The following is a 72089-nucleotide window of genomic DNA, read 5'->3' on the forward strand; positions in this document are numbered from 1 at the left end:
TCATATTATAACAGTACATTGACAGTAGTAATTTCAAAATGCAAACAAATTGGTCGCCCTTTACTTTCAATTAGTTTGCATTTTTTATGATTCACCTAACACTTCAAAGCGTACGGTTGTGCTTGAACAATGGACTCCACGTGTTCAATACATGTACAGAACGCATGATAAATAAAAATAACAATAAACCTAATCTATTGAGAACATTTTTAGATTACCATTCCTTGGCCATAGTGTATTTTTTTTTTAACTAACTATTCAGTTTTCGTTCCACTAATTTCAATAAAAGTGACACCAAGTTTTTTATAATCTCATTAATTAAAAAAATATCTAGTGTTGCACAAATTAATTAATGATTTTTTTTTAACTAACAGCTTAAAAAAATTAACTTTAATGTTTGTTTCTTTGAAACCCTATTGATTTTGTACCATACGTATATTTAATATTTCATTGAAATTATATTAGAATTATTATAAATATCACAAATTATGTGTAAAAGAGATAGTCATTTTTAGTATCAAAAAGCCAAATGTCACTCCCTCTCTAGTCTATATATATCGACATGAGTCTTATAAATGCTCGGTCTTAGTGTTCTCATTGTGCGCTATTGTGCTCCTCAAATTTACAACACGCTATCAGCACGAGCTTCTATCATTTTTCCCGTTAAAGGTAGATCATCAAGGTATGTCGATTTTTTTTCTCTTCATTATAATTAATAAATTTAATGTCATTTTGCATATTTAAAGCAAAAGTTATGATTTTTCTTCGTCATCATCTCAACAATAGATTGAAAACGGAGTATCTTACAATAAAAGATCCTGGTATCTTATGAAAAAATTTGAAAGAGAGATATGATCATCAAAAAACAGTTATTCTTTCTAAAGCTCATTATGAGTGGACGCACTTGATGCTACAAGATTTCAAATCAATAAATGATTACAACTCTGCACTATTTAAAATTAGTTCGAAATTATTGTTATGCGGAGAGAAAATTACTGATGCTGATATGTTAGAGAAGACATTTTCTACATCTCATGTCTCAAATATGCTCGTGCAGTAGCAATATCGAGAGAAAAATTTTAAACAATATTCTGAACTAATTTCATGTCTTCTCTTGGCCGAACAAAATAATGAGTTATTGATGAAAAATCATGAATCTCGACCAACTAAAACAACACCATTCCCTAAAGTAAATGCTATGAATGTTAATAATCATGGTTGAGGTCGTGGTCGAGGCCAAGGTCGTGACCGTGGTAGAGGAAGAAATAATAATTATTTTTGTGGTGGTCATTCCTAATCATTCAAATTTCAAAAGAACCACACAAAATGATTCACAAAGGAAAAGCTCCACAAGATAAGAGTTCAAAAAGTGTTGAAAATAAATGCTTCCAATGCGGAATGACTGGGAATTGGTCATGTAGTTGTCGCATGTCAAAAAATTTAGTTTATCTTTATCAAACCTCCCTGAAGGAAAAAGAGAAAAATGTGGAGGCAAATTTTGCATACTAGGATAATGACATATTTGACCCATCATATATGACAAATTTAGATGTGATGGACTTCTTTAAATCTCCTGAAGAGAAAATCGGCAAAATTGATGGAACATCAAGTGTTTCCTTTGACTTTTAAAATATCTAGATTTAATGTTGTTTTTTTTTCATCTCCATGTTTTTTTTCTCTTAGTAAATGTTAACCTTTGTATATTTAAATGTTTCTTATTGTAATTATTTTCTTTTAGTGAAGAAACCTGGATCCTTTTCATATGTTAGTTGGGTGACTAAAAAATGAGTAAAGAAAATCTATGTTTAGTAGACAATGCAGCCACACATATAATACTTAGTAGAAAATATTTTTCCAAACTGACAGTACTAGAAACAAAAGTCAATAAATATCAGGTCAAACCTAATTGAAGGATTTGAAAAAAAATATATTATTTTTCGTAGAGAAACAAAATTTACAATTGGCAATGCATTGTTCTCTAGTCAACCAAAGAGAAATCTACTTAGTTTTAAAGATATACCTTGCAATGGTTATCACATTGAGACTGATAGAAAAAATAGTATGAAGTATCTTTATATCATATCTATTGTCCCATATGAAAAACGCATATTGAAAAAGTTGTCTGCTTTATCTTCTGGATTATATTGTACTCATATACAAGTAATTGAAACATATATAACAATAAATACGAAGTTCATGAATCCAGACATATTTACAATTTGGCATGACAGATCAAGTCATCCAGAGTCTATAACGATGAGAAGAATTATTGAGAATTCAAATGAGCATCCATTGAAGAACAAAAATTCTTCAATCTAGTGAATTATCATATGATGCTTGCTCTCTAGGAAAACTAATCATTAGACATCACCAGTTAAAGTGAGAACTGAATCGCCTACTTTTTTTAGAACGAATTCGTGGTGATATATGTGGACCTATTAACCCACCAAGTGGACCATTTAGATATTTTATGGTATTAATAAACGCATCCAGCAAATGGTCACACGTGTGCTTATTATCAAGTCGAAATCTTGCATTTGCAAGATTACTTGCTCAAATAATTAAGTTAAGAGCACAATTTCCTGATTATAAAATTAAGACCATTCGTCTTGATAATGCTGGTGAATTTACATCTCAAACTTTTGATAATTATTATATGTTAATTGGGATAAGTGTTGAACATCCTATAGCTCATGTTCATACACTAAATGGTTTAGCATAATCATTTATAAAACGTTTGCAATTAATTGCAAGACCATTACTCATGAGAGCTAAGCTTCCTTCATTTGTATGAGAACATGCTACTTTGCATGCAGCGTCACTTCTACGCATTAAGCCAGTAGTTTATTATAAGTACTCGCCATTAAAATTGGCTTACGGTCATGGCCAAATATTTTCCATCTGAGAATTTTTGGATGTGCAGAATACGTTCCAATTGCTACATGACAACGCACTAAGATGGGTCCTCAAATGAGGTTGGAAAAATATGTTGGATATGATTCTCCATCAATTATTAAATATCTTAAACCTCTGACAGGTGATGTATTTACTGTGCGATTTGTTGATTGTCATTTTAATGAGACAAATTTTCCAACATTACGGGGAGGAATTAAGAAATTGAAAAAAGAAATTACATGGAGTGCAACGCTATTATCTCATTTAGATCCCCGTACAAATTAATATGAACTTGAAGTTCAGAAAATAATTCATTTGCAAAAGATAGCAAACCAATTACCAGAAGCATTTATAGATGCAAAGAAAGTAACTAAGTCACATATACCAGCTGCAAATGTTCCATCGAAAATTAATATCTCAACACAACAAGTTGTCAGTAGTGAGTTTGAAACACGCCAAAAGTGAGGTAGACCTGTGGGTTCCAAGGATAAAAATCTTCGAAAATGAAAAATAATTAATAGTAAAAAAAAAAAAAAAACCTTGGTTGAGGATGTAAATATCCATGAAGAAATCCTCAACATGGCTAGTGAGGAAAATGAAATACCTAAAGTTAATAATGAGATTTCAATAAACTATGTCATGACAAGAAAAAGATGGAACCAAACTAATGTAGTTATTGACAACATTTTTGCTTATAATGTTGCTCTTAGTATTATATCTGAAAATGAGGATCCTGGACCAAAATCTATTAAAGAATATCTACATAGAAAAGATTGACTTCAATGGAAAGAAACAATCAAGTCAATATTAAACTCACTTTCAAAATGTCAGGTTTTTGGATCAGTAGTTCGAACACCAGAAGGTGTCAAACTTGTGGGATGCAAATGGGTATCTGTAAGAAAAAAATGAAAATAATATGGTCACAAGATATAAAGCAAGACTAGTTGCACAAGGTTTCTTTTGAAGACTTGGTATTTATTATGAGGAGACATATTCTCCAGTGGTGGATGCAATTGCACTAAGATATTTAATTGGTCTAATTGTGTATGAATGTCGCACCCTTCCCCAAATTACCCTCTTAATCCGAGAAGAGATGTTCAGACAACAATTGCCAACCCTCTAATAACAACTACTATCCAACATACTCCTAGAAACTAGTAATTTAACACTTGTTAAGCCTGACTAACAGTTTATAATTCTCTAGAACTCAACAAATAAATTCCAGCAACAACTTTAAATATCTAATTTACTGATAACCAAAAATATCGACATTAATATATATAACAGAGTCAAGAACCAACTTAAATACAACAAAAACTCTACTCTATTTTCCCCACCCCAATCATGGACATAAGAACCAATAACAAAACATTATAAGCCACCTAAACTGCAATCTTCTTGAAGGTTTGAGAAGTGACTGACTGGCAGAACTGCTAGGCCTCGGGATGTCGACCATTACCTGGGGAGGAAAACATTTTAAAAGAATGAGTTGGAAAGCCTAGTGAGTGACTATCTTAAATAAAACATACTTAAAATCATAGTTAACATAAACATGCTTATCAAAGAAACATTTATTAAATCACAGTCAGGATTTCAAACATGGAATTGGAATCATATAAAAATACATCATGTAAAACCCTGAAATAATTTATTAGCATCTTCCTAAACTCCACTACTCCGATGCTTGAACATGTGGGAGAGCCCTTTTGCTCAATCCCTAATAACATTAGTTGAGAGAGAGTTCTTTTGCTCAATCTCATCAACGTCGATAACATAATCATATGTGTACGTAGAGCTAGATTGAGTCTTGACCATCTTACCATACCTTTGGTATCAAGGATCCCTAACATCATTGTGATTTGGGTACCTTACCATATCTTCGGTACCAACATTGGAGTAGGGCTTGTACAAGGCACAAAAATTTAAACATTTAAGAACGTATACAAAATATGCATATTTGAAATAATCATACCTCATGGTTTCATATCAATGCATAGTGCCTTATAAAACATGGAATATGCTTGATTAATTTCTTTATGCTATAAAACATGGCGTACGCTTGTTGAAAAACGCATGCTAACTCTTTATTAACTTCATTATTTAATAACATGGATAATGTGTTCAACATTCATTTTAAGGCATGCGTTAGAATAAATCATGATATAGGAACTTCATATGAAATACCTATGCATTGGGAATCATTCTTAAAACTTGCATTAGAAAAAATTTATTAAAACTTGTCACTTATTGTCTTAGGCTACTTATCCAAGGGGTTGTACGCCTCCCATATTTGTGTTTTCCTTGAAAATAAAAGGTCACTTGATCAGTATACTTAGCTCCCTTTTGAGCTTAACGCATAGTTTATCTTTACTGGATACTAATAGTCATCACATCATAGCTAAGTTCGATGCATCAAAACTATCTTTAATGCACCGACTATCCTTGGCCATCTTACCTGATAACTTGGCGGATAATTAGGAATTTTTTCTCAAGATGCCCAGTTAAGTGCTGAAACACTTCTCAGTCTATGTGACGTACAACCACTATGCGATGTATTCATATTACTTTCGTTGTGGATTGGCTATGTTGCATGCAATAACGCATAACATCACTGAGCTACTTGCTTGTTTTACGTAAGCAGCTACCTGCTTATTCATTCACATCAACATTCCAAATTTAAACTTCCAGATTTCATAACTTTAATTTCAACATTCGTTTAACTAAACTTTCTTCCAAGAAAATGCTCATAAACATCTTAATTTTTGCTTACCATAAAATTTGAGCATTATTTTCTCCAGATTCAATTGGAAATCCCTCAAATTCTTCTGCAGTTGGTCGAGAGTTCTTCAACTTTCAAAATCTTTAGATGGCAAAACACTCCTCACTTAGGCATTAGAAAAATTTTGGTCAAACAGTCTTCTTTTTGGTTCAGCCTATTTATACTTAGGTTTACATTAGCAGTTTGCTTAATTAATTTCCAGTTGGCAAGCTGATCACTTTATTGACGTTTTCAAGGCTGCCACCTAACTTGCTTACTTGTTAATTAAGCTGAATTCCTCAGCTTAAACTTGATTGCATAGCCTTGTGGCCACCTAAACCTTCTCCCTTCAATGCATGACCTTCTACCGCATCACTTGTCAGCTTAGCCCTCATCAATGGCATACAAAGTTGGTCACATGGTGCCTCATAGTTTCAATGCATGGAACCTTCTACCTTTCCTAAGTGTTAACTTGTTTTTACCTCACCCAAGAATGCAACATTTCGCACTTAACATATTTTCTCGCCCTTTTCCGATTTACCATTGTTATTCTCCACTCTCTATGCGTTGACCAGTTACAACTTGAACGCATATAGTCATAACACGTAGAAAATTTTCCTTCTCTTACATTTCAAACACATCATTCACTATACATACTTAACTACTTTTTCCATTCATGTTAATACACATTTTAGCTCACAATCAAGATGACTTAACTTAATTAACTAGTAAAACAAATTCAGGGGTTTACAATTTACCTTTCCCTTAAAGAAATTTCTTCTTCGAAATTTGTTCGAAACTCCTCATGTGAACAGGTGCGAATATATTTTTTTCATCCGATCTTCCACTTCCCATGTAGCTTCCTCGACTTCATGGTTCTTGCATAAGACTTTTATTGTGGAATAGTTTTGTTTCTAATCACCTGCTCTTTATATCTAAGATCTGAACTGGTTCCTCTTCATAAGATAAATTCTCTTTCAGTTGGACTGGTTTTTCTTGGAGAATGTGTGTAAGGCCGGGTACATACTTCCGTAACATAGACACATGGAAAACATAATGTATCTTAGATAATTCAGTAGGTAACTCTAACCTGTAAGTTTTTGGCCCTACACGTTCAATTATCTCGTAAGGTCCAATATATTTGAGGCTTAGTTTACCTTTCCTACCAAATCTGAGTATCCCTTTCCACGATGATAACTTTAAGAATACTCGATCTCTAATCTCAAATTCTAACTTTCTTCTTCTTTTATCTACATAGCTCTTTTGTCTATCACGAGTTATCTTCCAATTTTCTTTGATTACCTTAACATTTTCTGATGTTGCCTGGACTAACTCTGTTCCTATCCGCTGTCTTTCTCCAACCTCATTCCAGCAAACTGAAGTTCTACAGGGTCTTCCATATAAAGCCTCATACGGCATCATACCGATACTGGAGGTAGCTTTAACGGGCAAAAAATTTGTCGTCTTAGTCATCCTGTCTATTATTATCTAAATACTGTCATAACCACTAGGTGTTCTGGGTAATCCAAACATAAAATCTATAGTCACGTGATCCCATTACCATTCCAGTACTGGAAGTAGCTTTAACGGGCAAAAACTTCGTCGTCTTAGTCATCCAATACAGGTTATCTATTCACATGTGAAGGAATTGCTATAACATGGCATTCAGTGAAACAGACCATAACAATCACTTCTTCAAATCATGCTATAATCCTTTCAATTCACGAGGTTAGTCGAGAATGTGTGTGGCTAAGATTAATGATTCAATACATTCGTGGAACATGTGGTTTTTCTTCTAATAAAAATCTTCCAGCAATATTATATGAAACAAAATAGCATGCATATCTCAAATCAAAGAAGGATATATTAAAAAAGATAGAACAAAGCATATTTCATCAAAGCTTTTTTATACTCATGATCTTGAAGAAAATAGAAACACCAATATCCAACAATTTTGTTCAAAGGATAATCTAGCAAACTTATTTACAAAATCATTAGCAACCGCAACCTTTGAGAAATTGGTGCACAATATTGGAATGTGGCGACTCAGAGATCTCAGGTGAAATTTCCATGTGAGAAGTAAATATACTGTATTCTTTTTAAGAGTATTAGAGCATATGAAATATGTACTCTTTTTCCTTCACTAGGATTATATGGATTTTTTCCTACTAAGGTTTTAACGAGGCATATTTTATATATATATATATATATATATATAATGGATATTTAATTGGGAGTACTATAAATATCATAAATTATGTAATATACCCATGCTTAGTGTCAAAAAGCCAAATGTCACTCCCTCTACACTTCATATATATAGCCATGTGTCTTGTAAATACTCATTCTGAGTGTTCTCGTTGTGCGTCGTTGTGCTCTCAAATTTACAACAAGAATACTTTTTTAAAATGATTTTTCAATAAAAACTTATAATATGGTAAACTTCGTAATACTTTTTAAGTTTAAGATTAAGATTATAAAATTTATCTATGTTTGAAGTGAAATTTCATGAAATTAAAAGTTTAGGATAAAAATCTTACAACTTGACAAATTCACGAATAAAAATTGATTTTTTCAAAAAAGAAAATATTAATCTAATTATCTATGATAGTTAAAGATTGTTTTCCTCAAGAATATAGTTCCCCAGAGACAAAAGCAACATAGCTCAAGATAGTATATATTAGCAACCAAGAAGTCCGTGATTTGAATCCTCCCATCCCTATTATACTAGAAGAAAAAAGGGAAAAAAAATCCAACAGGTTCCTCATCATGTCCTAATTAAGATGGTGTCCATTTTACTTGGATTCATTGTTCTTAGGTCAAATTTCAAATTTTTTGAATTAAATATACTTGTTTGGATTTCAGGGGCTATGATACCATATTAAATAAATATGTAATTCTATCTCAAAATTCATCAATAAAGAGAGGAGCCACTCATATATCTCATAAAAATTATGAAATATCTTCATCTTTCTAAATATAAGATGCTTAACCATCGATAAATTTATGAAACTTGGCTAATTCAAGAGGAAATTAAGATCGTAAGCAACCTCATTTGCTTATCTTAAAGTATGACTAAACTAAACTACAAAATTGTGTTGTGTTGTAGCATTTCAATCTTTGATTGTCATCTATTATAGGAGATATGTTAAAATTTTGATGTCCCTAACACAATTTGGACAGTAAGCCATGAAGAATAAACGAGTCTTTTTTCTTAAAAACAAAAATGCCAAGTTTTTTGTATTTCTTATTTGGAATTGGAATAAATGACTTAAAAGGAGAAATATAGTTCATTTAGTGCTTTTTGTTTTTTGTTTTGTTTTTTGGTTTTCGTTTTTGTTTTTGTTTTTGTTTTTTTTTTCGTTTTTTTTTTTTAACTTTTTGGTCAAAGTCATCATCCTCTAATCACATAATAAAAACTGAGATTCTCTTTTGTTAATCACCATTAAAAAGAAAAATAAAAAGTGATGGTTGATTGTAATTCATCATTTTTAGCCATTTTTAGATATATAAAATCATCTACTTTTCTTCTCTTTCCTAATATCTGATGACATTAAACTAATCTAAAACTAGGAATTGATTCCTTATCCTCAAGGTTGATATATATCTGTTTATGAACCATTAATTAAAGATTTAACAGCCATAACTTTCATTTTGTTTGAGAAGGAAAGAAAGAAGGTTAGTTAATGGTGGAAACCCGAGAAGAAGGAATCTGCTACAAAAGAAAGTGATTTTGATGGGGAAGACCCATTTTCCCAATGCCAAAACGATTCCTATGGTTGAATGAGTTTGATTCCAAGTAGAAAGTCTTCTTTCTTACCTGTAAAGTTATGTAAAGGTTCAGGAGATACTTAAAAAAGGACTTTTTAGTTTAACCAACCAACACACATTCTTCTTTTCTCTTATCCAACTTTTATACTTTATGTTGGACTTTTTTTTTTTTTCCTTCTTCTTTTTGGGGGAGTTATTAATGGATTTTGGCCATTGAAAAGATAGTTGAAATGCTATCATTTCTCTTGGGATTTTTATTGGCACATCTATTTAGATAAATATTATGTGCCAACCAACTTGGACACAATCATGTAGAATCTTTTGGGACTTATCTCGAACTTCTGTCTCACAACAACAAGAACATGAGTAAGGTTTGCAGTGTTTTCAAGAATTGGATGTGGAGAGTGATCTAGAATTGAAAAAGTAAAATGTCTTCGGCTGGTGGAAAAAATGTATTGATTAAGGTTGGGGTCCAAGCCATCCCTAGCTATTATGTTGAGATGTTTTAAGATTCCGATGAGTTTGTGCAAGGAGCTAACTTTTATGTGCAACTGATCTTGGTGGGGCTATTCTGATGAAAAAAATTCATTGGAAAAGTTGGTATCGCCTTCGAAAAAGCAATTAGGAAAGTAGAATGGAGTTCAGAGATTTCAACATTTTTAATCAAGCTACACTGGTAAAACATAGTTGAAATATCGTGAAGAACCCTAATATAATATGTCAAAAAAGCATATCTAGAACATTCTAAAGGGTTGTTATTTTCAAAGTAGTAAATTTTTAAATACGGGATTGGGTGTCAATCCTTCCCCCACTTCTTTGGGGAGGTATTTGAGTAGAAGCGTGTGGCCGACCTAATTACTCCTAAAGATACTTAGAATGTTAGTTTGGTTTATGAGGTGTTCCTTCCTCATGATGCGGAGGATATTGGATGTTCGTTTTAGCAAGGACAAGATCATTTGGAATTGGAATAAGAAAGGAAATTTCACTATAAAATGCGCCAATCATCAGGGAATTCAATTAGTTTAGTCCCTTTTAACTTCTCAATCGTCTAAAGGAAAGCTCGCTTTTTCTGAAAGGTGGTGGGACTCAAACACTTTGCCAAAGATGAAGATTATTAATGATATTATTCCTACGACTTGTAATCTTTCTAAGAAAGGGATTGTTACTAACCCTTTTTGCTTGTTTTGAAGGGCTCATAGGGAAACAACTTGTCAACTAATGTGGGAATGTAAAGTCTCTAAAAAGATTTGGAGTACTTTTTTCCACTCTAATGTCACTATGTTTTCAGTAGGCGGGGGTTTTTGGACTGCTTATGATTACTAGGAACGTTTAAAGGAGATTAACCATAAAGAGCAAATGGGTCAAATTTTGACTTTGTTTGGTGTATCTGGAATCAAAGGAATGTTATTTTTTTCAACAAAGGTTTTTAGATGAAAGTGAGATTTTCTTGGCGGTTAAAGCTTCGTTTGAAGCCTTCTCGAGAAGGTCTCTCCCTCCTTTCCCTTCGATCTTCATCTCTTTTGAGGCTACTCGGGAGCAAGGTGGTTGGAAAGCTCCCGAGTATGGCCATTGAAAGCTTAAGGTTGATGCAGCTTGATCGGAATCCAAGCATTGTGGGGGTCTGGGCTGGACTTTGCAAGATCATATTGGAACACCAATTTTAGTAGACTGTAAACATATCAGTCATAATTAGGGGTGTCAAGGTGCTGGAGACAAGAGCTGTGGTGGACAACTTGATCGATGTTGCAAGGCAATGACATGGGCAAAATCTTCCAATTGTGTCAAATCTGATTTTATGGAGGTGATTAGAAGTTAATATTTTTGTGAGAGAGACTTTTAGCTTTGTTGTATTTGTAAATATTTGTAATTTTTGTAAGATCCCTAAAATGGAGAACAAAGATGCTCATAATCTTGCATCTTTGGCTTCTTCTATTGAGTCTTCTTTGATCTGGAAAGATATCTTTCCAACTTCTATTTTATCTTTTATTCTGGAAGGGGAGTGATTTGCGGCTTGGTGTGGTGTCTTTAACGATTAATGGATCTCAATTTTTTTAAAAAAAACAAATCTCCTACTTATAATGAATTAATATAGTATTCATTAAAACAAATGAAAATGTAAACGAGACTACGAAAATGAGTTCAATTTTTTCTATTAAGTATTTATAAATATGTATCGAAATTTCCTCTATAAGACTCTTTCTTTCCCTCTCTTCTTCCCCTATTGCCTCTTCGATATACCTAGGAGAGGGAAAAGAAATTCCAAAACTTTAGAACTAATCAAACCAATTTCAACTCATAAAATTTGTCTTGGGTTATAAACAAATCTATTTGAACTGAATTGAGTTTCAGTAAAGAAAAAACTTCAATAAATATTTCTCCCTCACTTCTCTTTTAATTTACGGAGTGGTAGATTTAAATCTTTAACATCTTAGTCAAGAGTGTATATCTTATGTCAATTGAACTACACTCATATTGACTCTCTCACTCCATCTTTACAATCATTCTATCTAACCCAAGAGACGGCCAAAGTAGTTCTTTTTCAAGAGAGGTTTAACCATGAAAATTGAGATCCCTTCCTATAAACAGAGCCCCTTTTCCTGGGCTTGATTTTTTTATGTTTATGTACTCTTTCATATTTTACTCCATGGAAACTGTTTATTTATAATATAAAAAAAAAAAAAATTGAGACAATTACACTTTGACCTTCTACTTCTATAACTCACTATTTGCAGTAAAGACATCTCTTGGTTTATCCACAGAGACAGTTAACATTGAAGGTACAATTAGCTAGCCCAAAGAGTCTTGAATTCTATATAAGAATTAAGAATTTTATGTTAAATGCTTAAACTAATGAGTTATAGTAAATTTAGTTTATATCAATTCTTCAATATTCTTCTTCACGAGTGGGTTTGAAAATTTGTAGAAAACCTATATATATATATATATATATTATATATATATATATATATATATAATAATATTATATATATATTTTGATTCATCATGAACTACACTCATCTTTTGACAACACAATCCACCCAATTGTCCAACCACATGTGACATGTGATAAACCCTTTTTTTTTCTTTTTTAATGTTTTTGAGTTTTCTTTGTTGTGTGGTCAAGGTGGGTTGCGACAAGACGGGTGCAACTCATAATGCACTCATGTATTTCTCTTATATTAATACTTCAACTGTCCACATTTGGGGAGAAAATTACATTACAAGAATTTAAACACAACACACCTGGCTCTTGAATCATGTAACATATCAATCAAACAAAAGTTGGTGATTTATCAAAGCATGAGGTCTTTTATTTTACCTTTGTTAGGCCTTCTACAAATTCTAAGCCAAAAAGGGGGAAGCATTATTGAACTATTAATATAACTAAATTTATAATCAATTAGCTTAAGTTTTTAGTTTTTTTTTATTAAACTTAAACTTTTGGGTTGATAGATAATTTGATTGTTTCTATACCTAGGATCCGGAGGAGTTCTTAGAAGGGGTGCCTAGTAAGATAAGAAATTAGATTGGCATCACCATAGCTTCATGCTAGAGATGAATGAACAGATGGTAAAATGCAATGACAATAAGGAAAGGAAACAGTTTCACTTCATGGGATACCTTGAAACAATAAGCTAGGAAGTTTGAAAGTATGTACTCCACATATTCCGAACCCATCCCCACTTTAGCGTTGATGATAGTTGTCTCATATCACTAAAAAAAAGAGGGGAATTTCTATAAGATGAAACCATGCTCATAGGAGAAAAATGGAAGTAAAAGAAACCAAAAGGGCAAAGTTAAGATACAATGTACTCATTTACACTAGCCTTTACATGTAACAACCCAAATTTTTAGGGAAATTTTATTTAATTGTCTTATGTTAGTATGTGAAGATTGAGATGAAATTGAGTTATTGTATTTAAATAATTCAATTGTTAGTTAGTATGACAATGAACTAAGGATGGTTTTAGTTTAATTGAAGGGTTAGTTTTTATTTGAATTTTATTTGGGTTTTAAATTTGATGGGAAGAGATTTATTTGTTTGAGGTTTGAGGTGTTGGAAAAGAAGGACTAAACTAGTAATATACTAATAATATATATAATATATATATATATATATATATAATATAAATGAAAAGCAAATAAAAAGAAAAGAGAAGAGAGACACACAATAGTTTACGTGGAAGGCCCTATAATAGGGAGAAAAAACCACGATATACAATGTTTCTTATTAATTTTCTGATACAAAAAATACAAAAAGATTACACATATAAGTAGAACAGTAGGAAACCCTAGGACATGAGTAAAAAACAAAATGCCCCTAGGGCAAACTTCCTTATTTTCAACGCTCCTCCTCGAGTTAGGGCATAGATATCGGTAAGACCCAACTTGCTAACATAAAAATTGAAGTTTTGTCTAAGAATCCCTTTAGTGAGAACACCTACGATTTGTTGACTGGAGGGAATGTAGGGAATACAAATGTTGCCACTATCTAGCCTCTCCCAAATGAAATGTCTATCAATTGTTCTGTCATGTGCAGTAATTATTTGCGATGCTTATTGCGGCTTTATTGTCACAATAGAGTTTCATCAGGAGATCACTGTCTTGATTGAGATTTGTTAGGACCTTTTTCAGCTAGATCTCCTCACATATTCCTAGACTCATAGCCTTGTATTTAGCCTCCGCACTGCTTCTGGCAACGATCCCTTGTTTCTTACTCCAAGTAATGAGATTACCCCATACAAAGGTACAGTACCTAAATGTTGACTTTCTGTTCACAACAGAACCTGCCCAATAAGCGTCTCTGTAAGCATCAACGCACCGTTTGTCAAACTTCCTAAACATCAACCCCTTACCAGGAGTATTTTTAAAATATTTCAGGATGTGTTCCAAACCCTCCAAATATTCTTCATAAGAAGCTTGCATAAACTGACTAACTACACTGACAGTGTAAGATATGTCTAGTTTGGTATGAGATAAGTAGATCAATCGCCCAACAAGACGTTGATATCTTTCCTTATTAACCAAAACACTGTTATTCGAGTTACTAGGTTTAGTATTAATCTCCATAGGGGTATCAACTGGTTTACAAACTGTCATACCTGTCTCCTTGAGCAGGTCAAAAGTGTATATCTGCTGAGACACTGAAATCTCATCTTTCGACTGAGTCACTTCCATTCCGAGAAAATGCCTCAATTTTTCAAGGTCTTTAATTTCAAACTCCTCGGCCATTCTCTTCTTTAGCTTGACAATCTCTATAGCATCATCACCAGATATGACAATGTCATCCACATACATAATAAGTACTGCAAATTTTCCTGATACTGACCTTTTTGTAAACAGAGTGTGATCTGAATGCCCTTGACTATACCTTTGAAATTTTACGAAGGTAGTGAATCTGCCAAACCAAGCTTTGGGAGATTGCTTCAACCCATATAAGGATTTCTTTAGCTTACATACTCAGTGATTAAACTGACACTCGAACCCTGTAGGAGGACTCATGTAAACTTCTTCTTCTTCTAATTCCCCATTTAGAAAAGTATTTTTACATCAAGTTAATGGAGAGGACAATCTCTGTTAACTGCTACTGATAGAAGGACCCGGACAGTGTTTAGCTTTGCCACTAAGGAAAAAGTCTCAGAGCAATCTATTCCGAATGTTTGAGTAAAGCCTTTGGCGACCAATCTCGCTTTGTACCTATCAATCGTTCCATCAGGCTTGTACTTTACTGTAAAGTCCCACATGCATTTCCACTGTCTTGTGTCCTTTAGGAAGGCTGACTTGATCCTAAGTATTATTTTTCTCAAATGCTCTCATTTCCTCCATAACTGCAGTTTTTCATTCAGGAATCTCCATCTTCGCATGTATACTGCTTGGTATCGTAATTGTGTCCAAGCTTGTAATAAGGGTCTTGAATTCCAGGGATAAATTACTGTAAGACAAGTAGCTTTGCAGTGGATAATTGGTGTAAGATCTGATACCTTTCCTCAAGGCAATGGGAAGATCGAGAGAGGCATCATAACTTTTCTTCTCACCTGACTCCCTATCACATTCAACCTTGTGCTTAAAAGCCTCATCTTCTGAGGAACTTTTTGCACATTCACCCTCAAAAGTATCATCTGCTGGAGTAGTTTTTTTTTTAAATTATCACCACTTGCAACGACATCATCTTCGCATAAGGCGTCCTTAGCACAATCATCGATACTATCAAGGATTTCTCTACTTTTATCCACATCATTTTCAACACAAAGGTCATTTTGAACACAAATATCGTTATCACTGGAGGTAGAAATACCAGTACTTGGAACTGATGTTGAGTTTAACTCATGGACTGAAGTCGAAGAAGTAACAGGCAACACTATTTCCTTTATGAGATTATTCTGATAGTATGTTATCCAAGGAACTTGTTTGGTCAGAAGGACAGTCTCATCAATATCCATGACAGGCTCAGGAAGAACATCCCCAGGTTCAAACTCATAAATAATAATCCTAGGTTCAGATAACCCCAATGGACTTGGACTCCAATCAGTCTCTTCACTAGTACTCTCCCCCTGAAGACAGCTAATGGGAAAGAAAGATTGATCTTCAAGGAAATTAACATCCATCGAGACAAAGTATTTATGTGAGGACGGGTGATAACATTTGTATCCACGTTGATGAAGGGGATATCCAACAAAGACACATTTCTGAGCGCGGGAAGTGAATTTATTACAATTAGGACCATGGGCATGGACAAACACGACACACCCAAACACCCGAAAAGGGGTATCAGGAACAAGGTGCTTATTGGGATAGAAATCCTTGAAACACTCCAAAGGAGTGTGAAACTTTAAGACACGGGAAGGCATGTAATTTATCAGATGTGCTGCCACTAAGATAAAATCCTCCCACAAGTAGGACGGTAGGAAAGTAGACAACATCAGAGAGCAAGTGACTTCAACAAGGTGACAATTTTTTTGCTCAGCCACCCTATTTCGTTGAGGAGTTTATGCACACGAGCTCTAATGAACAACTCCCTTATAGGTTAAAAATTCTTGAAAAGACTTATTAAAAAAAAATCATGACCGTTATCACTCCGAAGGATGGCGATTTTTATATTGAACTGGGTTTCCACAATGGTATAAAACTGTTGAAATACTGACGAGACCTCAGACTTATCGGTGAGAAGGAACACCTAGGTAAGTTGAGTGTCATCATCAATAAACGTCACAAATCAGCATTTGACAGTTGAGGTAGTGACAGGTGAAGAACCCCAGACATCACTATGAATAAGAATAAACGGTTTAAACGGCTTATATGGTCAAGACCGCAACGAGACACGATGTTGTTTAGCTCGAATACACACATCACAAGTCAGACCAGAAATATTAATATTATGAAACAGATGGGAAAATAGATATTTCATATATTGAAAACTCTAATGTCTGAGATAGAAATTCCATAACATGTAATCTTTTTCAGAAGTAAAAAAACAAGAAGAAAGTAAACTAGTCCTATCATATAACCTAGAAAAAGTATCTACATTAAGGAAATAGAGAGCCCTTCCCCCCCCCCCTCCCCCATCATGTTGGACAGTGCCAATCGTCGTCGCGAGCTCAGATCCTGAAAAACAACAGCATCGGTGAGAAAGTGACCCGATAATAAATTATAAGAAATTTTGGGAACATGTAGCACATCGTGTAGGGTTAAACCTTTAAGGAGATAGATGACCCGTTCATGCCACATGAGCAAAGGATCCATCTGCAATTCTGATTCTCTCATTATCGAAACTTGGACAATATGAAATAAATTGGTTAGAAGAGCCAATTAAATGATTCGTAGCCCCCAAATCTAGAATCCATGACTTGCTACCATTCACATTAATGAAACCAAAGATCGAGTCGTACCTGACTAGGCAATCACACTGACACCCACAACACTGGAGTCATTTGGACTAGTTCCTTGATTCTAAGGCTGAGAGTTACCATTAGCAGACTCACCTACTAATGCTCTTCTGAACCCTGACTGACGTCGTTTACTGTTAGGCGGACAACCATGCAACTGTTGGGACTGGTGTCCTAAATCTCCTTGTAGTCTCATAGTTTGTAAACTCTATATAAACATATTGTTATTAATAAAATAAGTGTTATTTTATAAGTATTTACTCAATCTAATAAACTAAGATCCGATGTTATTTTATGTAAATTTAAACAAGTTGTAGAGACATACAGGTAGATCTTGTTTAAATAATAACCTAAATGGTCTGTAGTAGATGGACAAGGTTGGATACCTTATGCTGGTGACACTACAGATATGGCCCGTTTTATAAGTGTTACAAGTGTTGTAAAGTGTTATAAATGATCTGATCTTGATCATTCATGTGAAGACATGCAAGCAGGGGTATCCTATACAAAGAGTTTGTATAAGACCGGACCACAAAATTATTAGTCTCTTTATATAACACCGTTGATAATAGAGACTTACATTTTACTAGGATGACCATAGGTAACATGACCTGAATCCTGAGTGAGTATGGAACTCTTGCTCATGAAGGTGGTCCTTTGATTTGTATGGGTGAGAGTGACCAGATTACCAACTCAACAAGTCTACAATTTTAGGGATTCTTCTAATTAAGGAGTTGGGAATTCAGCTACACAAGACGAAATTTACTTCTTTCCCCGATGCAGAGGTAAGTAGATAAATTGCTTCCTTAAGGGCTGATTTCGGGTCTTGAACATAGTGACCATACCCTCTCTTGGAAAGAGAGGACTTAGTCATAATGGGACTATGACTTATTGTTCATTGGAGAAATCAGTGGTACTTAAGGAGTTAGATGTAACTACAGGAGAAAAACGGTAAATTGGCCATGTTGTACTTACGAACGATTTGTGAAGGGCCATTGCACTGTTGATTGCTTATATCCAATGGACACAAAAATATATTTGTAGTGCGAAGAGTGCAACTGTCGGTCTTTAATGGAGTGCCCGATAGTTAACGGATGGTGGATATTGTGATTAAAGAGTTTAGTCAGTTATTCACGTACCGTTGGAGCTTCAAACTACAGGTCCATAAGGTCCCCTTGGTAGCTCAATGGATTCAAGTTGAGAATCAGATTTTGGGAAACTAACAAGAGGGAATTTGATTATATATGATATAATTAAACTGATTCAATTATATATAATATAATTGATATGATGTATTGATACATATTTGATTGGAAGAATTAATATAAATATGATTTATATTAAATTCCATAAAATAGAAAAAGAACTATAGTTTATATGTTGCATATGATACAATATTAAAACTATAAGTTCTAAATATAATATGATAAGTTAGTTTTGTATTTATTTATAATTTATTAATTATATGATAATTAATATTTCTTTTTCTAAATAACCGAACTTGGTGGGTGGTTATACACATTTTATGGTAACTATGAGATAAAAAGGAAAAATTGTTTTTCAAATCATTTTAATCGGAATCATCTCACAGAATTCTATCGAGTAAAAGAAGTTCTACTACACGATAGCTTTACAGAGCCTATACAATCGAGTATCAAGTCTATACAATAGAATTCTTCCTCTATACGATTGAGTATCAAGTCTATACAATAGAATTCCTCCTCTATACAATCGAGTATCAAGTCTATACGATAAACCTCCTTCTTCTATACAATAGTTTGATCGCATACTCGATCGTCTACTCAATCATTTACCTCCTCCTTCCCTCTATCCAAATTCATACAGAGCCCACAACTCTTGGATTTTCACATCGAGAATACCAAGGTAATCTTGTGGTGGTGTCTTGTTCTGTTCGAGGATCGAGGATCGAGTTTTACTCATTGATGATCGAGGATCTTCCAATTGATCGTTGCGTTCATGTTGTTTGGACGCATTAGTGACCGATCTAGGGAAATACGTGAAGAAAGAGTTCTTCAAAGGTATTATCACTTGATCCCTTGTTTATTGTTAAGAGGCATGCTATTATTTATCTTCAATGCATAATTTGTTTTAGTTTGGTTGTAAATGTTTGAGTTCTTTCATAATGGAGTTTGGAACGATTTGCTTTCACTCAAAGGTCCTCTAGTTTTAGAGTTCCTTTAACAACTTCCAACACTGATCCTTGGTGTGCCAAGGTTTCTTGCAATGTTCACATACTGTAGGAGGCGTACTATTCTGTTTATTATTAACAAGACCAGATGTCTTAGATGCAGTGGAATCAGTCGAAGAGATCAGTAAATTGTTCATGGCATTGGACCTATCTTCCTTCAGATGAATCTCTAAACAAATTTCCATTTGGGATGGTATCGGACGATGCCCCAGGATTCAACTGCGTACGGCATCGAACATAGAATTTAGGCCTGCAAGGAAATCATAGACCCGATCGGTTTCTTTAGACTTGAAATGTTGCACTCCCCCACAAGGACAATCCCAAACCATCTCACGACATATGTTCATCTCTTGCCATAGTAACAACAATTTATTGAAGTAGGTTGTTATATCCATTGTTTCTTGTTTGCATTCATGAACTTGCTTGCATAAGGTGTAGAGTCAGGAGACATTCTATTGTTTGGAATACAACTTCTGAACAGGATGAGGATTCCACTTTTCATAATGCTGCTATGAGCCGAAAGAGCTTACCCAGATGTCCCACACAGTAGTAGCATACAGTAGAGGTTTCCCTATCTGAGGATCCATGCTACCTATCAACAGATATAGGAGTAAAGGATCCCCCCCCCCCTTCCAAACACGTTCCTATTCAATTTTCTCAAACAATAAAACCTGCAGAGTTTCCCATAGACCTAGACAGTAAATGTGTTATAGGTAAAGTAGGGAAAGATGTTACCAAATTTTTAGAGTACATTGGCAGATTAGAGGGGAAATCTCATGAAATACCCGAGGTTGTCCTAACTGCTTCTCCGAAGGCAGCTATTTGTTGTTGAATAGATTTTTTTTGCTGTTTGAGTTGAAGTTGAAGTTGGGTGAATTGTTCCTGAATATAGTCAAGTTTCTGTCCAAGATATGGTGATGATGATGGTTCCCCAACTTTAAATCTACCACCCATAGGGACTTTTTGGCTGAGACTGCCACCTAGAGGCACAGTTGGTATCGAGCAGAAATCATGGTTGGGATTAGCAGACGTTGGTTGGGGTCAGGTACAGACAACAACTGGGATCGAAGTGCTGTAGCTCGAATCGGCTGGGTCACGACTAAAGGGATCCATACGCGTGCGACTGCAATCGGTCCAGAGGGCTCCGATTGGTCGAAATTCAGATGGGTCGGGCTGGAAACTGCCAACTAGCTAGCGATCGAACGTGGACGGCTCGGCACAAGGCTAGAAACCACTAAACGTTGGCTTCTGATTGTCTGAGGTGCGCCCCGACTTTCGATCGTCTGAGGCACGCCGCCAAAAGTCGTTTGGTTGCTCCGTGAATCTTCTGGTGGCCGATCTAGTCAGCTGGTTGGGTCTGCTAGTTGTCGATCCAGTCGGTTGCCTGTCTTCTGGTTTGGGCTACTCCAATCAGCTGATGAAGACGTGGTAGAACCATCTAGAAGTATCGTTCTATAGTGTTTTGTACGACAGTGGCTATATCGATGGTTGCAGTGCCAGATAGCACTTGTGATTCTCTTGTTGGGTTTTCCTCAATGGTGGTCAGGATTTCATCTCCACGCTCTGATACCATGATGAAAACAAATAAAAGAAAAGAAAATAGAGGTACACAATAGCTTACGTGGAAAACGTGAAAAACCACAATATAGAATGTTTCTTATTAATTTTATGATATAAACAATACAGGGAGACTACACATATAAATAGAACAGTAAGAAACCCTAGGGCATAGGTAAAACACAAAAACGCCCCTAGGGCAAACTCCCATATTTTCAACAATATAATATATATATATATTGGAAAAGGAACTATATACAAATAGGAAAGGGGCTTTTGTTTATTTATGTATGTGTGTGTATGTATATATATATATATGTTAGGGTTAGGAAAAAGAGAAAATAAAGGAGAATAAAATTTTCCTTTTACCTTCAATGTGAACTCCAACCAATCTTTCTCTTCAAGCAATCTTTTCTCAATCTCTCTCTCTCTCTTTCATCAAACTTTACCATAGGACCTAGCTCGACGTCATCAGCTGCCTAAGACGTCCACTGCTTGTTTGTTGATCGTCGTGTTAGAGACCTGTCGCACGTAGTCCGTTTTCTTCAACTGCCACTCTTAACCGAACGAATCTCACCGTTGATTGTGATGACAACCCAACCTTTGGTCTTCAACTGCGCAGTCTATCGTGTCGTCAACTGTCAATGATCATTGCTTCGTCTAACGTTGTCGATCGATCGTTGTCGTCAGATTATGCCGCCGCCACCGCTAGCACTAAAGGTCACTAAACTTTCAACTTTTTTGGGCGAGTTTTCTTTGAATGCTTCCCTGTCTTGGTTGCCAAATGGAAAATGTGTTTAAAGGTTGTCGAAATCTTGACCTTTAGGTGATAGATTAGAGGCTTAAAGGAATTTTTGGGAGTTAAAGCAAGCTGTCCAGCGACCTCGAAGGCTATTATTGGTGATTTAAGGTGAGTTTTATGGGTTTATTGTGGAGTTTTGGCTTGGGGTTGGATACCCAATAAGTAGTGGCTTAATTATTGAATTTATTATGATTAAAGGGGTCGAATTTGGAAGTTTTGCATTGTTGTCCAGCAAAGTTAAAAGTTGATTTTCGCGGTTTAGCATATGGTCGTGCTGACTTTTGGAGCTTTGAATTACTTACCACTAATTGGATAAGTTTTGGAGATTATTGTGATAACTTTTTTGTTTGGCTTAAGCCAAAGCATCTAAATTATTTTCAATTTATGTTTAAGGGAGAATTCAAGAATTTTTTTTCTAAGATAAAAGGAGATTACTTGGCTTGATTACACTATAAGGACTTAAATTGAGGTAAGTGATTTACTACCAGTTCGCCCTCAAACCCCAAGTTGATGTTAGGTCTGTGAATACATTGTAGGCATGTTTTTGTTGTGATGGAATATTCTACCATGGTTGGTTGTTATATGATTGTTGAGATGTTCAGAAAACTCATGAGTTATGCTACTATGATTATTATAATATGCTATGGCTTGTTATGAATTTGGACGATGTATGTTGCATGTTGAAGTGATGGTGACAGTTAGCATCCCTATCGAACTGTATTCATCCCCTGAGTATGTTTCGACATACTTAAGGTATCTCCAACCACAGTTATGTTATTGTGTCTCTTTGGAGTCACTTCCTATGAAAGCGTGCCTTCGGATATACCCCTTAAGCCTATGTTTATGCCTATGTCGAAATGCACACCTTTGTCTTGATAGGGATACTAACCTGTACACCTAGTGGACCCAATAATGGGTCACTTACGGAGTATTTCTATACTCACCATTTTTTAATCTATTTTAAATTAGAGTTAGGGGTACCTCGAACAAAGATATTATTTTATTCTGTTATATTTTATTTATTTATATTTATTTATTTAATTATTTTTATAGTTTTTATAATAAAGGTTGGTTTGTTCTTTGGATTTAATCAAATTGTGTGAAAAATCCATTTTGAGATTTATGCATGCATATAGTAGCGGTCTGATTCCCATTGTAGAAAGTCGGGTCGTAACAATTGGTATCAAAGTCGTAGGTTTTTGGTTTTGTAGACTAGCTTACATCGTAAGTCCGAAATGTCCTCTATGGCTCATTAATGAATTCTTCGTCATCGCCAGGTATGTCTTGTAAGTAAATTTTTATGAAAAGTTGTGCATAAAATATTTGTTTAGTTATGCCCTGGTTATGCTCTAATTGGTCGTTAAACAATTAAAGGAAGCTAGTATGAGATTACGTTGGGTTTATGATTGTAACTGGTATGTTCTCCTGATGATGGACTCGATAAAAAAAGTTGGTAGCGTTTGATTTTTAGGAAATGGTATGAACTAAAGGAAGACGTAGTCGCAGTCGAAATCCTAAGGGTCGAAATCAGGACCCCATACCAGTGAATTCCCCACCGCCTAGAGACCCTTCTAGGTTAGGGTTGCCAAGGATTCCAACACGAAGTTGGACTTGAATCATGACTGCACCCCTGCAGACATAGGATCCTTAAGCCTATGACCTATCCACATTGGGAGCACATAATGGTGGGGCTGGTGGAAGTCAGAACATTTTGGTAACTCCAGCTCCACTAGGTGTCCAAGTTAATGAGGAGGCAATGGCAGCACAGATTGGGCAAGCGGTTACATCATCTTTGTTGGATAGAATGCAAGAACCAGGCCGGAGTGTAGTTGTAGAGCAGATAACTCAGACTAATTGGACTCAACAAACCCAAACACCATAAGTACAACCTTCGCAGGTCCAGACGATACAAGTACAGGCTCAGAACTAGAATTCAAAGGACTTGTCTCTAGAGGCAAAGCATTTGCGCGATTTTCAAAAGTATAACCCCCCCCCTTCCCCACGTTCTATGGGCCACTAAAGAACCCAACTAAGGCAGAGTTGTTATTGTCCACTGTGGAGTCAATTTTTCGAAATATGGAGTGCCCAGAAGATCAGAAACTCTAATGTGTTGTCTTTCTACTCACTAAGAACGCTCAATGTTGGTGGCACTCAATAGAGCAAATGATAGAAACTAACGGTGGATAGGCAACCTAGGACCAATTCGAGGAACGATTCCATGAGAAGTATTTTTCCGCCATTATGAGGTACAACAAACAGATACGATTTTACAAATTTAAAGTAGGGAGTCATGACCGTGGAGGAATATGAGGAGGAATTTGATAAGCTTTCTTGTTTCACCCCTGACCTAGTGCCCACAAAAGCGAAGAAGGTCGAACGATTCGTAAATGGGCTAAGAGATGGGGTGCACGATATAGTGCAAGCTTTTGAGTCGACTACCTATGCGATAGCATTCGTGTAGTAGCTCGAGTAGGTTGCTCATCAGGGGAGGTATTCTTGAAATCTTTAGTAGGGGAGTCTAGCTCAAGCCAAAAAGGGAAGGCAGATTTTAGAACTCCTGAGCAGTCACAGAAGAGTCAGAATGTAGATAGGCCACCACGACACTTTAAGCAACAAGCTTCCAAATCTTGAGGGATAGGCCTATATGCACATCTTGTGGAAAACGCCATTGGGGATATTATTTGACTGGCACCGGGACATGTTTTAGATGCAAACAAGTAGGGCATACAGTTAACCAATGCCCTAGTGTTCATATTGGAGGTGGTCAGTCTTCGAGTATGCCTTATGGGTTTTCGAACAGACAAAAACAGCACGATCGAGTATATACTACAACTTGGCCGAAGGCTGATAAGTCAGGCACGATGGTGACAGGTATGCTCCCAATCTTAGGATATTATGCCTTAGTGTTATTTGATTCTGGCTCATCTCATTCATTTATATCCTCAGTGTTTTTTAAGCATGCTATGCTAGAACTAGAGCCTTTGGGTTATGTTTTATCCGTTTCTACTCCGTTTGGAGAAATTATGTTAGCAAGTGAGAAGATAAAAGCATGTCAGATTGAAATAGCAAATCATGTATTAGATGTGACTTTAATAGTGTTGGACATGCGAGATTTTGATGTTATAATAGGCATGGAGTGGTTGGTTGTCAACCATGCTAGTATCGACTGCTCCCGTAAGAAAGTGGTCTTTAACCCTCTCATGGAAGCTAGCTTTAAGTTTAGAGGAGCTTGGATCGTGGTCTTGCCTAAGGTAATTTCTGCCTTGAAAGCCAACAAATTGCTCAACCAAGGTATCTGACATATCTTGGCCAGTATGGTTGATACAAGGGGCTCTGAGGTCACTTTGTCATCTGAGCCAGTGGTGAGAGAATATCTAAATGTTTTTCCTGAAGATCTTACAAGGTTGCTACCGTACAAAGAGATGGGCTTCACTATGAGTTAGAACCAGGCACTACTCCTATCTCTAAAGCTCTATATAGAATGGCTCTAGTAGAACTGAAATAGCTTAAGACCCACTAGCAAGAGTTGGTTGACAAGGGATTCATAGGCTCGAGTGTGTCACCGTGGGGTGGCCTAGTGTTGTTCGTGAAGAAAAATGATGGTTTATTATGCCTATGCATAGATTACAGAGAGTTAAACGAGGTAACCATCAAGAACAAGTATCCTCTTCTCAGGATTGATGATTTGTTTGACCAGTTACAGGGGGCAACAGTTTTCTCTAGGATCAATTTACATTCAAGGTATCATCAGTTGAGGATAAGAGACAGTGACACTCCTAAGACTGCACTCCGCTCTAGATATGGACATTACGAGTTCATTGTGATGTCATTTATTTTGACCAATATACCTGTTGTATCCATAGATCTGATGAACAAGGAGTTCAAGGATTTTCTTGATACTTTTGTTATAGTCTTTATTGATGATATTTTGGTCTTTTCCAAGACTGAAGTGGAGCATGAGGAACATCTTAGGAAGGTCTTGGGAACGTTGAGGGAGAATAAGTTGTCTGCTAATTCTCCAAGTGTGAATTCTGATTGCGGCAGGTGTCCTTTCTTGGGCATGTTGTGTCGAAGGATGGAGTTTCGGTGGAGCCCGTAAAGATTGAGGTTGTTACGAGTTGCCCTCATCCTACCATAATCGGTGAAGTGCATAGTTTTCTAGGGTTAGTAGGTTATTATCGTCGGTTCGTAAAAGATTTCTCTCGCATAGCCACTCCTTTAACCCAGTCGACTAGAAAGGGAGTTTCCTCCGTGTGGGATAAAGCTTATAAGGAAAGTTTTTAGAATCTCAAGCAGAAGCTTGTAATTGCATTGGTTCTTACAGTACCAGATAGTTTAGGAAGTTTTGTGACTTCCAGTGATGCTTCTAGAAAAGGGTTGGGATGTGTGCTTATACAACACGGTAAGGTGGCTGCCTATGCCTCCTGCCAGTTGAAGAGTCATGAATGAAATTATCTTACTGATTTAGAGTCGGCTACAGAAGATACATATTTTCATAGACCACAAGAGTTTGAAGGACTTCTTCACTCAGAAGGAGTTGAATATGAGGTAATGCAGATGGTTGGAGTTAGTGAAGGATTATGACTGTGGAATTTTGTATCATCCAGGCAAGGCAAATCTGGTGCAGATGCTCTGAGTAGAAAAACAACCCATTTAACGGCTCTGATTACTATACAAACTCATTTATGCAAAGATTTTGAACAAGCAGAGATTGCAATAGCAATCAGGAGAATCACTTCATAGTTGGCACAGTTGACAGTAGAACCAACCATCAGACGGAGAATTATTGATGCTCAACGGGGTGATCCCTTTGAGAAGTTTTGCAAAGTAGAGACGGGACGGGATAATGAGTTCTCAGTATCCCCCTGATAATGGTCTTCAATTCTAGGGACACTTATGTGTACCGACATGTAGTGATCTTAAGAATGAGTTGTTGACAAAAGCTCACGACTCCCTTTTTTCGATACATCCTGGCACCACCAAGATGTACCAGGATCTAAGACTGTATTACTGATGGCATGATATGAAAATGAAGGTAGTTGAGTTTGTTAGTAAATGTCTGGTGTCTCAGCAAATGAAAGCCCCGAGGCAAAGGTCGGCAGGTTTGTTGCAACCCTTGAGTGTACCAGAATGGAAGTGGGAGCATGTGTCTATGGACTTCATTGTGGGCTTGCCAAAAATAGTGAAAGGTTATACAATGATATGGATTGTAGTGGATAGACTCACTAAGCTAGCGCACTTTATCCCTAGAAGGCCTACATTTTCAATGAATAGGTGGGCACAGCTGTATATGAAGGAGGTGGTAAGATTACACGGGTGTCGGTGTTTATTGTGTCTAATAGAGATCCTTGTTTTACCTCTAACTTTTGGAAGAGCCTTCAGACAACATTGGGTACTCAATTAGCTTTCAATTTAGCTTTTCACCTTCAAACTAATGGTCAAACTGAGTGCTTGAACACAACATTAGAGGATATGTTGCGCGTTTGTGCATTGGAATTTTAAGGGAGTTGGGATTCTCACCTGCATTTGATGAAGTTTCCATATAATAATAGTTATCAGGCTACTAACAGTATGTTGTCATTTGAAGCTCTATATAGAAAGAGTTTCAGGTCTCCCATTTGTTGGGGTAAGGTCGATGAGCGGAAATTTTTGGGAACTAAGCTAGTTTAGATTACAAATGAGGCAATGCAGAAAATTAAAGCCCAGATGCAAACATCACAGAATAGGCAGAAAAATTACCCTGATGCTAGGCATGAGGACCTTGAATTTGAGATAGGTGATGAAGTATTCCTGAAGGTAGCACCTGTGAAAGGTGTTCTAAGGTTTGGGAGAAAGGGGAAGTTGAGCCTATGTTTCATAGACCATTCGAGATCCTAGAGCGGATCAGCTCTGTGGCTTATCTCTTAGCCTTGCCACCTTCTCTTTCTGCAGTTCGCAATGTTTTTTATGTCTCGATGTTAAGGAAGTATGTGTCAGACCCATCCTATGTGGTAGACTTCGAGCCCTTATAGTTGAATGAAATCTTAAGTTATGAAGAGAAGCATATACAAATCCTTGCGAAGGAAGTAAGAGTTTTGAACAAAAGGGAGATTGCACTAGTGAAGGTTTTATGACAGAATCACCAGTTGGAGGAGCCAACGTGGGAACGAGAGAATGGGATAAGAGCACAGTATCCAGAACTCTTCTAAGATTAGAACTTTTGAGGACGAAAGTTCCTTAAGGAGGGTAGAGTGCAACAACCCAAATTTTCAAGGAAATTTTATTTAATTGTCTTGTGTTATTAAGATTGAGACGATGTTATGAAAAGGGAGCTTTTGTCAGCTACTGGTGGATAAGAGACTGTATTACCAAGATCTGAAACTGTATTACTGGTGGAAAGTTATGAAAAGGGAGGATCTAAGACTATATTATGGTTGGAGTTCACGCTAAAGGTAAAAGGATGAATATATATATCCTTTTACCTTTAGCGTAAACTCCAGCCGCACACCCTCTCCATCATACATTTTCTCTCTCTCTTCAAGTTGTCTCTTCCCGATCTCTCTCTCGTCAAACTTTACCACAGGACCTAGCTCAACGCCGTTGGTTGCCTATGACCGTTCACTGCCTGTTCGTCGATCGTCGTGTCGGAGACCTGTCGTACGTCGTCTGTTTTCTTCAACTGTCGCTGTTAATCGGACGAATCTCATCCCCGATTGTGAGGACGTCCCAACTGTTGGCCTTCAACCGTGTTGTCAATTGTGTCATCGGTCGTCGTTGCTTCTTTTGATGTCATTAATCGATCATTGTCGTCCGATTACGCCGCCGCCACCGCTAGCACTAAAGGTCACCAAACTTGTAATTTTTTTGAGTGAGTTTTCTTTGAGTTTTTCACTATCTTGGTTGCCAAATGGAAAATGTGTTTAATGGTAGTCGAAATCTTGACCTTTGGGTGATAGATTGGAGGCTTAAAGGAATTTTTGGGAGTTAAAGCAAGTTGTCCAACGGCCTCGAGGGTTATATTATTGGTGGTTTAAGGTGAGTTTTATGGGTTTATTGTGGAGTTTTGGCTTGGGGTTGGATACCCACTAAGTAGTGGCTTAATTATTGAATTAATTATGATTTAAGGGGTGAATTTGAAAGTTTTGCACTGCTTTCTAGCAGAGTTAAAAGTTGATTTTGGCGGTTTAGTGTATGGTCGTGCTGATTTTTGGAGCTTTGAATTGCTTACCACTAGTTAGGTAGGTTTTGGAGACTATTGCAATAACTTTTGTGTTGGCTTAAGCCAAAGTGTCAAAATTATTTTCAATTTATGTTTAAGGGAGAATTTAAGATTTTTTTTTCCTAAGATAAAAAGAGATTACTTGGCTTCATTACACTATCACGACTTAAATTGAGGTAAGTGATTTACTACCGGTTCGCCCTTGAATCCCAAGTTGATGTCAAAATTGTGAATACATTGTAGGCATGTTTCTATTCTGATGGAAGATTCTACTATGGTTGATTGTTATAAGATTGTTGAGATTGTTCAAAAAACTCATGAGTTATGCTACTATGATTATTATAATATGCTATGGATTGTTATGAATTTGGACGATGTATGTTGCATGTTGGATTGATGGTGATGGTTAGCACCCCTATCGAATTGTATTCATCCTTGAGTATGTTTCAACATCCTTATGGGATTGCCATCCACGATTATGTTATTGTGCTCTTCGGAGCCACTTCCTATGAAAGCATGCCTTCGAGTTCGCCTCTTATGCCTATGTTGGGGTGCACACCTTTATCTTGATAGGGAATCTAACCTATACCTAGTGGGCCCAGGAGTGGGTCATTTACAAAGTACTTCTATACTCACCATTTTTTAAAATTTATTTTAAATTAAAGTTAGGGGTACTTCAAACAAAGTTTTTATTTTATTCTGTTATATCTTATTTATTTATTTATTTGTATAGTTTTTATAATAAAGATTTGTTTTGTTCATTGGATTTAGTTAAATTGTGTGAAAACTCCGTTTTAAGATTTATATATGTGTATAGTAGTGGTCCGATTCCCATTCTAGAAAGTCGGATCGTTACATAACACCTACAATAACATCAAGCAAAGTTCAGATCCGAAGTTTCTCTACAATCCACAATCGGTTTGATTTTGGTCTTAACTTTTCCCCTCACGCAGAAACATAATAATAATAATAATAAATTAGAGCAAATTAAACAACACATCAGAAACATTCAATTTGAGGCAGTTTACATACAAGAAAAATAGCGAGCTACAAAATTTACTCCTCTTCATGCTTCAGCCACAGAGCATGTTTGTTAACATCTCAAATGACAGTCGTTAAGGGCACGAGTTTTAAATTAGGCAGAGTCTTGATCAACCACGAGTGACACTAAACCTGATGCGTCAGCCCGCAATAAGGTGTATCTTCTTTTTCTACATTAAGAACCGCCCTTTCTTTTGGCTATCACATTATAGATGAGCCAATTATCTCATCCTACGTTAGAAGCAAGAAGTGACCAAGCTATTCCCAGCTTCCTTAGTCAATCCTTTTGCTCTCATAATTCTCCTCATTTCATCTACTGAATCCCATTTTCCTATGGACGCATAGAAATTCGATGCCAGCACGTAATTCCCTGCCTTCTTCGAATCCATCTGAAGGAGTTTTTTGGCAGCAAACTCACCCCTGGAAACATCTTGGTTGTGACTACAGGCATTAAGTACTGCTGCCCATACTTTTGAAGTAATCTTAACACCACACATCTCCATATCATTGAACGTACTCCATACTTCATCAATCTTACCAGCTCGGCCTAATATATCTATGATGCAGGCATAGTGTTCCGGACCTAGATATGAACTAAACTTCTCCTTTGCCAAATAAAAAGATTCTTGTCCCTGTTGCACCAGCCCTGAATGCCCACAGGCAGATAAGACAGAAAGGAATGTAACCGAATTTGGCAAGACTCCAGTTCTTCCCTCTACCATCATCTTGAACAGTTCAAAAGCTTTTAGCCCATCTCCGTGACTTCCATATGCTTGTATCATGCTGCTCCACGATACTACATCCTTATGACACATTCCATCGAACACTGTTTGAGCATTCAAAATTTTCCCACATTTAGCATACATATCAAGCAAAATATTGCACAATAGTGTATTAGATGCAAAACCATGACGGACCAAAACACAGTGTATTTGCCTCCCTCTCCATAGATCTGAATTCTCAGAGCAAGCAGCCAGGGCGCTTGTTAGCGCAATTGCATTAGGTCTCATCTTGCTCATCAAAGAAAAGGCCTCTTCATATTTTTTATTCTTAACACACCCAGAAATTAAAGAATTAAGCATGATATCATCCTTTCTACAATTTAAACTTGTGTAAACTTTCATGGCTTCACTAATACAGCCAACGCTAGAGTAGAAGTCAACCAAGGCAGTACCCAAAACAAGTATATCTCTATCCATCACTACAACCACACCATGAACTTGCTTACCCAGCCGAAAATCTTTCAAGGCAGCACAAGCTTTAAGCACTGAACACAAAGTAAACTCACTAAATACCACTTTTTCTCTCTTCATTTCTTCAAACACATTTAGTGCTTCCTCAGCAAGACCCTCCCTCAAAAAGCTTGATAACAACGCATTCCAAGCAACCACATCCCTCACCTCCATCTCTTCAAAGACCTTAACAGAGTCATCAAGAAGCCCACATTTAGAGTACATGTCCAAGATGGCAGTTTTAGTTATAATCCCAGAATACGTATCTGATTTGATGATTAACCCATGAACTTGTTGGCCATATCCGGAGGTGGGTAATGCCGAGCACGCGGCCAAGGCAGCGGTGAGAGTGTGGGCAGTGAGAGCAGAGGAGCGGTGCATTCGACAGAAGAGAGACCATGCGTCAGAATGGCGATAACCACGCACAAAGGAGATGAGAAGGGAATTAAGAGAGGGAATATCTCTTTGAGGCAATTCATCGAATAGTTGGCGGGCAAGGGAGCAGAGGCCTTCAGAATAACAGGGATGGAAGGAGGTGGGGTGCGAGTTCAAAGCAGAACGAGAGGAAATCGAAATGGGCAAACATAAACGTGAAAAGGGGTTAGAAACGTACAGAGGTTTAACGATTGGGGAACGCATTGCTTGGACATTTGTAAAGAATTTGCATTGCGGTCCGAGCATTTTCTTTCTTCTTTTGGCGCGGACTCGAATGAAGTTGTACACAATCATTCAAATCAAAACTCCTCACTCGTTTGAATCTTGGATTTACTCACAAGTTTTATTGAAGGTAAATTTAATATTATATTATCTGAATGGCTTCAAATCTTCTCTCTATTTACAAAAAAGAGTTATAATTAATATTGAATTATAAATTTAGTTTCTAAACATTTATATCTATGTCATTTTGGCCTAATTCTAAAAAATGGTTTAAATTAGTTTTTCGCTCTCTTGATTGAATCTAATTAAGTGATCAACTTATTAAACGACATTGTGATCGATATATATGAGGTCTCATTTTTTATCGAGGAGGCCAAGATTTGGAATAATGTTCTAGGGATTATCTCTTACTTTCATATTCGGGTTCGCCAATGTCAAAATGTTCTCACCTCCCTTGCGACTAGGGTTGGCAAGGAGAAGGATCGGGAGAGGTCCCAATCCCTATCCCTATGGAGGAAAACAATCACCATCTCTATTATTTGGGGATGAAGATGGGGTAGGGATTCCCTGACAAAGACGGTCTCCATCTTTATGTAAACATTTTTTATTCTACATTTTTTTAAAAAGATAATACTTTTTAAATGGAATTCAAGCTTCTTTTTCTATATGAATTGCATTTTCTTATTGACAAAAGAAATTTTCATAAACACATATGGATATAATTTAAAACAAAAACAAAACACAAAAAGTAGAAATTCATGGAGTTACAAACGAAAATGATTTCTTTAAATGAACATTCTTTTAATTAGTATTTCTCATGTATATAGAATAAATAATATATATAATCATAAAATGTATATTATATATTTTTAAAAAAGTATTGAAATGTTAAACAGGGCGAGGTCGAGGACGGGCGGCGATACCCTCCCTATCCTCACCCTATCTCCGATTTGACTCCCCATCCTCGATCAAACCGAGGATTCCTCGTATCCATTGAGATTTTTACCAGCTTTGAAGGAGCTTGAGTCTTCTCTTCGTACTACTCCTTATTTTGAATGCTTGTGTCTTGTGGTATAATATGTTAGTTTGTCTTATTTTCTTTATTGCTTGTATTGTCCTTTATACACTACCAAACAATTAGGTATTTTGGATTTTTGTCTATACTATTGCTACTTTGCAATATTTTAATTCCTTTATACATTACTCAAATATATATAGATTTTAATTATACCTCAAAACTTTGAGAAAATTTATTTTTATACCCTTAAATTTTAAAAAATTATTTTTTTCACATCCATTTTAAATAGTTCTTTCCAAACAAAATAAAAAATAATAATAAACAAAAATTAATTTTAACTCTATCAATTTGGACCCTCAATTTAAATAAATGTTGCCATTTTTACTCTGAGTTCCATTTTTGTTAATTCATGCACAAAAAAAAAACCGTAAAGATCTTTATAAACTCAAATATAGTTTGGCATAAAAATGACTTTGACCAATCCACAAACAACTTTTCAAAATTCATACTTTCAACAAAATAATATATTGCTAATGCCTTTTGTAAATATGTTTTATAATTCATTCAACACATTTGAGACAACTTTCTATAACAATATTTGGAACAAGATAGGGTTAAAATGGCAACAAATTTAGTTTAAGGTGCAACTTTTTTTTTCCCAAAAATAAAATAATCCTATTGAGCTTTATAAATCAAGTTGTTTCATATAACTTTTATACCCACTTTAATAGGTGTATGGTCTCTCGACGATAAGAAAATTTGAAGAAAAATATCTTTTTGATCCAGAAGTTTTGGGTTTAATTTCTATTTAATCTCCAAATTTCAATATGTTACATATTTAATCCTAAGTTCTAAGTTTTGCTTCAATTTAGTCTCTAGTTTTAAAAATGTTACAATATTAACCTGAAAATTAAATTTTATTTCAATTTGATCTCTAACTTTCAATATTTACATTTTTTTTATTTTTCACTATATATCCACTTACAATCTCTAAGGTTAATGTCTATTAATTAATTTAAAATAATTATGAAATAAAATTTTAAATTAATTTTAATAGTGATGAAAAATAGTTAAACTTAATTAATTATAATTCTTTTAATTCGTTAAAGTTAATAAATAGAGATTAACACTAAAAATGAAAAATGAATATTTATTTAAAAATCGAAATGAAAAGTACAAATCTTAATACTTAGAGACCAAATTGAAAAAAAAAACTTAAATCTCAAAGGTTTATCGTAATATTTAAAAATTTAGAGACTAAATTGAAATTAACTTCATAACTTAAGAACTAAAATGGTAACATTTTAAAACCTCTAGACCAAATAGAAACTAAATCTACAACCTAAAGATATATCTTGAGATTCTAATTTAGATTTTAATAAGTCTTGTATGTTTACACCATTATTTGCACACGTACCTGACACATTATCTAGATCAAATGAGGGCTGAGTTGGGCAAAATATTTGACAAACAAATGCCCTTAATTTAGGTATAAGTATTGAAGTTTCCCTCCTTCAATTGATATCACTAACCATCTTACTACTTGCCAGCAGATACCAAACAAATAAATGCATCTAACATTACAATGCTTGAATTCGTCCTTCATAACCATAGTGCTTCAACAGCCCTTCATCTTGCCGCCAATTCTCTCTCACTTTTACTTCAATCTGTTCAACCATGATTTTGTTAACACATTACATTCATTCTAAACAGCACTGATATGCATATTCAAGTAGACTGGCTTGCAATGACAAAGAAGTTATTACATGAATAAGCAGCTTACAAGAAATAAGAATCAATACCTCAAGATAGACTTTCTTTTGCAAGAATTCTTCTATATCGAGGCGAGCAGCTGTTGCAAGCAGTTTCAGTGCTTTTCCTTCCTGTGAACAAATTAGATTGCAGTGTTAGGCATCGAGTGCTTACATGTTATTAAACACACCCTTCCAATCTTATAAGATTTCTTCCACTGTTTGGACGACTTTTAAAAATTGGATCAATTAGGCCCATTTGATTATTGAAAATTAAGCTTTTATATATTACTCCCATGTACAATTTTCTTTATTTTGTTATCCATTTCCTACCAATGTTTTCAAAATCTAAGCAAAATCAGTTTTTGACAAAAAAAAAAAAGCAGTTTCAGAAAACTTCTTTTGTTATTGAAATTTGATTAAGAATTAAAATATTCCTTTAAAAGAAGTAAAAATCATGGTAACAAAATTGGAAGGAAACAAGTATAAATTTAGAAAATTGAAAACCAAAATCGTTATGAAACGGGGAGAATTGATATCTTCAAAAGAATAAAAGCATTCTTTAGAACCAGAAACCATTGATAATTTTGTCCCCTTCGACCAGGTCATATGAACATTTATATTATTAAAACAAGTACAAGATGGGATTCAAAAAACTGGAAATATAAAGTTCCATGCTAGTACAACTAAATTTACCTACATGACAGCCCTGTGATATTCTGCTATTAAGTAGATTAGAATCTCTTTGTACTCACAACGGTGAGGGAAATAATTACGTACACGGCCAATATAATCTGATATGACTATTAAGAGTAGTGCTAGGATTACCTTCCCGATGAGAATGATTTTCTGAGAATTTTTCTCGACAACAATTTCTGTTTGAATAAAATCTTTTGCACCCGGTCTACTCTTATAGCTCACCACATTCACCTAGAAAGGACAAAATTCTCGCATTCAGAAATACTTTCTAAACTATTGATAAATTGATAATGAAAGAGAAAAAAATCAGTGGTGCACCTGACAGGCATAAGGAACTTCATTGCGATATTGCATGAATATCTTTTCTCTGACAATTTCAGAAACAAAAAATCTTTCTGGATGCTCACTTACCATGTCCTGAAAATTCATCAGAGAAAAGGTAAAGGTGTTCATATTGACCCATTTCTGAAATAAAAGACTAAGGAAAAATGTAGACTACTTCCCCAAAAACTCTAGGTCTTATAAGAGGATGCCTCTTTGTATGACAATGCTATAAGCGAAGTTTAATATACATCCTGGAAGTATTAAATTGTTTTCAACTGATTAATCAAATCAAAAGATGTTACTTGATGAAAAGGAGCCCCATATTATCAACAGACTATCCAGCTTCAAAACCATTATCCGTACTAACTTCTAATATCTTACTTTACATAATGCATGTTGTATGAATCTTAGACTTCCTTTTTGTAGGATGAAAAACTGAACTTTCATTGAGAAAAAGTGAAAGAATACAACCATAAGCCCACAAAAAGGAAGCCATGGCCTCAATCTTAGACATCTTACTCACCATCTTGACTAGCATATTCCATTCTTCTAGTACATCTATAACTAACTGCTAAGAGCTTATACTAACTTTTTAACAAAGTTGCCTCAAGTTGCTTAATAAATGGTTATATACGAATATGATATGACGATGATGCAAATTGCAATCTCACAATAGGGCATCCAAACATTATCTACTAATGGAACTGACAAAATAAAAAATTTTAAGTGTTGTGATCCCATGTATATACTAAGTTCAAAGCAACCTTCTAATTCTTCCAATTGTGGCTTCATCAAGGTAGTTAAGAAATTTCGCAAACATGAGCTTAGTTTAGTAGTTAAAGCCCTAATACCAAGAGCCAGAACTTTCAAATTCCACCCCACATTTATTTGAACTCAAAGAGAAAATGTAACAACTTTTGTGTAATATGAAGCCAGATTAATGCCTTCTATCATCACTATGAAAACAACAGCAAAAGAGAGCTGAATACATACCTTTGGATAATAGGCTGGGCCAACAGGGAGTTTGGATAGTATCCATTCCTTCACATCTTCTATCCCATGGCCATACTTGGCACTCACAGGTATAACCTCATCAACATTAGTAAATTTCTCATACCACTACAAAGACGAGATTTCTTTGAGATGAGGTAAAATATTAAACGAATAAAGAAAAGGAGTGTAAGAAAGAAGAGTTTTTCTAAATGAGTCTACCCGAACACACCTACAAAAACATCAAGCTATGGGTTCTGACCTCAAGTTTCTTTGCAATTTCACCCGGTTTGATCAAATCTTTTTTATTTAAAACCAGCAAGGTGGGAGGCATTTCTTTGAGGTCTCCTACACCTTCTTCCAAAACCTCATCAATCTAAAATCTCCAAATTAAAAAAGTTAATAGTAGGAAAAGAAGCCAATATATTCAAAACTCAAAAGCAATTCTGAACTCGAGAAAACATACTTTTTGAGGCGCTTTACATGCATCAACGACAACCAAAACACAGTCTGCATTAATGGCAGCACTGCGCACATTCTTCATCATCATGGAATCCAACTTGTGCATTTTCTTCTCAATGACACCAGGTGTATCATAAAGTATAACCTGCAATTAAGTGATTAACCAAACTAACATGGTGTAGCATATACTTTTTATTTCTCATCATAGATATGGAATCTTCTTTTGGAAATCCTAGCTATTCTAAGCATGGTAGTGAAGAATCTCATAGCTATTACTCAAACAAGTATAAAAAGCAGGAATACATCCTAGCTATTCTTCATATCTGTTGTTCTACAGCGCCTTGAACCTAGGAATTTTTGCTCACATTGTACTATTTGGTCTTCATACTAGAACTGATAACATCCGAGAATATGCAGGGTTATACACAAAGATCCTCTTATGGCTCTGTTAGAGATAAATGTTTTTCAAAATTTTCAAAATCACTAATGTGTGTGAATCCAAAACTTTCCACGAAAATGCATTTTCACCCTTTTCAAAGTCTTATTGCTAGCAACTATACGCCCTTAACAGAAATATTATAATCCATAATGAGTAATATCAAACCTGATACTCTGGCCCAGAACATATACCCAGAATCCGGTGCCTTGTCGTTTGAGGTTTATCCGTAACAATGGACAACTTCTGTCCTATCAATTGGTTTACAAGAGTACTCTTCCCAACATTCGGTTTCCCTACCAGAGCCGCATATCCTGCAATTTCATCCATAACCACTCACAATTCAGTTTCTCTTTCACTCGTAATCGTAAAAGAGAAGAAGAATACAAACCACTTATATGGTTACGGTCGCCGGCATATCCAAGCTCCTCCATCTCGTAATCGTCAAGCAAAGTCAAGTTCCTATCAGGCTTCTCATTTAGAGACAAGAAGGATAACTCATCGTCGGAGTATGAAGAGCTCGTCCCTTCACCGTCCGTTTCCTCTTTTTCAACGAATTCATCCTCGCTAACGCTAACCAATTGGTCCTTGAACACAGAACTCCGTATCCTGTAACTTGAATTCCTGGCTCGGACTTGGAAGGGAGAGTGGGTTTCGCGGAAAAATTGAGGCAATGGAGTTTGCTTGTCGGGGCGAGAAATGAAGATGGTGTTAGAATGGGAAAAATTAGGAGTGTGGAATTTACCCCGAGGAAGAGTTGCCGGTGCCTGTAAGGCGAGCTCCATCGTCGGAGCTCCAGAGATAAAGAGATGTTACTTACAGTGGTCGTTGATAGCGGAATCAAACAGGCAGTGTAGATAACCATCGATACGGTGCCGTTTTCAAAGGCAAAACCCCGTAGTTTCGTCTTCTTCACTTATGTCCCTCCAAAATCTTTTATATATATATATATATATATATATAATTCTCTCGCCTCTGTGCATATTCTCTCTTCACCGTACAAATATTATCTTCCTTATGCATATTATCTCTTCTTCATGCATATATTCTCTATCCCCAATAATACATTTCTTATATTCTCTCCCCTATGATTCACACTCATTTCTTCCTCCTTCCTCTCTTTTCTCAATTACAAGCGTGGAGTGAGCAGATCCGACAACGAGAGACGATCGACGTAGGATGAATTGACAGCACAACACGAACAGATTGGGGCGAATTGACAGCACAGATGGCGTGGAGCGAATTGACAGCACAGATGGCATGGAGCGAATCGACAACGACGACACGAGCAGATTTAGTTGACAGCACGGCAGGATACGCAAATTTGAATGATGACTATGAGGCGAGTAGATTTAATTGACGGCACGAGAAGAGAGATCTGTAGAAGTCATGTCAACCCTTAATAGGCAATAGGAGGCTGATGAAGAATTCCAGGAGCAAGAGATATATCTAGGCAACACGGGGTCTTCTGTAGGTGACACTTCAGGTTAGTATATTTTGAAATATATTTAGTTAACTGAAATACATCCTCACCTGTTTTAAAATTTTTATTCCTCAGATAATAGCTCGGCATCAACTTGGAGGAAATGCGAGCATTCGCAGAACATCGAGTTGAAAAAATACGTCAAAAAATATGGCAAAATTCCAATCGTGATAAATAAGGGGGAGACGAAGCCTATTTCTCAACATTCGGTACGATGTAGTAATGTGATTGGTGTCGCCTTCAGGTCTACATTTTCAGTACAATGTTGTACTTTTGTTGAGGTTCCAAACGAGTTTATAGAATTGGCTAAGAGTCAATCATTGGTAAGTTATAAGTTTATTCTTTTAGAATCAATTGTAGGCTAAGAGTCATGAACATCATATATGTTAATTCTTCATTTATTCTTTTGTAGCCTCATTTCGTACTTGATCTATCTAGTAAACGACTTAACTATTTTATAGAACATCAAATGCTAAACTCCTTCGAAGAATTTAGAGCAGATTTGCACAAACATTACAGGAAACATAGTAATTCTCAACAAGCACATGCCAACTTGCCTAGTTGGCTTAAAAATAGACCAGAAGATTGGTCTGCTTTTGTGACCGCTTCGAGAGTGAAGTGTTTCAGGTTAGAATAATTTAGGACGTGTATCATTTATTTCATTTACTATTATAGAATATTTGTTTTTTATTTTTTTTTTGTTCGAATGTAGGAAATGTCGGAGACGAATAGGAAGAATAGAGAGAAATTATCGTTCGACCACGTAGGCAAATTGAAGTCGTTCCTACAAATTCAATCAGAGTTGCAGGCAAAGGAAGGTCGAGAAATAGGACGTGTTGACCTATTTAGGGAAACACGCTCTAAAGGTGGCAAGTTCATGAACTAGGCAGCTGAAAATGCACATGTAACCTTTTTTGTTTTACTTTTGTGTTGTTTTTCATTTCTAACTCCAATCGCTCATACTTACACATTTAGTTAATATGTCTAGAATCAAATGTTGGAATTACAATCCAACTCCACTCCATAAGGTTCTCAACCACTAACAGGGGATGAAATCTGTGAGACGGTTTTGGGTAGACGAGTCGGATATTTAACAGGCCTAGGTTGGAGCCATAAATCTAAGTCAATAAAGGATAGCAGCTCATCGAGTTCGTCATCTACTCAAGGAACGGAGAGGGAGGTGGGGGAATTGAAAGCCAATTTCGAACAGTCTCAGTCGAGGATTGAGGAACTTGAAGACATTTAAAAACAAATGAGAGAGAATCATGCAAGACAAATGGAAGAAATGAAAAAAAAATGATTGAAGACGTGATACGATCACACAGAGGAGAGCCATCGAATTAGGTATGATTACTTCATTATTTAGTTGTCTAATATGTTGCTATCCTGCAATTATGGTAACAAAGTAATTATGTCTTAGTAGCTTTATGATAAATAATTGTTGGCTATCTTGCAGTTATGGTAGTCAAACAATTAGATTTTGATGTGTTTTTTGTCATTGTCGTGTGTGGGAGTGGGTCGAACTTGGAGTTTTTGTGTGTTTATAAATGTTTATGAAGTTTTAACGTGTTGTGGGGGTAGGTCGAGTTTGGTTTAGATTGTTTTGGGGAGAAAATTTGAGTTTTATGTGTGTTCATTCTTGTTTATGAAGTTTGAACATGTGGGGGTGGATAGAGTTCGGTTATAATCATTTTGAAGTTTGAACTTGTAGGTATTTTTTTGTTTTTTGATGTTTATGAGCATCGAAAATGTCGTGGGGGTGGGTAGAGTTTGATTATACTTGTTTTGCTCGTTTTGGCCATTGAACTTGGAGTTTTTGTGTGTTTATGAATGTTTATGAAGTTTGAATGGGTTGCAGGGGGTGGGTCGAGTTTGGTTTAAATTGTTTTGGAGAGAAAGTTTGAGTTTTGTGTATGTTCGTTCTTGTTTATGAAGTTTGAATATGTTGTGAGGGTGGGTCGCGTTCGATTATAATCGTTTTGGAGTTGAACTTATAGGTTTTTGTGTGTTTTTTATATTTATGAGCGTTGGGAATGTCGTGGGGGGTGGGTAGAGTTCGATTATACTCGTTTTGCTCGTTTTGTCGTTGAACTTGGAGTTTTTGTATGTTTATAGATGTTTATGAATTTTGAACGTATTGTGGGGGATGGGTCGAGTTTGATTTAAATTGTTTTGGGGACAAAGTTTGAGTTTTATGTGTGTTCGTTCTTGTTTATGATGTTTGAATATGTTGTGGGGGGTAAAGTTCGGTTATAATCGTTTTGGAGTTGAACTTGTATGTTTTTGTGTGTTTTTTTTATGTTTATGACCGTCAAGAATATCGTAGGGGGTGGATAGAGTTTGATTATATTCGTTTTGCTCATTTTACCATTAAACTTAGAGTTTTTGTGTGTTTATGGATGTTTATGAAGTTTGAATGTGTTATGGGGGTGTGTTCGTTCGGTTATGACATTTGAATGTTTTTGTTTTATTGTTTTATAATCGTTCTTGTTTAAAAGATTATGACATTTAAATATTTTTGTTTATTGTAGGATGTTGTTCAGAGATGAAATTGGACGATTGTTCAAGATGATGTGTTCCAAACGTTGTTTTCTTTTCTGTATTTATTGACGTTGTTTTCATTTTATTTCTTCCATGTATTTCTGAAAACAAATTTGTTTTATTTAGTATCGACTTTGTTTTATGGTAGGATCTTGCAACTTTTTATTTATTTGTTATAGTATGGACTTCGTTTTGTTTGACTTATTTATTATGTGAATCTGTTTGAGTTGGTTAATGATGCTTTACAAGTTATTCAGATCAAATTTAAAAAAATTACAAATTACAAATTTAAAAAATTTGAAATTCAATATTCAACCAATGAAGGAATTCCCTACGCATATTTTAGCGCGTCAGGAGTTAGGGGATCTCTCGACAAATAAAGCAGGTCGTCGAGAGTTCCTAAAACTCCTGACGCATAGAAGAGCATGTCAGAAGTTCCTAGAACTCTCGACAACATAAAACTCCCGACGGTCCCTTTCTTGCGTCGGGAGTTCCTCTTTCGACAAATTTTTTTGACCAAATTCTCGATGATCCGTTTGTGTTGGGAGAGGATCTCCCGACGCGTTTTCCACCATTTTCCGGCGATTTTGGACATTGGGAGAAGTGCGATTTCTCGTAGTGTAAATAAATTCGATTAAATAATATATACTCTTAATTTTGTATATTGTAATATCTACTTTTAATCTTATATATACTCTAAAGTAAATTAACAATGTTCCGAGGTATATTGAGAATGTTTTAAGATATATTGACATACATATAAGAACATCAGGGGAATATATTACCATCACAATTGATACCTAAGCGTATACATAAATAACTAGTATATAAACCAAATAAACAATGAAATATATTACATAAAACAAATAAAGGCATATATCACATAATATTAAAAACCAAACATAAAAAATGAAGAGATGCTAGAAACCATGGAATGGAAAATAAAATAATGTATTTTTTCTCACCAATTAAAAATGAAAACAAAATATATTAAATGTGTTTTCTCTCTCCAAATAAAAATGAAAAAAAAATATTAAATTCGTTTTCTCCCTCCATAATAAATTATTTCTCTCACCATCATCAAGGGAACTTCAAAAATCGAGAAATAGAGGTGGCTCATTAATGAAAAAGCATAATTACGCAATTAAATAGAATGAAAAAAGAAAATAGGAAAAGGGCAATTTTGCCCAAAAATATGACTAAAAGCCTTTAGTGAAAAATTTTAAAATTACAGCCATTTTTTAAAATATATGGCCAAAGATGGTTTTATTATGTAAAAATCCCAATCTTCTTTAGAGTGTTTTTCTTACCTTAGGGTGTTCAAATGACCGAAAATCCAAATAATATGGATTATCCAATCCAAAATATAAGGAAATGATTGGGTGAGTTTTCTTCTTGAGTTGACTTAAATCTTTTGTTGAGTTGGGTTGGGTCACATATTGACTAAAAAAAATTAGGTTGACTAACCCAATCCGAATTTTGTGTGTGCGTGTGCGTGTGTGTGCGTATATGTATATGTATACGTATATGTATGTATGTATGAAACATGATTAATTTGTGAATTTTTAATATCTTTTTTTAAATTGTTATTTTGTTTAAAATTTGCAATAAATATCATAGATATTTAGGATTTGACATTTAAATTTTATGAGATTTTAATTATTAGCATGTGTTGTAGATACAAATTTAGTTAAAAAGAAAAAAAATTATAACCCGATAGCCCAACTCATCTCAATCCGAATTTTATGAGTTAGGTTGGATTGGGTTGAAGACTTTATTTGGGTTTTTAGGTTGTCAATCTAACCAATCCGAATTTTCGGATTAGTCCAGAAAACTCTCAAGCTAACTCAACCCAACCCATGACCCCTACATTACGTTATACTTTGTGAATTTTTTTTTCCTGTAACAGGGGGCCTTAATGCTATGAGGCCTCTTAAATCTAGCCCAATTCTAAGAGAAAAATGTCTAATTTAAAAAAGTAAGAATTTTCTACCCATGAAGTCCTAATAAGGGACCTATATTTTATTAATGTTCGAGTTTCTCCTTATTTACAAGAATATCTAACTTTCTTTAAAAATTACAATAAAATTAGGGTCAAATTATCATTTAGTTTTCAACAATAAATTAATTATATGTTTTTTAAAACTGGAAAGAGAAAAAAAGTTTTAAATGAGGGAAAATATATTAAATCATAATATTTTTCAAATACCCACGACTTTCTATATTTTGTTTTTTTGTAGTGTTTATAGGAAATTTGATATATATTGTGATATATGTATTCATTTGTTTGATATAAATGAGAGTTTTTATTATTATTATTATTGTTTAGACATCATGTATTATGATATATACACATTTTGATTTGTTGAGATTTTTGACTACCTAAATGGCATATATGATATATATACTCTTTTGTAAATAAAATTTATTATATATACTATGATTTACTGATTTACGTCGAATATTAAGTCAATATGTGGTGTATATACCGTAATAAATTTCATATATTAGTTTATACTATGATTTATATCAAGTATTAAGTCAAATTCTAATTTATATACTGTGCTATATTTTATATATTGGTTAGGATATTTTTAAATATCTAACAAAATGTTATATATTTAAAATAACCATGAATTCACGAGATAAACCATGTCACATCCTCTCCAGCAGTCCACCACATTCTAAGGTATTTTAGTTCAAAAAATTCATTAAATCTTATATATGAAGATATAAAAAAGTTTGGACATTTATGAAAATAAATTTTGAAAAGGGATTGAATCTATAATAACCCAAAAAATAATTTTGAAAAATGTCTAAACTCAAAATCTAATTCAAAAATTCAAATCTGTCATAAATAAAGGAAATCTAATTCAATAATTCAAACAAATCGTAAATAAAAGAAGAGATAATAGAAATAAATCAATTTAAGTAATTAGTTAATTCAATGAAATAATGTCTGCACACAAATATAAGCCAGATCAATATGAAAAAAATAAAAAGTAAATAAAAGCCACAATGTACACTACCTTGATATTGGATAGAAAAATGAAAAATGGAAAAAATAATAACTCCAACATTGATAATGAAACCCATGATCTACTAAAACCTACCACCCTAAGAAATAAGTTGCGCTTGACACACTTCCCACATTGATGATGATATAAACAACATTTTAAACTTAGATTTAGAATCAAATACAAAGCATTCTTTTAAGTACCAATTTAGAGAACACAGAATCCACATCAAACAAAATAAAAGCCTAACATCCTTTCTACTACAGCTATGAACTACATTTATGTCCAATCATTATCATACGTAGAAAATGTACTTGTCGGTGCATCAACTAAATCATCAACATTGCCATGCGTGGACAATAGATTTAGGATATCGTCAACTTCAACAACTATACAAATATCATTTTCTATCTTATTTGAAATAATTGACATATACCAAACAACGTCACAATCTTCTGTAATTCTAATTAGCTTTGAGTTATTTGACCCATTTATACTTTATACATGGCACAACTGAACACCGATACACTCTTTGAGGTAACTAGTACTAACATCGATTTGATTAATATGTTGATATAAAAGGATTATTTTAGGAAAAAATAGACTTCTCAAGAACAGACCATCCTAACAAACACCTCACTGGTTTTCAACCGAAGCTGACTTCATTTTTCTAAGAGTTTTGTTTACTTTCTTCTTCCTTTTATCTTTGACCTTTTAAAATGATACATAAATATTATAAGGGGTTTTTAGAGTCTATCCAATAATATGTTTCCAATTGCGCATTACACTATTTGGAGGCTAAACTACATGCATTATAGAACACAACTTAGCTACATACATATGCACATCATTGTTTTTATGATAAACTGCATGCATTACCGAACATGTCTAAGTACATATCTATGCACATAAGCTATTGATAAGCTAAATTACATCCATTACTAAACACAATTAATCTAATCACTTTTTTTTGGTGGTTTGAGTGTTTTTTTTTTTTTTCATAACTTTTGGTCTAAAATTCTCAGACAATAATGAGCAAATGTAAAATTATCATTTAAAAAGAATAGACTTCCCCAAAACAAAAACTCAAGTTAGTGTCAGAAGCACAAATACCTAGTATGCATCCTCATCCCCCACCGCTCTCTCCATCCTTCACCACATCTCTAAATACTTGAAAAGTGCTTTTTTTTTTATCTTTTATTTAAAGATCATTTTGTTAAATTTAATGTCGTTTGTTAGTGTGTTTTAGGGATTTAGCAAGAAAACAAGATTCGATAGTCAAAAAACCAAATCGAACCAAACCCCAAAATTTGAGACAAAAAATGAAGAATGGAAGAAAGGGGAGAGCATCGTGGCACTAGAGACAGTATGTACCAAATGGATGACTGCCGCAGCGTTGCGGCACAAAGTGAATAGCGTTGTAGCACTGTGATAAGCAATCGTCTGTAGTGGAGAAGAAGCACAACCGTACGCTGCAGGTTGAAAAATCCTGCATTTTAGCAAAAAAAAAATCCTATAAGATCTAGAGTTTTTAGCAGCCTCCAACCATGAAATTTTGGAATCCTGATGTTAGGGAATGTGAGAGAAATATGTCGGGGAGGTCATTCATTGTCCCGAAGTGCAAATCAAGGCTTGATCGACGATGTGCAATGGAGAAGAATCACTTCGACAATAATTCTTCCCGATTCTTCTCACTTTCTTTATATTGTTTATGTTTGCCAAATTGTATGAAAGCATGTATTTGACAACTAAATAGCTAGACTATTTAGTTCTAAGGTGTTCGATGCATTTATTTATGGATTTGAGTTAATGCATAGTATTTTTATGGATTTTGTGGAATTGAATGTTTTTCAATACTATTGTGCTTATCTTTGTGTTGGTTGGCCATCAGTGCAGGTTAATTAGGTTAATCTTCAATTTGAAAGATAGCATGTTTAATCAAATTTATAGTATTGAATCATTGTTATGCTCTCATGAAAACATTTAGGTTAGTAATGAAAGTTATTCGTGACTTTGCTAATATCATGCTTCTTATTTCGGTTTCAATCGATTAGTAATCAACTAAGTTTGCATGAGAAAAGCTTATTGTTGAAAGATTGAACCGGAGTTTAGTTTCCATACTTAAACATCTCAAGATCACAAGATTCTACTGAACCTTTGCATGACTTAATGAAGTTATTAATGAAATCAATACCCTAGAACGCTTTAATCATCCAAGTTTCAATCTTTGTTTTCTAACTTTATTTTTATTTCAAAAATTCAAATCAATCATTTAATTTCCATCCTTTAGATAAATTGACACAATTCTAAAATAGTTAGACTAAATCAGTGAGTGTGATCCATGAGAACGATACTCTGTTCTTCAAGACCATTATATTTTACTATCACTTGATGCGTACACTTGCGCTTCATCACTCCTCCATAGCCACTCGGCCACCCCAATAGCGATTTCACAACATCGTCGATCCCAAAAAACCTTTGGATTCATAAAGTGGAAATTTTTTTCTGATTAGAAACGAAAAAACATTACCACGAGCAATCCCAAGCCCATAAGGTACTGGAAAGAGGCATAGGGGGATGTACTTCCCAAAAGAAAAATGCCAACGCACTTGAGGTTCAGGTGAACCAATCAAGTTGGTAAACAATACTAATTGGAAAATAACCGAGCTGCGCCCGCTCTGGTACCCTATAACCTCGAGCGTCGAAAATAACCTTGACATCGTCGGGATTACTAATATCAGAGGAAAGGCCTATAAATAGCCTCATTCAACATCCCTGAAGGGAAGAGTAAGTAATGTGAATCGTCCAGAGCATCAAATTATTATTTATAATATTATTTAATATTTTGGGGTAATTTTTGTATTTTCAATTTTATCATTTTTATGACATAATACTTATGGGTATTTTTATCATTTTAGTATGATCTAAGATATGGCGTTAGGGTGTTTATTAGGAGGCAATTTAAAGTCTTGCTATTAGGTTGTTTGATCAGTTTTACGATGAATTGAATTTTGGTCTTAGTGCTTTCCCTTTCAAATTTAGCCAGGGAGCTTCTTGAATTTTGCAATTTATGTATTGAGTTGCATGTAAAGAATATTCAAGTGAGATTGGTCATCCTATCTTGTGAAATGTTCAAATTTTGAGCCAAAAAATTTGTTCTTTGTATCAAGAGCTTTGATTTAAGGCAATTCGTATCTAACCTAATCCTTAGGGTTGAAATCGTATATTTTTTTTTTAGGATTTTAGTAATTGAGAATTAAGAATTCTCATACAAAAGGGTTTCTTTCTCATTCCAATTCACGAGGGTATTTGCATCATTTGTTGAATCTAGTACCATATATTGATTTTGTTATTTTAAAGAAAATGAAAAAGAAAAAGAAAACCTTGATATCTCAGGGTGCGTTTGGCATGTAGAATTAGGTTGAGTTAAGTTATGATAATTGTCTGTGTTGGTAATAATTGTATGTGTTTAGGTGTAGAGTTAAATTAAGTTGGTTATAATTGTTTGTGTTTAGGGTGCAAAGTTGCATTGAGTTAGTTTAAGAAGTCTATGTTTAGGGTGCTGAGTTGAGTTATGCTCAACTATGGATATTTGGTGGTTTTTTTTTTTTTTTTTTTTTTTGTAAACATGCATTTTTATGGATTTTTTTAACTTTTTGTTCCACCATTCAACTACCACACACTTTCCCAAATTCTTAAGACTCATTTGAAATGTGAACTCAATAAATAAAAATATATTATACAATTTTCTATACGTAACTTTTGCACTTAATGTAGACAAAGTACTATTATTTATATGATTAATGACCGTACAACACACTTTAGTGGTCATGGAACATATGAGTTGAAAATGCACAAAAAATAGGATTGCCATTAGGGCTTTGTGTGTGTGTGTGTATATATATAGCCAACAATGAGCCAATTTCATGTATATAAAAAAATATTGTTCATTAAGACAGTCAGGTTAGTAAGTTGTACTAAGTTAATCACTGGTTTTAGTTGTCAGAGGTGGTTATCACCAGAGTTGATCATCAATCATGGCTTTTGTTGGAGTTTTCGTCGGATGTGGTTACTAGAGCTCGAAGTTGGGTCGCATAAAGTGGTAATCGGAGTTGATTATCAGAGTGTGACGGCAATAGTCGTCGGCAGTAACCGATGGGTGGAACCATTGAAAACGTTGGAGGACGGGAGAGTTAGGTTGAGTTGAGGTGCATAGGTAAAAATAATCAACTTAACTCCATTTAAAGTTGGTGGACCAAACATGAAAGTGATAATTTTTACCAACTCAACCCAATCCATGTTGGTGAGCTAAGCATCCCCTTAGTTTTAGATTTCCTGATTGATTCTTTGAAAATATGGTCTTGTTCTCTTTATTTTATATCTATATATATATGAATTGTTAGCAGCACTGTGAAAGAACAGGTTGAAAGGGAAAAAAAAGTTGTTTGGTGGAGAAAAATTGTGTATAAGAAAAATTAGAGGCAATACAAATCTATACAAATCACAATTGTTATCTCAGTGTGAATGCAAATTAAGAAGAAGAAGAAGAGGAGGAGGAGGAGGAGAAGGAAGAGGAGGAAGAAGAAGAAGAAGAAGAAGAAGAAGAAGAGGAAGAAGAAGAAGAAGAGGAAGAAGAGGAGGAAGACGAAGAGGAGGAGGAGGAGGAGGAGGAGGAGGAAGAAGAAGAAGAAGAAGAAGAAGAAGAATAAGAAGAAGAAGAAGAAGAAGAATAAGAAGAAGAAGAAGAAGAAGTGATTTTGGGTTTTGGGTTTTCATTAATATTGTGTAAAGGAAAGCTAGTAGGAAAAAAATGAAGGTAGTGGGATTTTTTAGAAAGAAAAAATTGAATTAAAACGGAAAAAAATAGTGTGTTGAAGTAGGAAAAAAATAATGCATTGATGGAAATCTTACAGTGGTAAGGAGAAAAATTTTGAGATCAAGCTCTAAGAATTTTTTAGATTTATTACATCAATAAAGTATTCTTATTCCACCCATCAGTTCTAAATTGTGTTCCATTATCTTTTTATTTATATTTTTTGTGCACATTTCCAACCATAGGATACTATTGTAGTCCCAGCCTTAAAACTCGGCTCGAGTTTACTTTGGTGTGTGAGAGTAGAGTATAAAGGAATTGGTTATAACACTTAGTACCTTTAGAAAAAAGAAACATATAATTATTAGAAAATTTCATTTACCCCGAGTCAAGGACATAACCGACCAATACTATATAAATTAAATGGAAAACAAAAGTAAGAACGATAAGTGGAAGGAAACGAGAGATTCCTGGTCAGGTCACAGACTTAACTAGTCGATGTAGCCTTAAGGGACGTGGTGTAGCATTCTCGCGAGACGCGTTGTTCTCTCTTAACCATTTTGACCTAATTCAAGGTAGGATACTTAAAGAAATTGGTGGTAGGAGGATGGCACAATGCCTAACGCTTGGATGGTTGGCCAACCCAAGTTTGCAATACATGAGCTTAGGCCCTTTTCTACCACGAACTACACGGTCCATCCTATGCACTCAACTTCCTCCTCGAGCTTGATGAGAAGGTTGATCATACCTTCAGGGGCCACTCATTCTCCAAATAAGCCAACTAGTGGAACTATTTTAGTACTGACAGTGAGTGGATGTTCATTGATCATCCTTCATCGACTAAGACTCGCCTTACTCCAGCCACTCCTATCGTGAAGGATATCACCAAGGCATCGTTATGTGGTTGGAGGTGTGCTTGAGCTTTTTCTTTAGTGAAATAAATGGGTTGCCTTAGCTCTCCCATAACCATTGCCCATACTCCCTCAGGCTTTTCTTTGCAGGCTTCCCTAGTGAGGGCTTTCCTCTTTTGCCTGATAACTCCCTCAGTCAATCCCCCCAAAGATTGTCGATATCTCCTTAAGACACTTATGCTGGTCGAGAGATCATCATTGTTGACGCTCCTTGGTTTTATCTTTATGGCCCCATTAAGGCAAGGCCTTGACAACTAACTCCTTTAGGTACCCATGCTAGATAATAGACTCAATTTGTTATGTGCAGTCGATGAAGTCGGTCGTGTCTATCAATAGTCGTTATGGAACTTGTAATATTTGTTGCAGTCTCTTCGATTCAGATTAGATTTTAGATTTTTTCAGCCACCATAGGATCTCATGCTCTTTTACTGTGGCTAGGATTTCGTGGATAGGTCTATTCACGGGCATGTATTGCCCATGCTACCACCTTGTTGCTAATGGCTAGGGTGAGAGTGCTAGAATCTCGCGGTACATAGTCCCTTGGTCACTCACACTCTTTGGGTTGGTGCAACGACTCATCTTCGTATGTGATTCACTTGCATAGATGAGCTTATCTGCTGAGGTGTGCTTTTGGACTCACGACAACATTTTGATGTAGGAGGTGGTGGGTTTCTTGCCTAGTGAATGGAGGAAGTCCTCGTGATTGAGGCCAACCACAAAAGTTGAGTAGACGATATACTTGGAACATCTTACTATCTTTAGTGCCTCGACTTTGAAGCTTGCGACATAATCTCACAATGTTTTTCATTTTCGCTGGCATACTGTGAATTAGTCACCCACGAACTAATCGATGAAGGCATGGGGAGCTCCCAGAATGATCCGTATGCACCGAATGGCAACTTCCAATACCGGACCTGAGCTAGAGCAGTGAAGTATACATGGACGGTGCGACAACAAATGGCTTTTGGTTCCCCATACAGTTCCATGGTCTAGTGCCCCATACAGTTCCATGGTGAAGGATACATTTTTGCATGCTCGATTAGGTCGGTGCTCCTGTCATATTCCTTGATTACGGAAAGCTTGAAACACATAGGGAGATCTTTTGCCATGATATTGTTAATGAAGGGGGCGATATCTTTTTCAACAATTCTTTGGGGAGCTCTAATAGTGAATCACCTTCTTTGACCATTTTGGCCTTCACCTCCTTCAAGATCTTCGACTTTAACTTTTCATAGCCGAAGACCCTTTTTTTGGTGTGATTAGTCAACTTACTAACCGACCTCATCGGAGATATGTATGGTAGGACTTTCTTCTATCTATGTCAAGCAATGACTTTCTTGCTCAGGAGTTCTCTCAAGTCTATTTCTTCTAGCCAACTTATCGCAATTTGGGTGGGACCCAATTTCATCCTTCCAAAAGTTGTCTTAGACATAGGCATTCATAAGCGTTGGGTCCATAATCCCCTAACTCCATGCTGGCAGGAAGCAACCTTCGTCATAGCTTTCATTTTAGCCATGAATTGGGTCATTGTCGCTTGAAAATTAGAAAACATGTTTGAGGTCGGGTTAGCTCGACGAGCCTTCGTCGGGGTCTTACACGACTTTTTGACCCCATGTAGCAATGTCGTCATTTAGTTCTTTTGCCTTGTGTTGGTGCCTTTCCCTTAGCCTTCGTCAAGCTCGAAGTCGTAGGTGGTTACTTCTTCTCCTATCGGCTTTTTCTGCTTGAGTGCGGGCCTTCATGCCATTTGCCAAGGCTAGGTATGCTTTGGTGACACGCGTCTCTGAGCGACTAGGCTAGGCTATCTTTGAAAATTTCATCCTTATAGATGATGCCAAATTAGGGTTTTCAATGGAGCCAGGGCAAGGCGAGGATGCATTCCTTATCCCAGTTCCCGTGGAGGTATTAACCCCATCCTTGCCTCCGTCCCTGCCAACTGAAGGGGGGATGGGGGCTGAGATTTTTCATTGGAGGAAATGGGTCTCCGCGGGGATCCATTCCCAATTCCACTAGTATCCCTCTTTTTGTTTGTTGGGTTCAATCTACTTCAAGCAGAAAGTAGAGAATATGAGTTGAAATTATGAGGATTAGGAGAAAAGAATATGGAGTTGAAATCTAGATTGAATTCATGTGATTTCGAATGTTTGAAAAAGAAAAAAACACAGATCTATGCATTAAAACAAACATTAATGAAAAGACAAAACAAATAATAGTAAAATCACCGGTGGTAGCGACAACTATGGTTGGTGGTAGCGGCGTCGACATCGATGGCTCCAGGTGAATGGTAGTGGTCATTGAGTATAGGAAGAAAGGTTATGTGTGGTGATTCGATGAATGGTGGTGGTCGTTGGTGGTCTATGGTGTGGAAGAATGTAAGAACAATGAGATGGAAGAGATAGAAAAGATAAGGGCTTAAATTAAGGTTTGGGCTTGGGTAGTTGGGCTTTGTTAAGGCTTAGGTAGTTGGGTAGATGGAAGAGATTAACACTTTTATGGGCAGATTATTAATATATATATATATATATATATATATATAATTTCTAATTGGGGACACAGTCGGGGTGGGGATACCCTCCTCTTCCTCGCCCCATCCCCATCCGAGAACCCCGTTATAATCCCCGATTTGACCCCATCCTAGTTAAACCAAGGATTTCCTATGCCGATTTGTGGGGACCCGACTCGCATAGATTTTTGTCAACCTTATGCCAAATGTTGACACTTGGATCTCGTCCTCATTAGGTTTCGTTGCGGGTCCCTAGTGGCCTCAACCTCCAGCATGCTTCTCCTTGGTCTAGTCTTGATATACTCTGAACTGACTTGTATAAGTGATCATCGCATTGGTGTGGTGCTAAGCCTATAGCACTCTGATGCTTAAATTAATACAAGAAGAGTCTAATTTAGTTATGCACAAAAGAAATAAAATCGAGTCTCTCCTTTGTTGATTATCTACTCTCCCTTTCGAGGGTGGTCGAATGGATTCATTTATAAGTCTGTCCTGTGATACACCTCCACAGTTATGTGTGACGACAGTACTATCAAGGATGTTTCTGGCATTCGAGGTTGTAGGGTGCTAGTTCGGATCTAGCTTGATTATTTTTTATTGGTATATATATATAACGGCTCAACTAGTTGACCTAGATCCTGAGGCACTGACATCTCCCTTTTGGGATGAGCATTCTCTTATGCCTCCTCCTTGTACTCTATGGGTTTGGGCCCCCTATGGGTTTTGGGTCTTGCCTCGAGCAACCTTCAACAAAAGGATAAAACATAATTTTACTCAAAACGATGAATTCTATTTCTTCGTTTTAAATAACTAGGTCTTGTAGATATTTTTTTTATCGTTTGCCATTATGATATATTTTTATCTTCATTTTAAGTGCAATGAAGCTAGTGAAACGATTATTTCAAAATAATTTCATTGTATAGAGATTAAGATGTAAATTTTAAAATGCTAAGGGTATAATTGAAACCTATCAGTTATATGATGTCTGGCATGATTTTACTAGTTAATGGTGAATCTGTAAAGAGGTCAGGGGACACTTACCCCCTCAAATCCTGATGTTCTACATTAATGTATATTGTTTTTTTATTAAATATAAAAGTTTTATTTACATTAAATATAGATTTTTCGTTGCCACTAAAAGCAATGCCAGCGTGTTGCTTCATAGGCTATAGAGGCATTTCACCATCCACCAGTCAAACGTGAAAAGCTTGAATTTGGCAATTTTTTAGTTTTCTTTAATTTTTCATTTTGAAAAAATAAATATAATATTTAATTTTTTACACTTAAAACAAGTCAGAAAACTTAACTCTATTTTAATTCTCTCTCATATATATAAATATTTTTGGACTCTATTTTAATTCTCTCTCATATATATAAATATTTTTGGATCATTATAAAATTATTTTACAGAAACTGAATGATTTTTTTTCATGTATCTAGTGAATAATTGTATAAAGGTTTTTAATAATTTATAATTAGTATTATTTAATAAGTATGTTATATATTAGCGTATTTAAAATTATATTTAAATGATGATTAAATAACAAGTTTAGTTCCTAAATTTAAAAATTACGACTAATAAATTTGTAAGCTTTCAATTCTAACTCTAGCCCCTTAAAAATGTCAAATAAATCAATAAATTATTTCAATTTTATATCTAGTAGATCTCATAAATACTAAAAATGTTTATAAATTTATCGTTTTATAAGACAAAAAATTAGTTATGTAAATCTTATATTTAAATTTTGTAGCTAGTTGATACATTAATTTTAGAAATATGTCTAATTACACCTATTAAATACAAAATTAAATTTAATATCTACCATAACATTTAGTTTCTAATATTTTCAAATATGTAATAGGTATTAATAAAAAATTAATATTTTAAAAAGTTATTAGACACAAAAGTCGAAAATTTATAGACCAAATTAGATATTTTTTAAAGTTTAAGAACTATATATATACACACAAACAAAACAAACTAGAAGTTTACGGATTAAACTTCTAATCTTACGTATATTTTGACCCGTTATTTGAAGTTCTTGATCCGTCACTAACCTATTATTGCTAAATCAATTTTATATCTTCATTTGAAGGGAAAAAATTATTGAAAGTTATCGAAAAGTTAAAAAAGGAATTTTGTATTTGTTTAGTTTTTGAATCTTTTGTTATCTTATTATTATTTTATTGACAAGAAGACTTGCTTTTGACCCTGCAAGTTACACACACAGGTCCTTCCCTGGACGCCGAAAGGTAAGGGAATAATCCCTACCAATATTTGCACGCGAGCACAAGTTCTATATTATTTAATTGGAGACTTGATTGTGTCAAAAAACCAAAAGAAAAAAAAGCTTGACCTTTGGGAATAAATTGTCATTGACCCACCAATTTACCATTGTAATTAGAGATGTCCACGAGATCGAATGAAATCGGAGAACTTTTTTCGCCTCCATCTTTGCTCTCTGTTTAATACCAGGTGGATCGGGAGGAGTTTTTTTCTGATTTTTTTCCATTTTGTTTTTTTTAAAAAACATTAATTAACTTGAATAACTACTATAGAATATTTTTTAAAAAGTATAAATTAAATAACTAAGACATTATTGGATAATCATTTTGTTTTTTGTTTATGTTTTTCAAAATTAAGTCTATGAATAGTAGTTTCATATTTCTTTCTTTGTTATTTACTTTTACCAATGGTTTAAAAAATCAAGCCAATTTTTTAGAACTAAAAAAAGTAGCTTCCAAAATGTTTGTTTTTGTTTTTGAAATTTGACTAAGAATTGAATTACTGTACTTAATAAATATGCAAATTATTATAAGAAATAAAGATGAAATTAACTTAATTTAAAAAAACAAAAACATAAAAACCAACTAGTTATCAAATAGAGCCAAAATTTTTCACTAAATTTTTTATATGATTAATTTGACATTGACAATTTGAATTTAAAGTTCCTTCTTGAATTAATAATTATTTATTGAATTATGTATATATATATTAAATTTAAATATCCAATTCAACATATTTATTATATTGGTTATCAAATAAAAAAAAACTTAAAATTTAAATATAATATTTATATAGTAATAATAAGAATAACATAACAATAATTATAATAATAAATTAAAAACGAGGCAAATAGGGTGGGGGATCGGATTGGGGAATATATTTTTGGTCCTGTATAGTTCATGAAGAATTTTTCTCTCACCTCTTTTATTCTCCACTTAAACAAGAAATCTCTATCATGTTAGGAGAAAATCTATGTAGCGAAAATGAACATTTATGGCCCCGTTTGGTAACCATTTTATTTATTTATTTATTTTTAAATTAAGTCTATTTCATCCATATTTCTTATAACAATTTACATCATTCTTAAATACAATGGTTGAATTTTTAGTCAAATTTAAAAAATAAAACAACTTTTTGAAAACTATTTTTTTTAATTCTCAAAATTTGGCTTAGTTCTTTAAATCATCGATGAAAAATAACAAAAGAAGAATTTCAAAAGTGAAAATAGTGTCCATAAATTTAATTTCTAAAAATAAAATAATTATCAAAGAGGATTTATGAGTTTTGCTTTGAATTTTTCAACTCTCTCACTTATCTCTTTCAATTATTGCATTCCAAAATAGCACATGCAAACTCATAGACCTCCAAAACTCACTCATTTTTCCCAAACACTTTTGGGAATTAAAAAATAAAATAACAAAGACTTTTGAATTATACAGTCTTCCTGCCACCCTTTGGCTCTTCAAGGAAATCCACTACACTTCACAAGCATTGAGGAAGGACTAACTACAGAAACATGCTCACCGGTTTGTCGTCCTAAAATCAGAAACATATGATCCATTTTAAGAATTTCAATATCGTGATTATTGCAAAAATTAGAAATATGTCATCATTTTAAGAACTTCGATAAAACTTGTTAAGTAGTTGTAATGCGATTTCCATCAAGAATCTCTCAATTGTTTAATCACAATCTCTTGATTTAATCCTCAATCACTTAATATTTCATCGTTATTGATGTGATTTACAAAAGTACTCACAATAAAAATATTAAGATTTATTACATAAATTTATAAGTATAAAAACTAAAAACACTAAGAATAATTTGAAACTTACTTGTCAATGATATGATATATATATATATATCATGACAAAGAAATTGGGATGGGGTTATTAAACTTCTTAATATGGATGAGGTTTCTTGTCTAAAATTGGGATTTCTATTGAAGATATTGTTTTTGTGGAGAAAAACGTGGATATTGTACATTTTTTGTCATATTCCTAATGAGGTGAACGAAAATGCCCATTTTAATTTTTGACTTTCAACTTTAATTTGAAAAGAGGATTTTCCATATAGTATTCTTCTTTCATTGTTGATGAGAAGTATGGAGAGTAGTGAGTTGCCTGATGTATTTTCGTCTTTAAAAAAACTTCAAAATCGCCATACTCATGAAGTGATATTTGTCTAATGTATAAAAAGTTAATTTTTCTCCATAATGTTCTGAAATTGAATTAGGTCCTTACAATAACAAAGGATTCTTATGACAATTTAGTTTTTCTATAACATAATTGTTCTACATTTTTGTTCTTTTTTCTTACCAAATAACATTGAAGGGATTTTGTTTGACATTGTTGTTTGTTCTTTGATTACCGATTAGAATTTTTAGTGTATTAAGGGTATATATGAGAATTTTAAATTATTTGAAGACTAAAATGAAAATGATCCGAAAGTTTTTGGAACCATTTAATGTTATTTAATCTTTTTTTTTTCTCCAAGGGGTATATTTAGTGGTCTTCTTAGTATAATAAATATGGGTATGAGAATTGTAAAAGAAATATTGCATATGAATTATGTTGAGTTATGGTCATGTTTATTAAATAAAACATATTTATAGAATTGATTATTAAATAATTATGGTCTAGATTCTTTCCCAAAGTGAGTGCCAAACAATTGCCCATAATTATTGGCTCTTTCTATCTAAAGTGTGCAGTTCTTATGTCAAAGTACATTAGGATTCCCACCTTCTTTCTTTCTTTCCTCTTTTTTCTTTTCTTTTGTTTTGTCTTTTTAATATTTCTACCTAAAAATCCAAACTGAAGAGATGTTTTTGTTTTTGAGTTACTTTTAAAATATTATTTTTTTAATATAAATACTTGGATAAAACAGTGTTTAATTACACAAATCATTCATTCGGATGTTGTCTCAAAGTGAGAAAAAAGATTCAATGAAATCATCATAAACTAATGTGTTATATTGACTTTTTTTTTAAGGGGTGTAATATATTACAAAAATATAATTTCTTAGCGTGAGGTCAAGGCACAAATCAAACAAAACCAAATATGAAAGATAGAGATCACAACCAAAGCACAAAGCAAAATAAAAGAATCAAAATCACAACAAAAGAAACTACCTTAAGCATTTTGATAAGTCAAAGGGATCTTGAAGGTTCACCAAAAGTTTAGGTTCATTAGCCACAGAGCGACAATCAACTACAAAAGGAGAGATATCGTCTTGAGAGAACAACACCAAAGGAAGTGAAGTATCTACAATATCTTTAGGTGACACTAACATCCTAGTCACCACCTGATCAGGCACAAGACTAAACCCAAGTGCGCAGCCCTGAGCATGCGCCATAGAAGAACCTTCGACGGTAGCATCAATAACCTCCTCGAACAGAGGGTAAACAACCCACAACTTGACCTATCAACGGGGGCGGGAACCAAACCATCACTAGCAGGAGCCAGAGATATGGAAGAGGAGTACCTCGTCAAACCCTCCACCTTACACTTATTAACAGAATGAGCAAAACCACAACACTGAGCATACTTGTGTGGCCTCCAAGCATACTCTATCAGGATCTCAAAATCCTCTCTTTGCAACCGAACCATCACGAAATGGGGGAAATCATCCTCCACTCCCATCATCACATAAAGATGGGCAAAAGGTAATCCTCGAAGCTCCTCAGTAGCTTTATCCATACAAATCGGCCAACCAATTGCACTAGCAACAACACTCAACTACTGAAGAGTCCAAAATTCCAAAGGAACTCAAAGAAACTTTACTCAAATCAACATCCAATCAAACATGAAGGTTTCAGGAACAATGTCTGGGACCCATTTCCTTAGCAGAATAGGTCTACTCCCAATATGCCAAGGACCATTAAAGAACACCCAATTCCAAGTCTCCTCTTTTTTAAACTGGAAAAGAAAAACCAAATCAACCTTCAAGATAGTAATCAATAATATTTCCATGTGACACCACATCTCCAATCGAGAAATAACTTCAACAAGAGGGTGACCCTCCACAAATTGGTCCACCAAAGAGCAATTCCACAACTTAACCCCTTCAAGAACAACGTCCTCAGGTGGAATAACCATTTTCAAACCCTCCAAAATCGTAGGGGGAATAAATAAATCCCTCCTTGAAAGAGGAGACCGAATCGAAAAGGGTAGCCCAAGAACAGAAAATAAATACTTTTCATGTTACTTCTTTATGCATGTTGATTTTGAATGGAAACTAATACAAGTAAATTTAGGGGTAATTGCAACTTTAATTTTTTTAAAAAAATTGAAAATTTGGAGCATATCCATAGTTTATGCTTTTTTGCAAACATGGCGAATTCCACCCGTGCAACCATGATTCACTGCCTTTCGCCTGGAATTTGATTGCTATCTAATTTCTATTGGACTGTTACGCGATTATTATCTGATTTGATTGTCATCTAATTACTATATGATATACTAATAGTCAATGATAATGATTGTTGTTTGATTACTGTTTGATTGTTATTTGATATTGATTGTTATCTAATTGCTATCTTATACTGATTTGCTATCTAATGGTTGTTTGATTGCTATTTGATATGAATGTTTTTTTTATTGTCAATGATACCAATTCCTATCTGATTGTTGTCCAACTATTATCTAATACCAACTGTCAATGATACATATTGCTTATGATAATGATTGTCAAATTGTCAATAATACTAATTAATTGTTATTTGGTTGTTTGTCTTACTACAATAATCAAATAGCATTCAGTGATACCGATTGCTATTTGATTGCTATCTAATTGCTATTTGATACCGAGTACTTTGTGATTGCGATCTGATTATAATGTAATTTCTATTTGATGTTTGGAGCCATAATTGGGATAATTGAAAAAATAATTATTTGACGTAGTTTGATATGAGATTTGATAATTGAGGGTTTGGAGAATTCGAAAGATTTGGAATTTAGAAATTTAGGATTGAATTAAGAAATTTTGATTTATTGGTTTTAATATGAAATTTGTTGTTTGAAACAATATATATATGAGAAGAAAAAGGATAAAAGCACTTGTGTTTAGAATTAATACACTTGGAATATCATGATTATAAAATGAAGTACACATGTTTACTTTAAAATAACTTACTAATTGAATGTTGATTGATATTAGATATATTGTCAACACACTTGAAATGTTGATCATTGTAAGATATCCTATTAACGTACCACATTTTAAGTGAAACACACATGCTTTACTTCAAAATAATATATAAATGCACATTGATTGTTATTAGATATACTAAATTTGAGAAAGTGGCTACAAAAAAAAATGAAGATTTTGATATCTCCCAAGCATGACATATGTACCATACATATTGTTATAACATTATTCTTTGGTTTCAGGTACACGTCTAAATCTTATTATTTTTCTTCTTTTTTATTCTCGTAGTTGTTTGTTTAAATTTTAAAACTTGCACTATGAAAAAGAGACAATGATCGACATAGAGTACAAAATCACAAGAAATTAGGAGGAAAAAAAAAAAGCAAGCCGAATAAAAAATCACGTTACATTGAGAGAATAACAAAATACGATTTACACAGAGTCTAGAGGAAAGATGCGAAAGAAAATCACAACAACAATTAAAAAAAATGAAACCTAAAAAAAAAAAAAGAAAAAGAAAAAGAAAAATGATTAAAAAAAAGATAACAATGAGAAAAAATCTGGCATGTGATATATTGACGTTTTTTGTATAGGATGAGTCATTTTGTAGGTGAGATTCCTCATTTATAACAACTCAATCACTTTTTATGCAGCCAAGTCTTTTTTCAAACTTCCGAAGCAAAGCCCTCTCCCCAAAAGTCCAACAAGCCGCCGCCGCCGCCGTGCCCACCGCGAGATGTTTTCAATGAAAGAGATGCCATCTGCGCAGTCATTATTCTCAGCTTACGCCTCCATGGCCGGCTCCCTAATGCTGTTCCGATCAATGGGCAACGACCTGATCCCAGCCCCTGTTCGGTCGTACGTGGCGGCTGGAATCCGCCGCCTCTTCAACTTGCACTCCCCTCTCTTCACTCTCGTCATCGAAGAGACCACCGGCATATCCCCAAATCAAATCTTTGAAGCCGCCGAGATCTACCTGTCCACAAAAATCACCTCCGACACCGGCCGCCTCCGCATCTCAAAAACCCCAAAAGACAGAAACCCAACAATCCGCCTCGAAAAGGGTGAGGCAATAACCGATTCCTTCGATGGAATCCAGTTATTATGGACTTTCAATTCCCAAGACAACGATAAAAATTCCAATAACCCCAGTAACAACCCCAATCTGTTTCCACCAAAAACAGAGCGCCACTTCTTCGAGTTGAAATTCAACAAAACCCACCGTCATAAAATCCTCAATTCATACATCCCCTTTCTTCTCGATCGTGCTCTAGCCATGAAAAACCAAGAAAGGACTCTGAAAATGTACACAATGAACAGCTCTGGTTGCTACAGTGGGAAATGGGATTCGGTGAACTTGGAGCACCCGGCGACATTCGAGACGGTGGCGATGGAGGCGGAGGGGAAGAAGGCAGTGATGGAAGATTTGGACAGGTTTTTGAAGAGGAAGGAGTTTTATAAGAGAGTTGGGAGAGCGTGGAAAAGAGGGTATTTGTTGTATGGGCCACCGGGAACAGGGAAATCGAGCTTGGTGGCGGCGATGGCGAATTACTTGAAGTTTGATATATATGATCTGCAATTGGGGAATGTGATTCAGGATTCTGATTTGAGGAAGCTGCTTTTGACGACGGGGAATCGATCCATTTTGGTTATTGAAGATATTGATTGTACTGTTGAGCTGCCGGATCGCCACCATGGTGATTGGCGGCCTAACCATCCTCGTGAAATTCAGGTCTTTTCTTCTCAACTCTCTCATTTTTCTTTTGGCTTTTTTTTTTTTTAAAAAAAAAACCATTCTTCCACTAAGTTCTTCATAATTAGATTAAAAACATGGTTAAATTGTTGATTTGATGTTAAATTCTACAAATCTTACTCATAAGTCAAATTCCCATAAAAATCTTTGTTGGTGTCAATAATGGAGCCCTTTAACTAGCCAAACTTCCACACATGTTTATTTTATATAGAAAGTGCTAGCAAAAGTGGCAATCTATATATATTTAGACTTAGTGGAGAATAACGTTCATTAATTAAACAATATTAATTCCTTCTTTTAGTTCTTTCTCGACCAAATATAATATATATTTTTGCACTAATTGTGAATGTGTGTAAGCCAACTTATTGCCATAATTAGACTAATTTAATACAAAAATCACGTGAAACTACGTATAGTATTAAGACATTCAAATACTCACAAAGTATAATTAAATACCTTTTAAGTAGATAAGTGTAGATGCACTATTTCATCACTTAGTTCAATTTAAAGTTAATACTTTTCATAATAAACGTTTTTTTTAGTATAATTGTAATAGAGGAATCTAAACCACATCCTCGTGATTATTAATATATGCAAATTGAGCTATGCACACTTTGACACTTTTCATGATAAATATTGGGATTCTAAGCTTAATTCACTATTTTTAATAATTTTAATATTGACTCTAAGGGAATGTTTTTATAAAATTGTTTTCAAGTCAAATCTTTTGAACTCAAGAAAAAAATATACTATTCTGGTCTTTGTACTTTCAATTATGGTTCTTTTTTATCTTTGTACTTTCAATTCATTTTGGTTCATTTACTTTCAAAATGTTCATTTTAGTTAATGTACTTTCAAAATGGCAATTTAGGTTTCTTAAAAATGAAATAAAATTACAATAAAAATGCGATTAAAATGGTTACTTTTAAGATGTATATGGACAAAAAAAAAATTCTAAATATATATGGATAAAAAAAAAAGTAAAAAATATAAAGACTAAAATAGTACACAATGATTTAAGTTAAAAAGTACAAATAAGAAAGTAACTTTTTTTAGGGGAAAAAATGATCACAAGATATTTTATTATTTAATGTGTAAGTGCTTTTCATTAGGTAATAGAAGTACTTTTTATACCTTCTTTATAAAAAAATACTTATTTTATAAATAAGTTTAAATTCTACTTTAAACCTTTAATCTTTTAAAACGTGGTCTCTAGACTTTTGTTTGAGTAACCATGTCGTTGTCTTTTTAACATTTTTTCAATAATATGTGGGATATTTGGGAATTCAAACTTTTATTCCAACAATTTTTACCTACGATGATGTCAGTTATGTATGATACATATTTCAAATAGCTATCTTTTTAACGTCATCATATTAATTGGTCAATAATAACAGTTTTTAAAAAAATTATAATTTTTTTTTCATATATATATATACACATATATATACAAGGGACTAGATAAGATAGTTATATTGGGTATGATGGACATTAGAATTGATGCAAATTAAGACACATTTAAAAGCCATGTGAACCCATAATCATTATTTTTTAGCTATTGATAGTGGAAGTACTAATAGTCTCTAAAATACTCTTTTTCCAACTTCATTATTAAAATATAGACATTTTAATTATGTTAAATTGAAAACTTTGTAGTTTGTGTCAAATTATTTAACTTTAAAAATTAACTTATAGGTTTCTTTCCATTTTAATGTAATGTCTAATAATTCACTAAATTTCAAGTGTCTATGTAATACGTGATATAAACAATAGAAAATTTAATATTTTATTAGACAAAATTTAATTTTATATCTAATTTTTAAAAATGAATATTTCATACCATAAAACTGAAAATTTATATATATANCATTTTTAAAATTTAGGATACACCAGATATAAAAGTAGAAATATTTTCACTTTGTTTCCGTTTATGATATTTTCTTACATGTACTTTTGCATGGGGACTTCAGCTCACACTTTCAGGGCTTTTAAACTTCATAGATGGGCTATGGTCAAGCTGTGGCGACGAGAGGATCATAATCTTTACAACGAACAACAAGGACCGTCTTGACCCAGCGCTGCTGCGGCCGGGTCGGATGGACATGCACATTCACATGTCCTATTGCACCTTCCATGGCTTTAAGCTTCTCGCAGCAAACTACTTGCAAATCGGTCCCACCGGACACCGTCTCTTCCCAGAGATCAAAACCCTTCTCGATGCCACAGAGGTGACGCCGGCCCAGATCGCCGAGGAGTTGATGAAGAGCGAGGATGCTGATATGTCCCTTGAAGGGCTGGTTAAGCTGCTGAAGAGGAAGAAGATGGAGCAGGAGGAGGAGGATAATGATAATGGTGAAGATGGTGAAGAAGAAGGTAAATTGAGAGAGGCTAAGAGATTGAAAGTGGAGGCAAAGAAGAAGGTGACAACTAGGGTTAAGAGCAGGAAGCTTCTTAGAGGAAGAAAGTTTTAGTTGCTAGTTTGAGAAAAAAAAAATAATATATTGGAGGTGAAAGATTCAAACAACTCATTCACTCGTATGTTTTAGATCTATTAAAACTATATTTATGTTAGTAATTAAACGTATCTAATTCAATTGTTATTACTTTTTATTTAATTAGTTTAACGATATTATTAGAAGTGAGGCTATATTCAAAGGTCGAGAATATATGTTTTAACAAAATAAAATTAATTTAGGTTAGTTTGATTTAGCTGATGTTAAAATTTGTTGATTAGTTATAAATTTTCTCTATAAATTTGTAGAAACTTAAAGAGAAAATTATATAGGTGATTTAGGGACGTCAATTTCCACATTAGAAATTTCGAGAAAATGATAAATTATTTAATTTTAGGTGGTTTAATTTCACTTTTAAAATTTTAAAACTTAGTATTATGTTGTATAAGTTTTTCTTTGGCCAATTTTAACATCACCAACTAAAAGATATTTTTAAAATGTTAATACAAAAACAAGGGGAACTAAAAAGAGAAAAAAAAACGTAAAAGACAAAAAAATGTATTTAGTTTTTCTTTTGTTATTTTGTTTTAAGGGAAATTACTTTTTTCGTCCATTTGGTCCATTTAATTTCAATTTGACCATTTTAGTCCCCCACTTTTAAAAAATAGGTCTAAAAGGTCTCTTTTTAATTTCTTACTTATTAAGTATTTTTTTAATTATTTTAAATACATATTTAAATTAAAATAAAAAATATTTTTCTCTCTCAATTCCAATCCCCTCTCCTTCCCACCCTCCACAATTCTTTACCACTCTTCATTTTTATCCTCTCTCAAAATTCTAATTCGAACTTAATATTGGATCCTCTTTCCTATCTTCACCTTCTCTCAACATATATATATTTTTCAATATAATATCGTTGGATTTCGTCTACAAATTTCTATGCAACACCACATCTCACCTTATAACCTCATCGAGTGTTCATGAACCAAGAAAAAACTATTTCACTAAAAACCAACAACTCTGTTGGAAGTTAACAAAATCCTAATCGATGTGTTTCTCACCGTTGATTTTCGTGATTTATAAGACCCAAGTACTTCTATGGGTCGTTGATCCACATCGTCACCGGAATAAAAAAAAGGTGGAAACCCAATTGAAAAAGGAAGAACAAATGACCAATCTGTCGTTGTCATTCTCATCTAAAGTAATATATATATATATAGTAACAAATTAAGATTAGGGTTTAGCAAGTATGACTCCAACTTTAAAACATTGCACATATGACAAATTATCCCATCACCAAAATCATGTTAAGATATTTCTTATTTTAAAGTTTTTTATTCCCAAATTACCACTCCTTTTGTTTCCTTTTTTTTTTTCCTTTCGTCCGTTCCCTCTTTTTACTTTCTTTTTCTAATTTACTTAAGTTTCTACAGGTTTTCATTCTTGAAGTTTTTGTGGATTTCGATTGTTTGAGGATGACGATTTATTATTGAAGATTTCATTTTTGTCCCGAGATTTCATTGTCGATTTCATACTCCCTTGAAGTTATCGCTGGTGGTTCTAATTTTGTTCTTGGGAGAAACTTTGTCCTCGACGAACATGTCGTATATTGTTATTTTCTCAGAAATTGAAATAGTGGTTCAGCCCCCGACCCGTTGGTGAGATCGCATCGCCCTAAGCTTATGGCTTCTCATTTTTCAGATCCAAAGCTTATAAACAGAAAAAATCTAAAAATATATTATATCTCTAAAATATTTAAAAATATGTATGAGTGGACAATCTTTAATTTATTTTTAATTTTCAATTTCGCCCTCACTTGTTTTGTCTTGATGCACACCTTCTTTTTTTAGTCTTTTTATTTTCTTTATTTTCTTCTATTTTTGCTTTTTCCCTCTTTTTTTTTATTTTTCATTTTCTTTTCTTTCTCCAATTGCTCCTTCCCTTTCTTTTATTTTTTATTTTTTTTATTTTATTTTCTTTCTTTTACTTCTTCCTTTTCTTTTTATTTTATTTTATTATTTTTTATCCATTTTTTGCTTCTTTCCTTTTTGCTTATTCTCTTTCTTTTTTTATTTTTTTCTCCGATTTTTTGTTTCTTCCCTTTTATTTTTTTATTTTTTTATTTTTTTTTCTTTCTCCCATTTTCTACTTCTTCCTTTTCCTTTTCTTCTTTTAATTTTTCTTTCACTTTTCCAGTTTTTGTTTTTTTTCTATTTAATTTTCTTTCCTTTCTTCAGTTTTTGCTTCTTCTCTTTCTTACCCAAAACTTGAAAGTACTCAATTCATAAATGACTTAACATCAACAAGTCAATCATCATGTTTGATTATTATAACAAATAATAAATATAAATAGCAAATGAAAGTCTACCAGTGATAGCCACTAATATTTTATATCATTGATAGCTTAATTTTTTATTATATTTTCATAGTTAGTAGCCACTTATAGAAATCTATCATTGATAGTCAGTTTGGTGAATTTAATTAATAAAGTTGAATCTCATACTAAAATGTAAATAGAATGTCTAGAAGTTATAACTAATAGCATGTTTATCAATGATAAAAGTTATCATCAAAAAGAAAAAAGACTTATAAATGTTTGGGAAGAACAAGAAATCGGCAAAAAGAAGTTTAGTGGCTATGATTACTACTATTGGTAGCATGTTACCAATGATAGAAGCTAATACTAATAGCATGTTATCAATGATAGAAGCTACTCGATAGCACGTTATTGGTGATAGAAGCTACCCGATAGCACGTTATCGGTGATAGAAGCTATCACTGTTAGCACATTATCGATAATAGAAAACTATCACTGATAGCATGATATCAGTGAGATCATTGATAGCATCTTATCAGTGATGTTATCAGTGAAAGAAGCTATCACTGATAACCACAATATTAGTGATATCGGTGATAGAACTTAGATGATATCTATATATCGAGTTTCTTTCAAAGGTGATAACCAGTTATAAAAGTCTATCATTGATGGCCTTAAGTGTTAATATTTCAAGGTTAATTCTAATTGATGAAAGTCTATCAGTGATAACAACTAGTATTTGCTGTCAGTAATAGCCATGATAAAAGATATAATTAGTGATAGCTACTATGGTAATCAAAGTTGTTGGTTTTCTTTCAAATTTGATCACTATTTATAAATCTATATTGATAGCCTTAAGTATTAATATTTCAAGGTTGATTCCAATTGATGAAAGTGTATCAATGATAGCTACTGATAGCTATCATTTTATAAGTATGACATTCCAAGTGTATCAGAAGTATATCAAACCTAAGACATGAGTGTATCAGAAGTATATCAAACCTAAGACATGAGTGTATCAGACATCAATCAGTAAATACTTAAAGTAACATATGAGGGTATCAACACTTATATCTAACATTAATCAACATTTCAAGTATATTAATAGTATCTTACAACAATCAACATTTAGTCAATAAACTATTTCTATGGAGAGAGAAGCATATGTGATTACATTCTAAGAGTATCGATGGTATCTAAAAGTGGATCAAAGAGTATCAAGTGTATCAAGGGATATCAAGTGTATTAGGTATATTAAGATGTATCAAGTGTTATATACAGTAATAAGGACATTTGCGACATTTTACATCTTTTATATGTGGGATGAACTTCATTTTTTTGTCATTTGCAAACAATAAATGGTTGAGTTATCGGTTTAATCAATATAGTTTGTTTTCCCTTCTTACGACATAAGTCACCATAAAGAATGGTAGAGGGAGGGGAGGAGAGAGTGAAGAGAGGGATTCATATTGAGAGAGATTTTTTAAAAATAAAATTTTAATTTAAATAAGTATTTAAAATAATTTTTAAAAAATACTTAATTGGTAAAGAAAAATAGGATGAAAGACCTTTTGAACCTATTTTCTAAGAGTGAGGGATTAAAATGACCAAATTAAAGCTATAGAGACCAAAATACTTCTAATCCTAAAAACCAAGGGACAAGTTGCCCATTCTCTTAATAGTTTGGGTGGAGATTCCCACATCTTATTTTTAGAAGAAGACGATGCCTGAGTTTATACATAAATTGATTCAAATAATACAATATCATATAAATACATCATGTACCAAACTACAAGTTTATGTTAGAAGTTTTAATTAAGCTTGTGGCCAAATATAAGTCATTGAACTTTATAAATAATTTTATACGTTTTTAACTTTTTATTACGTTGAAAGTTGGTTTTTGGCTTCTTAATCTCAAATTCATTAATTTTAATTAATTAGTTAATTAATATTTTGATAATAACAAATCTGATTTTGTTTACTAATAATTTAAAATATTTTGATTAGTCCATAGCAAGAGCTCGGAACAACGATTCTGATGCTTTTTGAATCACTCAAATCTGACTTCAAATGAAGAAGATATAGCAAAAAAAAAAACATAATAGAAAAATACCTCACATGGTGACGTGGCGGCCAAATTATCAAGTTGGACCAATTAAAGAGTGTCACTTGAAGCTATAGAGTGAGTAATACATGAGTAATACATGAGTCTTAAAATTGTATGAAGTGGATTTTGGTTTTCTTTAAATTAAAAAAAAAAAAATCTTAAAGAAAGAAAATCAAAAGAAAATGATTTAAAAAAAAGATTTTAAATGACCAAAATGAATACAAATACTTCAAAAGGGGTAGAGAATCGGTATCTGATACTGATACGTCAAAATACATTGTAGATATGTGAAAGGGATATGACAACATAAACAATTTACACTTTGGGCTAAATTTTAAGCCCTACCCATAACCCAATACAATAGGAATAGCCCAATTAATTAATTTTAGTGTTGACAAGAGAGATAGCAAATTTTAAAGTATCATTTGGAAAAATGGCAAAAAGATTTCAGAATTATAAAAATAGCAATACGAATTTATACAATAGAAAATACTAATTAGTAAATGACAAAATTACCCTAAAACAATAAAATTAAGTACAAATGAGAATGTAAAGATACACTGCTTCAAAAACAACTCGAATACTATAAATATACTCTACCTAAACATTCTAGAATTGAAGGAACTCTAAATAGAGAATCAGTGAGTGGAAGTGGATCATTTCAAACTCCATTGAGAAAGAATACAAACACTTACAGTCTAGGAGAACAAATTATGCATAACGAGTAAATTACAGTATGCTTCTTTTAAGAACAAACAAGGGATAGAGTATGTCATACCTTTGAAGAACCCTTTCTTTAAGTATCCCTTGATCGTTCAGCAACGTGTCCAACAACAAGAACTCGAATGCAACAATCAGAACTCGATCTCAACGAGTAACTGGATGAACTTCAACCCTTGAACAGAACTGAACATCACCACAAAGGTTACCTTGGTATTCTCGGTGTAAAAATCTAGGAGTTGTGGGCTCTGTATGATTTTAGATAGAGGAATGGAGGAAGTAAAGGATTGAGTAGACAATCAAGTAAGTGGGAGAAGGAAGAAGTCTATCGTATAGACTTGATACTCGATCATGTATTAAGAAGAAGCCTGTCGTATAAACTTGATACTCGATCGTGTAGCAACCCTTTCTTCAAGTATCCCTCGATCGTTCAGCAACACGTCCAACAACAAGAACTCGAACACAACTAGATGAACTTCAACCCTCGAACAAAACTGAACTGAACACTATCACAAAGGTTACCTTGTTATTCTCGGTGTAAAAATCCAGGAGTTGTGGGCTCTGTGTGACTTTGAATAGAGGAATGGAGGAAGTAAACGATTGAGTAGACGATCAAGTAAGTGGGAGAAGGAAGAAATCTATCGTATAGACTTGATACTCGATCGTGTAGAAAGAAGAAGCCTAGACTTGCTACTCAGTCATGTAGCAACGAGTAACTATAGTATAGAATACTCGATACTTGATCGTTTAGGCTGTGAGATACTATCATTTAGTAAAACTCTTTTTACTCGATAGTTTTTCTTTTGTGAGACAATACAAATGAATCATCATTGATTTGGAAAACTATTTTCCTTTTTATCTCACAGTTATCATAAACAGCAAATAATTTCCCACTCAAGTCGATTATTAAGGAAAAAAATAATTAATTATCACATAATTAATATATCATAATAACTAACTTATTATATTATATTTATAAGCTATAGTTTTAATATTGCATCATATGCAACATATAAACCATAGTTCTTTTTCTATTTTATGGTATTCAATATAAATCATATTTATATTAATTCCTCCAATCAAATAATGTATCAAATACATCATATCCATTGAGCTACCAAGGGGACCTTATGGATGTTGGGTAATTTAATTAAGAGTTTAATTAATTATCCAAGTATCGTTGGAACTTCAATCTATAGGTCCATAAGGTCCCATCTGTAGCTCAACAGAGATTTAATTGAGAATTAATCTTGAATTAATTTGAAGTGTTCAAATTAATTGAGGGAATCAATTATATGTTTGATTAAATTAATTATATATATGATATAATTAATATAATGTATTTGATACATTATAATATAAGGTAATATGAGAGGATTTTTAATATATGAATCAAATACTAATTATATGAATGAGATTTATGTAATTAAATTTAATATAAATATAATTTATATTAAATACCATAAATAAGTTGAGAGGAATTAAATATTTGGATATGATTCAAATATCAATTATATGGATGAGATTCATATAAGTGAATTTAATATAAATGTGATTTATATTAAATGTCATGTATTATTGAGAGAAAATAAAACTATAGATTATATGTTATATTTGATATAACATATAGTGTGTGTATGTGTATGTGTATGTATATGTATGTATATATATATTATTAATTTAATTAATTTTAATTAAAGGGGGGGAGTTACAACTCCCTCCCCCCAATCTCCTAATCTTCAATGTGGGTTGTGGAAGAATGAATGGTGCTCATTCATCTTCTTCCACAATGCACTCTCTGAGTTAATTCTCTAAAAAAAAAAATGTTCTTTGGAAAAAGTTTACAGAAAAGAAAAATCCTCTCCTCCTCTCTTTCTCCTTTCCTCTTCCAAACCTAAAGGTAGAGCATACACCTCCTGCCCATTCTCAACCCCTAAGGAGAATACAGGAGGTTCCAGTTTGGTGGTGTCCCAATTGGATTTCCAGATCGTGATCTTGATCGAGGGAGTTCTTGAAGAAATTCATTCTTCAAAGGTATTTTCTTCTTTCCTTTTTCTTTAGAAAAGCATGCTATAGGTTTAAATTAAATGCATAATCATTCTCTTTTAATTATATAATTCTTGTAAATTCTGTGAAAAACGAAAATTTGAATCGATCTCGCATTCCACTGCGTAAACCTTCTATGGTTTTCTCTTCATAAATGTGCGGCTAAGAATATTGAAAACAACCAACTTGTGTATAAGGAGTGCAGTTGGATATCTGCTATTGCTAGTGAAGTCATGTTTGTGAAAATTTTTATTATGAATAATTCGATGAGGCTTGTCATGTTTAACAACTTTGTATCTCTAAAATTGC

At 34.0% G+C, this 72089-nt stretch overlaps 3 protein-coding genes across 3 annotated transcripts; 1 reads left to right on the forward strand and 2 right to left on the reverse strand.

Moving 5' to 3' along the window:
* Positions 1 to 30077: 30077 nt before the first annotated feature.
* On the reverse strand, positions 30078 to 32168 carry LOC120088568 (pentatricopeptide repeat-containing protein At5g66500, mitochondrial). Its single transcript, XM_039045965.1, has one exon. It carries the CDS (start codon positions 32073 to 32075, stop codon positions 30351 to 30353), a length of 1725 nt encoding a protein of 574 aa, XP_038901893.1. The 5' UTR covers positions 32076 to 32168; the 3' UTR covers positions 30078 to 30350.
* A 2111-nt stretch (positions 32169 to 34279) lies between these two features.
* On the reverse strand, positions 34280 to 38590 carry LOC120090458 (GTPase ERA-like, chloroplastic). Its single transcript, XM_039048177.1, has 9 exons — positions 38075 to 38590; positions 37852 to 37997; positions 37252 to 37392; positions 37048 to 37161; positions 36789 to 36914; positions 35790 to 35888; positions 35601 to 35702; positions 34824 to 34904; positions 34280 to 34688 (listed from the first exon to the last, which is right to left on the reverse strand). Exons 1-9 carry the CDS (start codon positions 38466 to 38468, stop codon positions 34602 to 34604), a joined length of 1290 nt encoding a protein of 429 aa, XP_038904105.1. The 5' UTR covers positions 38469 to 38590; the 3' UTR covers positions 34280 to 34601.
* Positions 38591 to 60980: 22390 nt separating this feature from the next.
* On the forward strand, positions 60981 to 64740 carry LOC120071561 (AAA-ATPase At3g50940-like). Its single transcript, XM_039023894.1, has 2 exons — positions 60981 to 62116; positions 64108 to 64740. The coding sequence occupies exons 1-2, from the start codon at positions 61121 to 61123 to the stop codon at positions 64606 to 64608; spliced, it is 1497 nt and encodes a 498-aa protein (XP_038879822.1). The 5' UTR covers positions 60981 to 61120; the 3' UTR covers positions 64609 to 64740.
* The last annotated feature ends 7349 nt before the right edge of the window (positions 64741 to 72089 follow it).

The sequence above is a fragment of the Benincasa hispida genome, chromosome 1 (genome assembly GCF_009727055.1).
Source record: "Benincasa hispida cultivar B227 chromosome 1, ASM972705v1, whole genome shotgun sequence".
Taxonomy (NCBI): Eukaryota; Viridiplantae; Streptophyta; class Magnoliopsida; order Cucurbitales; family Cucurbitaceae; genus Benincasa; species Benincasa hispida.

Coding starts and splice junctions, on each gene's coding strand:
- LOC120088568 (XM_039045965.1), bottom strand. CDS start 32,075: ATGATTGTGTACAACTTCATTCGAGTCCGCGCCAAAAGAAGAAAGAAA.
- LOC120090458 (XM_039048177.1), bottom strand. CDS start 38,468: ATGGAGCTCGCCTTACAGGCACCGGCAACTCTTCCTCGGGGTAAATTC. Junction 37,393..37,851: donor GTTCTGGGCCAGAGTATCAG/GTTTGATATTAC, acceptor ACTTAATTGCAG/GTTATACTTTATGATACACC. Junction 36,915..37,047: donor AAATTGCAAAGAAACTTGAG/GTCAGAACCCAT, acceptor TCGTCTTTGTAG/TGGTATGAGAAATTTACTAA.
- LOC120071561 (XM_039023894.1), top strand. CDS start 61,121: ATGTTTTCAATGAAAGAGATGCCATCTGCGCAGTCATTATTCTCAGCT. Junction 62,117..64,107: donor ACCATCCTCGTGAAATTCAG/GTCTTTTCTTCT, acceptor TGGGGACTTCAG/CTCACACTTTCAGGGCTTTT.